At 44.1% G+C, this 71932-nt stretch overlaps 1 protein-coding gene across 3 annotated transcripts; it reads left to right on the top strand.

The window, feature by feature from the left end:
• Nucleotides 1-31656: 31656 nt before the first annotated feature.
• Nucleotides 31657-62122, top strand: Dyrk2 (dual specificity tyrosine phosphorylation regulated kinase 2). 3 transcript variants are annotated; one of them, XM_063263497.1, is made up of 3 exons: nt 31657-31789; nt 34314-34460; nt 56475-62122. In XM_063263497.1, exons 2-3 carry the CDS (start codon nt 34440-34442, stop codon nt 58077-58079), a joined length of 1626 nt encoding a protein of 541 aa, XP_063119567.1. In that variant the 5' UTR covers nt 31657-31789; nt 34314-34439; the 3' UTR covers nt 58080-62122. The 3 variants fall into 3 exon arrangements, with proteins under 3 accessions (XP_063119567.1, XP_063119568.1, NP_001101570.2); XM_063263498.1 differs by lacking the exon at nt 31657-31789 and adding an exon at nt 49610-49758 and having other exon boundaries at nt 34321-34460; NM_001108100.2 differs by lacking the exons at nt 31657-31789; nt 34314-34460 and adding exons at nt 48738-49188; nt 49610-49758.
• The last annotated feature ends 9810 nt before the right edge of the window (nt 62123-71932 follow it).

Below are 71932 nucleotides of genomic sequence, written 5' to 3'. Positions count from 1 at the left end.
GATTACCACTCCCACCAACATGGTTCACCAGAGCCTACTGATGGCCATACAAAGGCAAATCAGCTCTGTTTTGGAGGGTGCTATCCTGAACCGGGGCTCATTTCTTTTTATTAAAGATACCACTGAATAGGCTCCCTAGAGCAGGGGTTCTCAGCCTTCCTAATGGCTGTGACCCTTTAAGACAGTTCCTTGTGTTGTGGTGACCCCCAACCATAAAACCGTTTGCATTGTTACTTCATAACTGTAATTTGGCTACAAATTGTATGGATCACAATACAAACACCTGTGTTTTATGATGGCTTTAAGCCACCCCCGTGAAAAGGTGTAGAGGGCATGACCCACAGCTTGAGAACCTTCCTATCCCCTTTGTGTCACAGGCAAACTTGCTTTTCTCAGGGAGACTCTCCTTGTTTCAGGATTTCTGGACATAACCTTGCTGGCTTCTTCCTGATGGAGTTGGAGAAAGAAATATTGTAGGACTAATTTATTTTATTATTAAGTAGCATTCTTGTTGCTAGGTCAAATATACTTCCGTGGAATTTCTGGGACCCAGGACTTTGCACAGCTGAAGTCAGAAAAGTTTCTGACAAACTGATATGAGTTAATCATAGGCGCCTTTATTCAAGAGTGCCTAACCGTCACGTGAGGAAGGCAGTCAAAGGCTGTCGAATGGGATGAGTAATGTTGAAGTGGCTTGGACTTTTGTGTTCTGAATTTTCCAGAATGTGTACATTCATACAAATCATCTCACTTAATGCTATTGATGCTCAAAGCAAACAAAGGCATTAGTTACTTTAATGCTTCCATAACCAGAATCCCTGACAATATGTATTTAGATCCCAGTTTCAGGCACGTTACTCTGTTACTCTGCTGTGTCAGGCAGGGAGGCTGTGACAGAGCAATTCACAGCACGGTGGCCAGAAAGTCATACTGGGAATCCATCAAGAGGTGAATCCACGAATGAGGTCAGAGCCCTCCCTATCTTGCCACATCTGATGGTGTTTTCACAGAGATCCCCCCTCCTTAAGCTGTGTTTTATCTGTCACCTAGGTGCTTCTCATTTAATAACGTTGAGAATTCACCGTATCCATCACAGCAAAGAACTGATTGCAGGTTTATGGTGCTGGAAAGCTGGGCCATGAAGGATCGGCATCTCGCTCAGTGACACTTCTGGTGAATGGCAAAAGACAGACACTGGCTTCTGATCTCAGTGGAGCAAAGGGGACATTGAATGGTTGATATTGTGTCCCTCCCAGTATCCTGTTGTCTCTATGTTACAGGAAGAATGGGTTTGCTTTTTTTCCTCATCACCTAGCTATATTTTTCATTTTTTCTTTTTTTTTCTATCATTCTCTGTTGCAGAGTATCAATCTTGTAGTGGAGAATTAAATAGAAAGTCATAAGCATATCCCTTCAAATGACCGGAGAGCAGAGAGTACAGAAGATAAGATATGATGTTGCCCAAGATCATATTTGAATGAACCATGACATGGCTTCCAGATGATGAGGAAGGAAATGAAATAAGGTGTCACTGGTCTAGCAGGGGAAGCTGAGCAGGGCATCTCAGTGTGCCTGGAGACCAAGAGCCAATGTGAGCGGCATCCAGACCGGCTGGAAGTGTGGAGCTGGACCTAGTATCCCAAGTCGAGAACCACAACCCAGGGGAACCTCTTCCTGTAAGACGGTGGGTGTTAAGACTGCACTTGATATTTCACTCTGATACCGGTATCTAAGTTGGCCTGTATAACGTGCTATCAAGTCAAATGAAAATGGCCTTAAAGTCAGAGACGTTAGGACCAAACCAGTGACAGAGTATAGGTGTCCAGTGGGGGAGTCCTGAGCCTATGGTTTCTCTGGTTATTCCCATTTTTCAGACCATAAGTGACATTCGGTTGATGATAAAAATAATGTATTGTCAAGCTGAAATTCAGGCTGGTATAGAGTCTTCTTGAGTAGAAAAGGACATTTGATATGATCATAATGTACAATGTAAGTGAAATGATTTTAGGCTGATGGGCAAAGTGTCTCACATTTTGCTAAAATCCATGTGGCACAGTGTATAGTCTGTGTGCACAATAAAGTGTATAGTCTGTGTGCACAATAAAGTGTATGGTCTGTGTGCACAATAAAGTGTATAGTCTGTGTGCACAATAAAGTGTATAGTCTGTGTGCACAATAAAGTGTATAGTCTGTGTGCACAATAAGGTGTATAGTATGTGTGCATGGTAGAGCACAGTGTACGGCATTAGTACACACAAGAGAAAAGAGACCAGACTCTTAGTTCAGGCTGACTCAAGTTCAAACTTAGAGGTGTTGGTGTGTGGGTGTTTCATCTCCCCTTTTTATCTGTAAAACGAGAATCGCACTATGTTCACATGATAAATTTGTTGTTACATTGAATGCCCAGCACAGCCTTCCGCGTAGTAGGCCCTCCCAGCCTGTCATTGACCGTCTTGTCTCTGGTGCAGATACTGTTCTGTCTCTGCTGCTCCATCTCCCTGCTTCCCTAGGCTGAGGTCAGAGATGTGATAGCTTCAGCTCCCTCTACCTCGGTGTCTCTGAGGACAGCATGCAGAACAGAGAGCATCAACAAACTGAAAAGTGTTTTTAAACCAGTGTTTTGTCTGGCATCTCCATCCCATAAATGCTTTTGGCTATTTGATATACACTGAAGGTGCTTCAGCCATGACATTTGTTAATATTCTTTTGGTTTTGGTTTTCTCTTTTTAATATTACACGTAAACTCTTTTGGAACCATTGAAATGCTTACAGCATAGAAAAATTCCTCTAGTCAAGTCTTAGAAAAGTTGCGAGGATCCCCTCTCTAACTGAAATAATGAGGGCTGGAGTGGTGGCTCGGGGGTTAAGAAAGGTTGTTTTTCCAGATAACCCAGGGCATATTCCCAGCCCAAACATGGCAGCTCAGGACCACCTGCAACTCCAGCCCCCTCCCCCTTTGGGGGTGGGGACACATCTTCTTCTGGCTTCCAAAAGTATCGCACACATGTGATACACAGACATACATGCAGATAAGATGACCATACACAAAAAATAAAAATGTATAAAATAATGATGTCTAGGCATGCTACAAGGCACATAAAACAATTGGCACTTTGGACTTCCTTTGGACCATAAAGTCCTCAGTTAATGCCACAGCTATACTCACTACTGTTCACGGTAGTGTGTGAATGCCCATGGGAACTCTTTTTTTTTTATTTCATTTTTCTTGGATGTTTTATGTATTTACATTTCAAATGTTATCCCCTTCTCCCCATATACCTTCCCCCACCCCTGCTTCTATGAGGATGCTCCCACTCCCACCCATCCACTCCTACCTCAACACCCTGGCATCCCCTACACTGGGGAAATGAGCCTTCACAGGACCCAGGGCTTCTCCTTCTATCTATGTCAGACAATGCCATCCTCTGCTACATATGTTACTGGAGCCATGGGTCCCTCCATGTGTATTCATTGGTTGGTGGTTTAATCAGCTGAGAGCTCTGGTAGGCTCTGGTTGGTTGATATTGTTGTTCTTCCTATGGGGTTGCAAACCCCTTCAGCTCCTTCATTCAGTCCTTTCTCTAACTCCTCCAATGGGGTCCCCTTTTTCAGTTCAATGGTTAACTGCAAGCATCCTCATCTGTATCAGTAGGGCTCTGGCAGAGCCTCTCAGGTGACATCCATATCTGGCTCCTGTCAGCAGACACTTCTTGGCATCAGCAATAGTGACTGGGTTTGGTGACTGCATATGGGATCGATCCCCAGGTGAGGCAGTCTCTGGATGGCCTTTCCTTCAGTCCCTGCTCCACTCTTTGTCCCTGTATTTCCTCCCGTAAACCACGGGAACTCTTACAAACACAATGCAGGCCGTTTTCTGCCAGTCTTTTCTTCTGGGTTCAACAGTTGTTAAAACATTTTACATTTGATATCACTCTGTAGTGCTTGCCAATGTAGTCACATTAGAATTAATTCTGATGGACCCATACCTTTAGAAAGGAACCTATATAAACAGTCATCCAAGTGTTTCTTGCTTAAGAAGTGACCATTATGTGAACTGAGAAACTGCTTAAATAGAAACAAAAGCAGGCCTGTGGTGCTCCTCGTTATCTGCCGATATTTCTATGGTAGCAGCCTAATATTAACTAATATTTAATGTTTTAATGAGTTATGATTTTTAGTAATGGTCATGTTTTATTCTTCCCCAAATATAAATCATTATGTAAAATAAAACTAAGGTAAATTTAGACATGATATAGAAAACATCAGAATTCTTCTATCCAAGTGCCTTCGAATTTATTTGGTTATGGAAAAAAAACAGAGACTTTTAAATATTTCTGTTTCTAGAAGAACTAAAATAAGCAGTATTTATACCTGAGTTTGCATATTTCTGACATATGTGTTTTCTGATCTTTCACCAAAAGTCCATTTATCACTATAAAGGATTTTAAAAAAAGTTGAAAGGTGAAGTTTTGTTGTTTGGCTTAAAGCACGAAGTACTTTCTCTCTATGTTTTCAAAATATGGACAATGTAATAAAAGACAGATTGTATTGTTTTTTGTTCCTCTGTGATTGAAAAAAAATAGTTCAGGAATAAAAGGAATATAAAACAAGGACCACGTTTCTATAATCTACGATGAAGGCACAAATGCCTTCCCACCTCCAAATTAACGTGCTGAAGCTCTAACTTGAATGCGCTGCTTTGAGAGGGGACCCCAAAAAGGAGAGCTTGGTGGGACTCTAAGAGTGACAGCCACAGACTGACGAGCTATGGGGGCACCTGCAGGAAAAGACAAAGATGCATCCCGTGCCTGCCACGTGCGAACACAAAGAGAAGGCAGATGGATGCCCGCAGCCAGAGAGCAAGCCCTCAGCAGAAATCAATCCACGCCGGTACTTGCCAGGGCTTGCCTGTACTTTGATCTTGTGCTTAAATCTCTGGAAACAAGAGAAATATAAGTCTCTGCCACGTAAGTGCCCAGTGTGTGGTCTTTGTTACGGTCACCTGAGCCAGCTAATATGTCTGCCAAAGGAAGATAGAGACACGTAACTGCCAGGAAGCAATGCCCAGCTAATTACCGTTAAACCTAAATGGAGTCAGGATGGAATGCCCCCTTGAAAACCTATACATTATGTATTTTGATAATTGTCTTATCATTTCGCCTCTGGCCCTGGGCCATCCTTAGGTGGGTAATCATTATCTAAATGAACACAGTCTCATCATCCCACAACAGAAGTAGAGATACGGACCCGCTGGAAATGATCAAGCCTAGTGTTGAAGAAGGGCAGGGGAAAGTAAGGGTATCTTTGCTGCTGTGAGACCTGGTACCCAGGTTGCAGTGTCAATATTTAAGTTCCCAAGATGCTGGCTGTGAGTCCTCTCATGCTCCTTTAAGGCCATTATGACAGCACTCTTGAGACAGCTAGGGCCAGACTGGGGTATGTTAGTCAGTTTGCCATTATGCGAAAAAAATGGCTGAGAAAAACAACTAAAAAAGGAAGGTTGTGTTTTGGCTCACGGACTTCAGTCCGTGTCATTGGCCATTGGTTTTACCTCTGTGACAAGGCAGAGCTGTTAGGCATAGGGGGAAAGAAAGGGGAAGTTGCTCACTTTGTGGGGTATGGGAAGCAAGGAGAGTGGGAGAAGAAAGGTCAAGGAGAAGATCTGCACATCAGAGACACATGCTACCCTTCTATCCACCTCCCAACACTCAGTGTATAAATCTTCCCTGGAATAATCCACTAGGGAGGTTAGCCTCCTCCTAATCCAGTCACCTCCCAATAGCACCATCAGCTACGGGGCTGACTCTTCAAGACCTGAGCCTATTGGTCGTCTAAACCAAAATAAGGGGGGCTGGATAAGGAGGAATTTTGTTGACTCCTCTGCCAAAGGAAGAGAACTGGGTTCACTCAAAGATCTGACATACTAGAACCAGCTCTTACAAGAGCATGGTCCCTGGCGTCTATCTTCCATCAAGCATCTGGTCCAGAGACTTTTCTGACTGCCCAATTAGATTTTATACAGTCAAACTTTGTCAGTGACAGCATGTGCTGGGAAGACACCATGACACTACAACAAAATATCTAATCTCTTACGGAGTCCAGATGTCACAGGAGTTCACATTAGACTAGGCATGTACTGGGGAGGTCATTTGATTTTGAAAGGGAAAGAATAGTGAGATACTACCGAATGATAATGTGGACCCCTCGATGAGGCTGGTGTTTAAACTTAGGAAGTACCACAACTAGGTATCTTTGCATTCAATACACAAGGGTGATTGGTTGCCGTGCAAAGTCATGGAAATACATACATATTAGTGGGTGTAGGCGAAAAGGAGTCAGGGTCTTTCTTTTCCAAAGGAATTGACGAAAGGTTTCCTCTCCTAAGGGGTTAACCCACAGCTGACCATCAAACTCAAAGAGACCAAACAGGACAGAGCTCGTTTCTGTGCTGGATGGACCCAACACCTCTGAACTCCACTCCAAAGCTACCCTTGCAAAGGAAGCCATTGAGAATAGCGCATAGTGCTAATTCTTCGAAAGAATGCATCCATAATCCTATTCTCCATTTGTGAATCCCTGTGCAGATGGGGCAGCTGATGAAGGTGACATCCTGGTGAAGAGCCAGCTATAAAATGTAGGCGCTAATGGACCAGTTTCATGTTCTCAAGGAAGATTTCTTTAAGATGAAAATCAATTGCTTTCTGCCATTAAATACTTTGAACTAGGTTTGTGCTTTTCCCGCTCACCTTTGTGAACGCAGCAGTAGTTCTGGATTCTACCCTGATTTCAGGCGGAAGATCTGTGTCTTATTTGACACGACTGTTAACCCTTTGTCCTGATACTGCTCCCTCCCAGAGCTCCCAAGCAGTCTGAAGAGTTCGTTGAATGGTTCACGTCTGTTCTCATGTCCTTACTATTCCCCAGCAATCAACTGTGTGCAATCAATCCCATAATGCTCTAAAGAGCCAATTAAAGGCCCATGTGTGGATTTGAATCACTGGGCTGTGAGTACTCGTGGACACCCCACCAACTCCTGTGTTTCCTGCACCTTCACCTATCAAGCCTGCACACATATCATCTCAACCGAAACAAGACCTCCTTGTATTGAGATTGCCATTCACGTCACTGAGGCGGTAGATATCCACTCGTCTCCTAAAATGGCTTCTGGAACTGTACAAAGTCAGGTTTCACATTGCCGTGCACGCATACAATTTAATTAGATCACATTCATCTCTTTGTTATCCTTTAATCTGATTTTCGTTACTGCTATTAACTCAATTTTCTGCACTTTGGAAACAAAGAGAAGAAAATATGCATCTATTTCTGCCCCGAGTTGTTGGAGCAAGCCGTCTTGTCGCACAAAACACAGTGCACTGGATACCGATGAGTTCTTATAATGAAAGTTTTTCATTGTTCTTTTCGTTCACACGTAGGGCATCTTTGAGTAACAGGTTAATGCTGCAACCTTCAGCTTGGCCACCTCTCTTTAAATCCCAACTCCAGCTCTCTTCCTAGGTTTATTAAGTTAGTGATTTTGCTTCTCACGTGAAAGGGCCCATTTTTGCACATTGAAATCCGAGTTGATACCTACAGAGGGCATGGGGATAAAACAACACTACGGACTCTCTCCACTACCAGGTGCACGGTTAAAATGAAAAGACGACGACAGCATCCAAAAGAGACAAACTTTTCTGCTCCCCCCTTGGGCTCAGTAATCGTTCTGAGCTCTGAGAAGCCAAATGTGTGCAGTTCACCGCTGGCCTGTTGACAACAGTCTCATTTCTATCTGGCAGTCAGCCCTGCAGGATGTTTTCAGCATTCAAAGAGACAACATTTTAATGAAGAACATTTAAGATAAAACCTCCTTTTACCGGTTTTTTAAGAAGAATTTTTTTTCCGGATGTATGTGGAGAGTTTTCGCATGTTACACGCACATGCAGGTACCTGTGGAAGCCAGAAAAGTGTGTCACATCTGGAGCTAGAGTTCCAGGTGGTTGTGAGATAACTATTGTGGGTGCTGGGAACTAAACCAGAGTCCTCTACAAAAGCATAAAGTGCTCTTAGCCACGGAGCCATCTCTTCAGCCCCTCAGTGGTTTTAAAGTTATCATCCTGATAAAATTTACTGTGCATATCTTTGCTAATAATGAAACAGGGATTTTTAAAACTCTCTCTCTCTCTCTCTCTCTCTCGTGTGTGTGTGTGTGTGTATGGTATACGTGTGTGTGATGTATGCTGTGCGTGTGTATGTGTGTGGTGTGTATGTGTGAAGATCAGAGGACAACTTTTGGCATTGGTTCTTGTAGTACATGTTGTTTGTTAGTTTCTTGCACACAAAACACACACACACACACACACGGCGGGTGGAGGGGGAGCGAGTCAGAGAGACAGAGACAGAGAGATAGGGAGAGATAAAGGAGGGAGGGGAGAGAGAGAGAGAGAAGAGAGAGAGAGAGAACACGCAGGCTGTGACCCCATCAGTGGTAGAGGCAGCAAGACTTCCGGGGCTTTGCCCTTCCTTTCACCAAATAGGACTTCCGGTGAATGACACAGGGTAAAGGGAAGTGAGGAGGACAGGTAGCGACTGTTACTGTCCCTGAGCTGGTTCAGTAGGATCCAAAGTAATCTAGTCAGAAAGCCATAGGCAGAGGCGATTCGTTAACACTGCAAAGGTCTAAAGGGAGAGGAGCCGCACGCCAATAGCTAAGGCGTCAGATAGTACTATTTGCGTGCATACCCAGAGGGTTGATTATGCAGCATAAGATATTAGAAACTGTTATTGGTGAGAAAGGTTGTGTTTATACTGGTTTCTTGAGCGACTCGTAGGGAAAGCTCCCTCCCTTGCATGAATAAGGTATGGGGAATCTAGGCGGCGCTGAAACAGAACACCTTAACGCAGAGCTTAGGTTTAGAAGGTCGGTTGGCCCCGGGCCCTCCATTCACCCACTCAGTGGAAGGCTTTGTGGCTCGATACATCTGGCTGATTCTGCCGATCAACCGTGCATCGCGTTTACTTAAGGAAGCTATCTCTAAGCACAGTGCTTGTCAGAAAACCCCCCAGATGACAAAGAATCATGACATCACCAAGTTAATAAGAACTTGCTGGGTGGTCTAGGCCAATAACCCCATCAGAGGCTAAGGGATAGGATCACATGTACCAGGCCTTCCTAAATTACAGAAAGAGTTCAAGGCCAGCCTAGACAACCTACACACACACACACACACACACACACACACACACACACACACACACAAACACACACACACACTAATATATATGGTCTTTGGATATAGGTCAATGATAGGGTATTTATATTGCAAATACAAAATCCCAGGTTTAATCCTCAGAGGGAGGAAGTAGAGACAGAGAGAAAACATTTTTTTTAGCTAATTACAATGAAATATTTGAAGAATTATCCATCATATGCCATTTTCCTCTAGATGAAATTCTCTTGTTTTGCACCCCATCTTGATTATGTACGGGGAAATTTTTATGCATGTGACCTGTGAGTAGAAGCACTGGCTCACGTGTGAGAGCCCCCGCCCATCCTAAGTATTTAGTATTGGCCAAGTGAACTCAAACATTGACAGTGATGCACTAAGGGACCCAGCGAACACTTAACAAAGATCTGCTGAGTACCAGGCACTCTGCCACACATGGAGCAATTAAATGTCCCCTGACTTCAAAAAGAATATCTACTGGTCACCAGGAGAAAGGCTAGAGCCTGAATCAAACTTATCCCATCCAGTCACTTGGAACAGCTATGTTAACCAAAAACATGTTGAATATATACTATCTGCATACTGATGGTCATATATTGCTTTGTAGATTTTTTTTACATTAATTTTTCTACCCACCTGGGAGGAAAGGAAAAGCAAAACTGAGAAGGGTAAGTTGTTGAGAACAGAAAATGTAGAGCAAGGAGATTGCTTCTGAGATCCTGTGTTGCAAAACTAGTCCCGGTGTGTTAGTATTTCGAGACAACAGAAACTTAAGACGTGTCTAGGTCATGGGGACACTGCCTTCATGAATGGATTAATCCTGGGTTAATTTCCTCAGGAGTGAGTTTCTATACTGTGAGGCCGACCCTTGAATTTGCTTTTCCAGTATAGTTCAGCACACAAATGCCCCTACCAAGAGCTTGGATTTCTAGCCTTCAGATCTGAGAATGAAAATAAGCTAATATAGCTATTGATTTTCTAATTTAAGTTAGTGTTTAAAACAGTCAAAAATAGTATTGTCCTTTCATTATGTCTATGATGGAGTCCCATAACCATAAGACATTCGTGACTGCTCTATTAGGGACCACGGGTGATAATGCTATCTTTCCACCATCACACAAAGCTCTGTTGGGTAACCATGGTTTACAACTCACTCCCCAGATGTCCTGATTCAAGAAAGAAAGCCAAACCTCTTCTCCCCATTGTTCACCTGTATATATGAGTCTTGTAAGTGAGTGACTGGGATCAAGACTTCTTTTGTTGTGGGTTCTTGGTATGATTTACCCAGAACATCTTTAAAATCATCAACACTGCCTTATCCCACCATACCATAGTTACATAGGTGACAATTCTATGTCAAGTCTTCAGATCCAGCTCAATGGCCACTGAATTCTCTCACTGAGATGCCCAGCATTGTCTATGTGGTATATGCTTCCATAGGTCCAAGTATCAAATCCCATATACATAAACATATACAATCTGTTGATTCTTAGAACCATTGAAATAAAACATATTAAAGTTGTCCATACAACTGAGTGAATAGAAGTCCCACACCCTGCCCTGGTTCTCATTAAAATTCACCCTTTATTTTAATCCTCTGGTGACTGACAACTTAGTGATATTTTTCCACCATCTATTTTGGTATGAAACATGTCAATACTATCTTGATGAAATCTAAGAATGAAAATATCAAATACAATTGATGGAGAGTGGAGATAATCTTACATGTAGCCAGGTTAGGTTTTGTTACCAAAGGTACCAAATGTATTTTAACTCTACATCTTCACCTGAAGGCTACTAGGAGAAAACTGGCTTCTAGGCAGCTAGGATGAGGGTCTTAAAAAGCTATGTCCACAGTAACACATCTACTACAACAAGGCCACACCCACCCCAACAAAGCCACACCCACTCCAACAAGGTCACACCCACTCCAACAAGACCACATGTCCTAATAATGCTACTCCCTGGGCCAAGCATAGACAAATCATCACAAATGCCAAAGCTTGTTGGATTTGGGATTTACAGAGAAGAGACTGCAGACAAGTGGCTTCTCCTCAGTTGCAGGAGCAGCACCTCTTCATATATGAGACCCGACCCCACCTGGCTACCTACTCTAGGTCAGGGCATCTGAATGCCCCCGTAGGATCCTACACATATCTTTTTATAGTTACCATCGTGTGAGTTCCTTGAAAGAAAAGCAATTCTCCCCTTTTGTTTCCAGCTGTGTTTCTAATACCCAGCTAAACGCTGGCAAATGCAGACCCTTTATAAATGCTTGGTGAGTAGATGCAAGAGTGAGTGGAAGTTGGCTTTGCAGTCTTTACCACAGGCTTCTAGCAGCCTCTACCTTCCAGGCTTTTTCTACTGTAACTTAGCCAAGGCTGGCTATGCTGAGTGATAACCTTGTTTCTTCTCACTCAAAAACACACAGCTAGCCTGCAGTTCCCAGCTGTCATTGCACTTAGGTTTGGCTATGTGACTGAGTCCTTGACAGTGTAATGTATGCAGCAGGCAGGTGTGTCCCTTCATATCTGTCCCCAGGGAATTTCACGTGATCTTCCACATAATGTCCTTTGCCTTCTATGCATTCATAGTTGCACTGTTAAAGAGCCCTTGACAATGGCTGGATCACATCATGGAAAGGTGACTCTCCTTACCGATTTATTTATTTATTCTCTCTGTCATATCAAAGTGCTGTAAACTGAGCTTAAGCTGCAGAAACACCTCATGGGTCTAAAGGCTACAAACCCAACTGAAGGTGTAGATGGGTTAGCTCCTGGGGGAAGGAAGGAAGGATACGGTTCAGGCTTCCCAGCACCTCTCTTAGTTTGTGTGGCCTTCCTCTGTGTGTATTCCCTCTGTATTGCCACTATGCAGCTTTACATGGAAAAAAAAATCTTATAGGATTAAGTGCTTCTTCCCTCTCTCTTCAATATGACCTCTTTGAACTAACATTTGTTTTTCCAAAGCTTATGTTTTGAGGTACTAGGCCTTAAGACCTCAATGTATGAATTTTGTGATACACAGAATGTTGCATATCAAAGAATGATGTCTGTGTCAGAGTTTGTACAAGGCATTTCCATGTTAAGTTGGTGAAAAGGTGGGGTTTGCAGTCACAGTGGCCAGAGTCGCTATCACCGAGATCCTCATCTGATGACAGTGAAGCTGGCCATGACGCTGTAGGAGCAATCAACCATGTAGACACTTCGAGCTTGGAAATGTAGAGTTTGATTAGCTTTCAAACTTTCCCTCAGCCTCCAAATATGAAATTTGGTTTAAGCTTCTACTATTTGATGGCTACAATGGAGGGGACCATCGTTGACAGAAGGTCACCTTCAGTCAAGTGGTGGCAAGAGAATAGGCCTGAAGTTGGATCCTATAGTTCTGACAATGTTCTTAAGAAGCAGTGTGGGTCTAAATGAAAATTGTCTCTGAGTTCTTGTTCAGTAGTTGGTAGAAGAAAATAGTTCTCCCCTGAATTAAAAGATAAATCAATCTTCTCAATTAGCATAGGGTCAACCTAAAGCAAGTGCTCAGTGAATGGCTTCGTAAATAATTGTTAAGAAGCTGAGATCTTATCTGGGAGCTGAGACCTCACTCTTCTGCATTGGTATTCAGTGTCTAAGGACACAGGATGTGGCAGTCACACCTGTAAAATAAGCCTGTGTGTGATCCTTGAAGGAATGGCTTGAAGAAGAGGAAGAATGGGCATCCCGAGGACTCTGAAGGGCATCTGAGGATTTTAACCCAATAAGAAGAATTTATCGAATTTATCTCCTCAAAGAAAAAGAAGAGGAGGAGGAGAAGGAATAAAAGGAGGAGGAAGAGGAGGAGGAGGAAGTGGAGGAGGAAGAGGAGGAAGAAAAAAGGGGAAGAGGAAGAGGAAGAGGAGGAGGAAGAAGAAGAGGAGGAAGAAGAGGAAGAGGAAGAAGAAGAAGAAGAAGAAGAAGAAGAAGAAGAAGAAGAAGAAGAAGAAGAAGAAGAAGAAGAAGAAGAAGAAGAAGAAGAAGAGGAGGACGTGCTTTCTCTCCTGCTTGTGCTTGACTGACATGATTCCCCTGTTGTGGATGGAGGGGCCATTCTCTGAATACATAGTTCACCGTGCTTTACCTTTCTTTCTCCCTTAGCTGCTAACAGAGATGCTGCCTTTCTGGCCTCTGTGCTCACCCACAGTTTGCTTGGTGCCTCTGCTGCCTCCTACACTCTCCCTCCACTCCTCAGGCTTCCTCTGCGTGACACCGACCCACTGAGCCACGGCCCGTGTGGAACACTCCCCTACTCTAGCTCCCTGGCCTGAGTGCACAGTGCTTCGCCTAGACTCAGTCTCCCCTGTGGCTGCTTACCTTGGTGAGGTGGCTCAGGGCACCAAGCACTACCACCCCAGCCTCACTTTCAGCTTATCACTCCTTTACCACGCAGGGCAAGAACCCAAGCTGCTGGGAAGGCAACGCCATCTGGGCTCCACTTTCAATCGCATCCTTAATTGCTCCACAAATGGTGGAAGGAACTAATTTTAGTGTCTCGATCATTAAACAGCTCACCGTTTAGCGGAATGAATGAGCCTCGCTTAATCTGGGTTGGAAGCCTTGTTCTGACCTTTCCTAGCTATTGGAACTTTGTAAAGGTTAGTTACCCATTCTGAGCTCTTGAGTTCTTAGAAAACAGGCGACTTACGAAGTCACTGTGTGGATTGAATGACACAGTGAAGAGGAAATAGTCAAACACACACACACACACACACACACACACACACACACACACACACACACACACGTGAGAATGAGCATTGACATCACTACCAGAAGTCATCGTTAGCTTTTAACTTTTATAGTGTGGCTAGCGCTCTCTCGGAGGAAGATAGGATTAAGTGCTGCTGTGCTTGGTCAGTTTTAAAGCTCATAAGTGACAATAGTCACACAAGACCACAGTGGAGCTGAAAACTTCCTGTGCCTTGTGCACATTTTCGTGGTGCTGCTGATGTGAAGAACACATACTATGTATAGAGCGGAATACACGGTGGTGAAGTCAGCTGTTCCATTTGTTTTTGCATTTATTAGAGGACAGTTTTTACTGTTGCTTTAGGGCAGTCCTTCTCAACCTGTGGCTGGTGACCTTTTGGGCAGTTGTATATCAGATACCTCACACATGATTCACAAGAGTAGCAAGATTACAGTTTTGAAGTATCGATGAAATGATTTTATGGTTGGGGGTTCACCACAACATGAGGAACTGTATTAAAGGGTGACAGCATTAGGAAGGCTGAGAACCTATGGATTAGAGATTACTTCTATTTATTTAAGCAGGCATATCGTACAACAGTAAGCTGTCTTTTTTTCTTTTTCTTTTTCTTTTTTTTTTGGTTCTTTTTTCCGGAGCTGGGGACCAAACCCAGGGCCTTGCGCTTCCTAGGTAAGCGCTCTACCACTGAGCTAAATCCCCAGCCCCAACAGTAAGCTGTCTTATGCCCCAGGAGCCTCCTGCCTCTCATGTTTGGCATATCCTAGGACTGCATCAAGAGGCCATGCCAAGTGACTGAGCTTTACAATCTAGGTTTGGGTAAGTATTGACTCCATGATGTTAGCACATTGATGGGGAGCCTAAGGTTGGCACAGTGGTGGAGGAGCCTAAGGACACATTTCTCAGACTATCCCCATCACTGAATAAGGCACAACTGCATTGAAGAATAACTTGGCCACATTGTTCCATATGATGTGGTAATAGTAATTGACTGTCCTTACTCACTGGTTAGTACTCGTAAAGTGTAGAGCACAGTGAGTGAACTCTAGTGCACACTACAGAGGTTACTGAAGAATGTTGGGTCAATATTGGCATACCAACATTCTAATAAATAATCTATTAGGGCTAGTGAGATGGCCCGATGAGTAATGCACGTGCCACCAAATCTGATGAGACGATCCCATAGTGGAAGGAGAGAACCGAGTCCTAAAAGTTGTCCTTTAACAGCCACAGAGGCATTGTGCATGCATTGTGCATGCTCACTCAGGGGTGTGTGTGTGTGTGTGTGTGCGCGCGCGTGTGCACACGCATGTGTGTGCGCATGTGTGTGTGTATGTGCATGTGTGTGCCCACATGCACATGCACAAGCACAAGCACACATACATGCGTGCACACACATGTAAACACATATGCACGCATATATGCGTGCACCCATATGCACACACACATGCACACACACTAAAAGCCATCTTTACAAACAATCATTTATTATGATTAATAATTGTTGAAAAAGGAACTATCATTCATCTAGAATTTATTGGTGGGTTACTGACCTTGGCATTAGACATAGTGCTGGATTCCAGACGTGGTGGGACTCTCTGGAAGATTCAAGTGTCATTATGAAGGAAAGAGAACTCCTTGGGAAATGGGTAACACTGAAAAACGATGCTGGAGAACTTAAATCCGGGACACGAAATCTGAGCTTTAGAAGTCTAGAGAACAGAGCGTACTCTTTTCATGCAAACCCAAAAGTTTTAAATATCCGATCACCAGGCTTCTGCCAGAAAAATCTATATTTTTGTTTTGTTCTTTTAGACAGCTTTGAGACAGGTGCCCTTTCTGGTCAACCAGTATTTTCTTTTCATTCCAAAATGAGAAGAGCTGACACTAAAACTTGGCACACAACAGATGCTGGCCTTGAACTCTTGGCTGTGCTGTCTCTGCCTCCCCAAGTGACGGACTTACAGGAGTATACTAACCACCACACCTAGGTAAAAGCTTCCTTCATGAAGAGGGCGAGAGAAGCAGTAGTGTGAGCTAGCTCCGGTGTGGGGCTGGATGCTGCCTGTGCACCAAGCAGGGGAAACTGGCAAGCACTGACTGTTGAGGCAACAGTGAAATGGCCATTCAGTTGGTTGCCAGCCTGCAGACTATCAGCGTCCACGAAGGGTTCACACAAGGAAAGTGGCTTTGCCTTAGATCACTTGGAAATAACAGCACACTTATGTGTGCATATGCATTTGATTTATTTTGGTTTCTCTAAAAATCATTTGGGATCTTATAGAGAACTTGGAGAATTAAATGGTGGTTCTGCACAAGATCTTAAATGCTGATTCTCACAGAATTTACATAAGTGGCTTATCAAAAAATAGAAATAAGAGATTGCATATTTAGAATTTCTTAGGAGAGTGCGGAAGTTACATTGCTTCAGGAGCCAGGAGCACTGGGGCTCTCAGTGCAGAGGCTATGGGTTTTTCTAAAGTTAGATCTCGAAATCAACCTTCCTGAAACAAAAACTCGGAAGGCTGCAAAGTTCAAATGCTCCCAGCTGTGCAAGCACACAGGTCCATCAGAGGAACTTTCATTTTAAATCTTGGAAGAGAACAGAAGGCATTTGACGCTTTTCTCTCCTTCTCTTACACACACAGACACACGCACACGCACATGCACACACAACTATAAACTCTTTTAAACAGTAAGTAAAGTTTCGAAAAAAATAATGATGATGATGATGATGATGATGATGATGATGATGATGATGATGATGATGATAGACTATAAGAAACTCTACTCTGGATTGACTTCCCTGAATTCTTGTGGGAGCTGAAAATATTCTGTGTAATCTTAACTGCTCCAAATTCCTATAATAATAATAATAATAATTAATTATTATTGTTGTTGTTGTTGTTGTTAATTAGGTTTTAAAATAAACTCAGGAAAGCAGAGCTTTAACCTGTGGAGGAGAAAGCAAGGGGGTGTGGCATGTGCCAAGCACACTTTCAGCATAGAAGTTGGTGCTCTACCTGTCCTGACCTATGACCCTGTATTCACCCTGCCCAAGACCACCCACCATTTTCAGAGGAAAGCACAGGTGTATGTGCCTAATGGCACGTGGCTATCACAGGGCTAATGTCTTGAAATTTGTCCACCTAATGCCTCGGCTTTAGCCTCATCAGTTTGTGATGTTTTCTTAGTTAGGATTTGACATTTGTACTCTACGTCAGCCATGTAGGCAGAGGAGAGTTAGATTCCCCGCTGCCTCATTCTCTGACGCTTGTTATTATTACAGAGATTTCATGCCCAAAGCCCAAAGAGCCCCTCGGGTAATTTAAGCCATGCCATCTCCTTGCCTAAAGTCGCTTTCCATACCCGTAATCTTGTGCTGTGTTAGAGATCCTACTATCCATAGGATCCCTAGTGCTTTGAGGCAAACATCTGCTTTTGACTTAGCTTCACCCTTTAAAAGGAATACAGTCTCAAAGAAGAAACTTCCTAATTATGGATTAGTTAGACCATGATGTCAATAATTAATCATTTACCCTTTCCCTTCTCAGAAGGGGCTGGTGTAGTCCACAGGGAAAGATACATTGTATGGCTTACAAGCTGTGGGAACAGTTTGCAAAAGCTGTCTGGGAAATCACTAACAAAGGAAGGCATTAGCAATCTAGTTTCAAGTTTAGGATACAAATTAGTCACTGTCAGAGGTATCCATGCTTTTAGGCTGGAGAGCTCTTAGCTTTGCTGAGCTTTAGGCAGAAATAACACACATGAAGTTTTGTGCTGAAATTCTATGGAGTGACTGGGATAGAAACTTACACCAGTAAGCTCAGAAAGGAATGGTCCACACAGAGATCAGGATAGCCCAGACAGGCTGGGAACTCTGACAGTCTCACCAACTGCCTGATGGGAAAACCAGCAACCCCTCCACATAGATCTTGATAAAAATGGTCATCAACATCTATGCTTTGAAAAAAATTGCAAAAGCCAGTTATTTCTTAGAGTAGAGGTCATTTTACAGGGAAAGAAAATTAAAAAGTGAAATCACGCTAGTTTAGGAGTTACTGTCCTAGAAAGAAGTGCTGAACTCCCCCCCCCCCCCCCCCCCGGGACTGGGGACCGAACCCAGGACCTTGCGCTTCCTAGGTAAGCACTCTACCACTGAGCCAAATCCCCAACCCCAGAAGTGCTGAACTTAAAAACACAAAATGCTGTTTTAACCCTGCACTAGCCACTAATTGGTACGCTCAAAGCTAGAAAGCTTAATTTAAAAGTGTTTTTATTCATTCTTCAGTAATTGCCTTGTGTACATATTTTGATCACATTCACCTCCTTTGTCCTTTCTTGTCCCCTCCCACTCCCTTGGAGCCCTCTTCTTTCCAACAAGCTACCCCCACACCACCTTCAGGTCTTTCGTTTCCGACCCACTGAATTTAGTCAGGGTTCCTTATGTGAACATGCATGGGGGCTATTTACTGGACCAAGGGCTACTTACTAGTGGCTACTCCACTGAAGAAAATGACTTCTTTCTGCAACAACCATTAATGACCAATAGCTCCTGAGGGAGGGGCGGGGCTTGTGAGCTCCTTGATCGTCCCTGTTTGAATATTGGCGAGCTTAATCTTGAACGGATCCTGCCTGGCAAGTAACCACAGCTGCTGTGAGCTTATGCAGTAGTCATGTCATGTCCAGGGGACAGCATTTCACAGTGCTGTCTCTGTCTCCAGCCCCTCCCTCTTATGCTCTGCCCCCTCACCTTTGATGCTCCCTGGGTGCTCTCTCTCTCTCTCTCTCTCTCTCTCTCTCTCTCGAGCGCACACACACACACACACACACACACACACACACACACACACACACTGTGGATATCTCATTTAAAACCTACCACTCTACAGTCACTTTCTAACATTTTCACCAATTGCCTCCAGTAGCCTCTGCCTACTGCAAAATGAAGGTCTGTCAGCCAAGGTTGAAAGCAGCCCCAACCTGTGGCTGTGAGAAAAAAATAAGAAGTCGATTTGACATTAAACAACTTAATTGTTAACCTCACTTTCCCAGTCTATGAAAACGGGTTATTAGTAATGTAAGTTACTTAGCCCCAAGAGTTTTTACACAGATTCTAGACTGTTTTGTGATTCGCTGTAGGTACCCAGGGGAAAGAGGGATGTAATAGAGAAGCCAGCAGCAACTTGAACCCTGGAACAAACCCTTTCACACAAAGTCAGCTCCTTCTTGCTCTGTTTGACTTTATTTAAATCTCTCAGTATAATGTTTATACTTCTTTATCTAGCTCTGAGGGATTCCCACAAAACTGCCATAAATCGAACACATTTTAAAAGTACTTTCTTAAAAAAATAAAGTACTTTCTTGATATTAAGGTCTTTAAGGCATGTGTGCTGTAATGAATTAATATCACAGTTGTAATTTTTCCAGTTTAGCTAGAGGGAATTCCAGGCAAACACAGGCAAAGCACCCGTGAATAACCAAGGAAAGCATCTATTTAGAAAGGCTGACTGTATTAGGCCCTGTATGCTGGTTCCTCATCAAATTAAAAAAAAAGTGAGCAAAAGGGAAAAGATAACCTAAAGCAATGTGTGTGTGTGTGTGTGTGTGTGTGTGTGTGTGTGTGTGTGTGTTGTAAGCCTGACATTAGGGCAGGATGTCCTGAGCAAAATAACTAGAAGAATAGAATATAAAATTGGGAAGGGGCTCGGTTCTTTCTTTGTCCCCAGTGTGTAAGATCCAGGTAACTCCATGGAGGGTTACAAATTTACTTTACACCATGGTCTCCCACATGCCCTAGCAAGGCAGCTTGCTGGCACACATAATTTAGAGTCTCACACGTTCCTTGTTGACTTGTGCTCAAAGGCCTGGTGTTGCTTATTTCTCAACCCATCGCCTTTAATAAGCCAGTTTGGTCAATAATTCAGTAGAGGTAAATCGCTGGCAGTCAGTACCAGAGAGCTTCCCTATGACCTCACTGTGTAAAATCATCATTGCCACCTGGCTGTCTGTCCGCCTGGCTTCACTTCTATCACGTATATGTGTATGTGTCACTCAAGAAGAGGCCCCTGAACTTTGCTTTGCTCTGCATCAGACCTATCTTTATGTCATCAACATTTTCCCATATCATTATCTTTGTAGGGTATTACCACCGTATCTACTTTTTTTTTCCTGTACTTTCTTTTTTTTTATTTTTTATTTTTTTTTATTAACTTGAGTATTTCTTATATACATTTCAAGTGTTATTCCCTTTCCCGGTTTCCGGACAAACATCACCCTCCCCCCTCCCCTTCGTTATGGGTGTTCCCCTCCCAAACCTCCCCCCATTGCCACCCTCCCCGCATAGTCTAGTTCACTGGGGGTTCAGTCTTAGCAGGACCCAGGGCTTCCCCTTCCACTGGTGCTCTTACTAGGATATTCATTGCTACCTATGGGGACAGAGTCCAGGGTCAGTCCATGTATAGTCTTTAGGTAGTGGCTTAGTCCCTGGAAGCTCTGGTTGCTTGACATTGTTGTACTTTTGGGGTCTCGAGCACCTTCAAGCTCTTCCAGTTCTTTCTCTGATTCCTTCAACGGGGGACCTATTCTCAGTTCAGTGGTTTGCTGCTGGCATTCGCCTCTGTATTTGCTGTATTCTGGCTGTGTCTCTCAGGAGCGATCTACATCCGGCTCCTGTCGGTCTGCACTTCTTTGCTTCATCCATCTTGTCTAATTGGGTGGCTGTATATGTATGGGCCACCTGTGGGGCAAGCTCTGAATGGGCGTTCCTTCAGTCTCTGTTTTAATCTTTGCCTCTCCCTTCCCTGCCAAGGGTATTCTTTTTCCTCATTTAAAGAAGGAGTGAAGCATTCACATTTTGATCATCCGTCTTGAGTTTCCTTTGTTCTAGGGATCTAGGGTAATTCAAGCATTTGGGCTAATAGCCACTTATCAATGAGTGCATACCATGTATGTCTTTCTGTGAGTGGGTTAGCTCACTCAGGATGATATTTTCCAGTTCCAACCATTTGCCTACGAATTTCATAAACTCGTTGTTTTTGATAGCTGAGTAATATTCCATTGTGTAGATGTACCACATTTTCTGTATCCATTCCTCTGTTGAAGGGCATCTGGGTTCTTTCCAGTTTCTGGCTATTATAAATAAGGCTGCGATGAACATAGTGGAGCACGTGTCTCTTTTATATGTTGAGGCATCTTTTGGGTATATGCCCAAGAGAGGTATGGCTGGATCCTCAGGCAGTTCAATGTCCAATTTTCTGAGGAACCTCCAGACTGATTTCCAGAATGGTTTTACCAGTCTGCAATCCCACCAACAATGGAGGAGTGTTCCTCTTTCTCCACATCCTCGCCAGCATCTGCTGTCACCTGAGTTTTTGATCTTAGCCATTCTCACTGGTGTGAGGTGAAATCTCAGGGTTGTTTTGATTTGCATTTCCCTTATGACTAAAGATGTTGAACATTTCTTTAGGTGTTTCTCAGCCATTCGGCATTCCTCAGCTGTGAATTCTTTGTTTAGCTCTGAACCCCATTTTTTAATAGGGTTATTTGTTTCCCTGCGGTCTAACTTCTTGAGTTCTTTGTATATTTTGGATATAAGGCCTCTATCTGTTATAGGATTGGTAAAGATCTTTTCCCAATCTGTTGGTTGCCGTTTTGTCCTAACCACAGTGTCCTTTGCCTTACAGAAGCTTTGCAGTTTTATGAGATCCCATTTGTCGATTCTTGATCTTAGAGCATAAGCCATTGGTGTTTTGTTCAGGAAATTTTTTCCAGTGCCCATGTGTTCCAGATGCTTCCCTAGTTTTTCTTCTATTAGTTTGAGTGTGTCTGGTTTGATGTGGAGGTCCTTGATCCACTTGGACTTAAGCTTTGTACAGGGTGATAAGCATGGATCGATCTGCATTCTTCTACATGTTGCCCTCCAGTTGAACCAGCACCATTTGCTGAAAATGCTATCTTTTTTCCATTGGATGGTTTTGGCTCCTTTGTCAAAAATCAAGTGACCATAGGTGTGTGGGTTCATTTCTGGGTCTTCAATTCTATTCCATTGGTCTATCTGTCTGTCTCTGTAACAATACCATGCAGTTTTTATCACTATTGCTCTGTAATACTGCTTGAGTTCAGGGATAGTGATTCCCCCTGAAGTCCTTTTATTGTTGAGGATAGCTTTAGCTATCCTGGGTTTTTTGTTATTCCAGATGAATTTGCAAATTGTTCTGTCTAACTCTTTGAAGAATTGGATTGGTACTTTGATGGGGATTGCATTGAATCTGTAGATTGCTTTTGGTAAAATGGCCATTTTTACTATATTAATCCTGCCAATCCATGAGCATGGGAGATCTTTCCATCTTCTGAGGTCTTCTTCAATTTCTTTCCTCAGTGTCTTGAAGTTCTTATTGTACAGATCTTTTACTTGCTTGGTTAAAGTCACACCGAGGTACTTTATATTATTTGGGTCTATTATGAAGGGTGTCGTTTCCCTAATTTCTTTCTCGGCTTGTTTCTCTTTTGTATAGAGGAAGGCAACTGATTTATTTGAGTTAATTTTATACCCAGCCACTTTGCTGAAGTTGTTTATCAGCTTTAGTAGTTCTCTGGTGGAACTTTTGGGATCACTTAAATATACTATCATGTCGTCTGCAAATAGTGATATTTTGACCTCTTCTTTTCCGATCTGTATCCCCTTGATCTCCTTTTGTTGTCTGATTGCTCTGGTTAGAACTTCAAGAACTATATTGAATAAGTAGGGAGAGAGTGGGCAGCCTTGTCTAGTCCCTGATTTTAGTGGGATTGCTTCAAGTTTCTCTCCATTTAGTTTAATGTTAGCAACTGGTTTGCTGTATATGGCTTTTACTATGTTTAGGTATGGGCCTTGAATACCTATTCTTTCCAGGACTTTTATCATGAAGGGGTGTTGAATTTTGTCAAATGCTTTCTCAGCATCTAATGAAATGATCATGTGGTTCTGTTCTTTCAGTTTGTTTATATGATGGATCACGTTGATGGTTTTCCTTATATTAAACCATCCCTGCATGCCTGGGATGAAGCCTACTTGATCATGGTGGATGATTGTTTTGATGTGCTCTTGAATTCGGTTTGCCAGAATTTTATTGAGTATTTTTGCGTCGATATTCATAAGGGAAATTGGTCTGAAGTTCTCTTTCTTTGTTGGGTCTTTGTGTGGTTTAGGTATAAGAGTAATTGTGGCTTCATAGAAGGAATTCGGTAGGGCTCCATCTGTTTCAATTTTGTGGAATAGTTTGGATAATATTGGTATAAGGTCTTCTATGAAGGTTTGATAGAATTCTGCACTAAACCCGTCTGGACCTGGGCTCTTTTTGGTTGGGAGACCTTTAATGACTGCTTCTATTTCCTTAGGAGTTATGGGGTTGTTTAACTGGTTTATCTGTTCCTGATTTAACTTCCATACCTGGTATCTGTCTAGGAAATTGTCCATTTCCTGCAGATTTTCAAGTTTTGTTGAATATAGGTTTTTATAGTAAGATCTGATGATTTTTTGAATTTCCTCTGAATCTGTAGTTATGTCTCCCTTTTCATTTCTGATTTTGTTAATTTGGACGCACTCTCTGTGTCCTCTCGTTAGTCTGGCTAAGGGTTTATCTATCTTGTTGATTTTCCCAAAGAACCAACTTTTGGTTCTGTTGATTCTTTCTATGGTCCTTTTTGTTTCTACTTGGTTGATTTCAGCTCTGAGTTTGATTATTTCCTGCCTTCTACTCCTCCTGGGTGTATTTGCTTCTTTTTGTTCTAGAGCTTTTAGGTGTGCTGTCAAGCTGCTGACATATGCTCTTTCCTGTTTCTTTCTGCAGGCACTCAGCGCTATGAGTTTTCCTCTTAGCACAGCTTTCATTGTGTCCCATAAGTTTGGGTATGTTGTACCTTCATTTTCATTAAATTCTAAAAAGTTTTTAATTTCTTTCTTTATTTCTTCCTTGACCAGGTTATCATTGAGTAGAGCATTGTTCAATTTCCACGTATATGTGGGCATTCTTCCCTTATTGTTATTGAAGACCAGTTTTAGGCCGTGGTGGTCCGATAGCACGCATGGGATTATTTCTATCTTTCTGTACCTGTTGAGGCCCGTTTTTTGACCAATTATATGGTCAATTTTGGAGAAAGTACCATGAGGAGCTGAGAAGAAGGTATATCCTTTTGCTTTAGGATAGAATGTTCTATAAATATCCGTTAAGTCCATTTGGCTCATGACTTCTCTTAGTCTGTCTACATCTCTGTTTAATTTCTGTTTCCATGATCTGTCCATTGATGAGAGTGGGGTGTTGAAATCTCCCACTATTATTGTGTGAGGTGCAATGTGTGTTTTGAGCTTTAGTAAGGTTTCTTTTACATATGTAGGTGCCCTTGTATTTGGGGCATAGATATTTAGGATTGAGACTTCATCTTGGTGGATTTTTCCTTTGATGAATATGAAGTGTCCTTCCTTATCTTTTTTGATGACTTTTAGTTGAAAATTGATTTTATTTGATATTAGAATGGCTACTCCAGCTTGCTTCTTCTGACCATTTGCTTGGAAAATTGTTTTCCAGCCTTTCACTCTGAGGTAATGTCTGTCTTTGTCTCTGAGGTGTGTTTCCTGTAGGCAGCAGAATGCAGGGTCCTCGTTGTGTATCCAGTTTGTTAATCTATGTCTTTTTATTGGGGAGTTGAGGCCATTGATATTGAGAGATATTAAGGAATAGTGATTATTGCTTCCCGTTATATTCATATTTGGAAGTGAGGTTATGTTTGTGTGCTTTCATTCTCTTTGTTTTGTTGCCAAGATGATTAGTTTCTTCCTTCTAGGGTATAGCTTGCCTCCTTATGTTGGGCTTTACCCTTTATTATCCTTTGTAGTGCTGGACTTGTAGAAAGATATTGTGTAAATTTGGTTTTGTCATGGAATATCTTGGTTTCTCCATCTATGTTAATTGAGAGTTTTGCAGGATACAGTAACCTGGGCTGGCATTTGTGTTCTCTTAGGGTCTGTATGACATCTGTCCAGGATCTTCTGGCCTTCATAGTTTCTGGCGAAAAGTCTGGTGTGATTCTGATAGGTCTGCCTTTATATGTTACTTGACCTTTTTCCCTTACTGCTTTTAATATTCTTTCTTTATTTTGTGCGTTTGGTGTTTTGACAATTATGTGACGGGAGGTGTTTCTTTTCTGGTCCAATCTATTTGGAGTTCTGTAGGCTTCTTGTATGCCTATGGCTATCTCTTTTTTTAGGTTAGGGAAGTTTTCTTCTATGATTTTGTTGAAGATATTTACTGGTCCTTTGAGCTGGGAGTCTTCACTCTCTTCTATACCTATTATCCTTAGGTTTGATCTTCTCATTGAGTCCTGGATTTCCTGTATGTTTTGGACCAGTAGCTTTTTCCGCTTTACATTATCTTTGACAGTTGAGTCAATGATTCCTATGGAATCTTCTGCTCCCGAGATTCTCTCTTCCATCTCTTGAATTCTGTTGGTGAAGCTTGTATCTACAGCTCCTTGTCTTTTCTTTTGATTTTCTATGTCCAGGGTTGTTTCCATGTGTTCTTTCTTGATTGCTTCTATTTCCATTTTTAATTCCTTCAACTGTTTGATTGTGTTTTCCTGGAATTCTTTCAGGGATTTTTGCGATTCCTCTCTGTAGGCTTCTACTTGTTTATTAATGTTTTCCTGTGTTTCTCTAAGGGAGTTCTTCATGTCTTTCTTGAAGTCCTCCAGCATCATGATCAAATATGATTTTGAAACTAGGTCTTGCTTTTCTGGTGTGTTTGGATATTCCGTGTTTGCTTTGGTGGGAGAATTGGGCTCCGATGATGCCATGTAGTCTTGGTTTCTGTTGCTTGGGTTCCTGTGCTTGCCTCTCGCCATCAGATTATCTCTAGTGTTACTTTGTTCTGCTATTTCTGACAGTGGCTAGACTGTCCTATAACCTGTGTGTCAGGAGTGCTGTAGACCTGTTTTCCTGTTTTCTTTCAGCCAGTTATGGGGACAGAGTGTTCTGCTTTCGGGCGTGTAGTTTTTCCTCTCTACAGGTCTTCAGCTGTTCCTGTGGGCCTGTGTCTTGAGTTCACCAGGCAGGTTTCTTGCAGGGGAAAAGTTGGTCCTACCTGCAGTTCCAAGGCTCAAGTTTGCTCGTGGGGTACTGCCTAAGTCCTCTCCGCTGTGGCAGCAACCGGGAAGATCTGCGCTGCTCTTTCCAGGAGCCTCCGTGCACCAGGGTTCCAGATGGCGTTTGGTGTTTTCCTCTGGCGCCTGGATGTGCACAGAGTGCAGTCTCTTCTGGTTTCCCAGGCGTGTCCGCCTCTCTGAAGGTTCAGCTCTCCCTCCCACGGGATTTGGGTGCAGAGAACTGTTTATCCGGTCTGTTTCCTTCAGGTTCCGGCAGTGTCTCAGGCGCAGGGGTCCTGCCGCTCCCGGGCCCTCCCCTACGGGAACCCAGAGGCCTTATACGGTTGCCTCTTGGGCCAGGGATGTGGGCAGGGGTGGGCAGTGTTGGTGGTCTCCTCCGCTCTGCAGCCTCAGGAGTGCCCACCTGATCAGGCGGTGAGGTCTCTCTCCCACGGGGTTTGGGAGCAGAGAGCTGCTGCGGTCCGGGATCCGCCGGTGTCGAAAGACAATATTCCGTATCTACTTTTTAATATGGATTTAAAGTATTTGACCTTTCTTCTGTTGAGAGATATGTATTTTTCTTCATTTAAAATAATGATGATGAGCCAGGTGTGGTGGTGGCACACACATTTATTCCCAACACTCAGGAGGCAGGGGCAAGTGGGTGGATCTCGGTGAGTTCAAAACCAGCCTGGTCTACAGACTAAGTTCCAGGACAACCATGGCTATTACACAGAGAAACCTAGTCTCAATCAAAACAAAACAAAACAAAAACAAAATAAAAGTAATAATAATAGTGACGATGGTGATGGTGGTGGTGGTGGCGGCAGCGGCGGCGGTGGTATACTCAGGTACAGTAAATATTCCATGTCTGAAATCCCAACTGTTTGAGAGGCTGAGGCAGGAGGATTTCTTGAACCCAGGAGTTGGATACCAGCTTCACAATTTTCTGTCCATAGTTAGTTAATTAACTCTGTGATTACATTTCCTTTTGCTTCATTTCCTAAGTAAATTTTCCTGGGAGTAAAAATACGAGGACAGGATGTACGATCTTTTCGTAGGGATACGATCTTCACCATCACCTGGATCTGCTCATTCTCCACTAAAAACCACATCAGCAACTTGGCAGACTAATCCCTATTCCCAAGGCCAGGGACCCGAGACTCTATCTCATGCAACACCAGTGTTCTTTCCCGAACATTCTCTTTCCTTTTGCTTTGTGTTCCTTCCTCAAAATTAATTTCCAACACCTCGGGGTTGCTCTGCATTTCCTCGATCACCCATGCAGTTAAAATGTGTTTTATCGGTACAATGAGCCATTTGTAATGGTTTCACATCAAACATTTCCCTAGCTTACTCTTGAAGTGGCTTGAAAATGGCTTTCTCCTTTGGTTGATGACAAAACTCTTCTAGGACCAGTTCCCATATGTTTACAAGTTCCCTTTTTATTTAATAAAATCTAGTAAGAGTTGGGGGAGAATGCGTTTTCCTCATGTTTGCACACAACATCTGACTGCAAGGTGCTCCGACATTTTTTTTGCCGTGAACTCTGTCAATGTTATTCAGGAGAGTAGGTTCTGCAAAGACACTCCTGTTATTCTGGGGGTCTGAAATGGAAACTGGGAGGGAGATGCTCACTGTCAGCTGCTGAGTTGGGATAGGGACTCCTCTGCAGCCAAGGGACTCTCTCTGCTTCTTGTGTCCTTGCTGGGGTGGGTGGTCCAGGATTTCTTATTCCTTGTAGGCCATGTAGGCCATGATGTCCACCACCCTGTTGCTGTAGCCATATTATTGTCATACCAGGAACTGAGCTTTATAAAGTTGTCATTGAGAACAATGCCAGCCCCAGGATCAAATGTGGAAGAGTGGATGCCATTGTTAAAGTTGCAGGAGACACCCTGGTCCTCGGTGTAGCCCAGGATGCCCTTTAGTGGGCCCCGGATGCCTGCTTCACCACCTTCTTGATATCATTGTACTTGACAGCTTTCTCCAAGCAGAGTGTCAGATCCACAGCCAGACCCTTTGGGGATAGGAAGGCAGAAGGCTATGCTGGTGAGCTGCCTGTTCTGCTCTGGGATGACTTTTCCCACAGCCTTGGCAGCACCAATGGATACAGGGTGGATGTTCTGGGCAGCCCCACAGCCATCACACTACAACTTTCCAGAGAGGCCACCCACAGTCTTCTGAGTGGCAGTGATGGCATGGACTGTGGTCATGAGCCTTTTCATGAGGTCAAGGTTGTCAGGGATGACCTTGGCCAGGGGACTAAGCAGTTGGTGGTATAGGAAGCATTGCTGACAATCTGAAGTGAGTAGTCATAGTTCTCATGGTTCATACCCATCACAAACATGGGGACATCAGCAGAAGGGATAGAGATAAAAGCCCCTTGACCCCACCCTTTAAGTGGGCCATGGCATTTTCCACAGTGGCGAAGACATCAGTAGACTCCACAACATACTCTACACCAGCCATTTTATGTTAGCGGGATCTCGCTCCTGGAAGATGGTGATGGGCTTCCTATCGATGACAAGCTTCCCATTCTCAGCCTTGACTGTGCCACCGAACTTGCCATGGGTAGAGCCATCCTGGAACATGTAGACCATGTAGTTGACATCAGTGAAAGGGTCAGTAATGTCAACAATCTATACTTTGCCAGATGACCTGGCAGTCCACCAACCTTCACCACTGCGTCTAAGGCACGAGGCTAGTGCTGCACCAGGAGATGCGGCTGTCTCTGGAACAGGCAGGAGCAAAGAGTCATGTGCCAACGTTTTATAGGGTCATCTTGCAGCTGTAATAATAAATTTGAATACCACACCTTGAATCTGGTGTATCTTTTATAAAACTTATTTTAAATTAAAAAAAACTTTAGATTATTTTTCTTTTCTTTTATTTGGTCTTAGAACACATAGGACAGTCTTCTGAAATTAAGTTGGTCGTGCATTATAAAATATCCTGTTTAGAGGTCAACATGTTTCTATGAACCAGGACTAAGTCTTGGTTAAGAAATACTAGATAAGTTTCAGACATATAGGATGCAGCTTCCTTTAGTATAGAACACACACACACACACACACACACACACACACACACACACACACACACACAGTGTCCAAGGAATATGAGAAAGGAAACTATCAATTCAGAAAGATTGTCTTCTTGTTTACTAAAATAGAGTTTGTTCCTCAGGTCATAGTTTTCTATTCAGGTATTAGCTGAACCTTGTTACTCTCCAGCTCAGGGTCTAGCTCACAGTTCCTCTGGGTCATCCTTTCTAACCTTCTTGAATACGCTCGTCGCTCGTCTCTGCCATCTCCCTCTGTTCACTTCCTTGGTCCTCATTCCCTGGGCTCCAGGCAGGATGGCCTCTGGGCTATACTTGGGAGGATCTGGCCTTTGCGTTCGAAGTTCTTTCTGCCTGTGCGTTCCTCTCCTAAATCATACACGGGACAAAGTGTTCAAAGGCCACCCTTTCAGTAATGTCCACCCGACTGCCCTATTTTTCTTGTTCTAAGAAACAAGGAGAAAAAAAAAAAAAAGAACGCACTGAAATCTCCTTTCTCCTCTTGGATTCTCATGCAGATCACATCTGTTGGGTGAATTGTGCCCCTTTTCCCTACCAGTGATTTTTCAGTGGACACCAGTAGGGTGTCCTATAATTCAATTCAATGATGACACTAATTGGAGTTACTATAGACCCTATAGGTTTCTCATTCAGTCCCTGTGAGACTTCCTTCCACTTCAAATGCCAATCATAAATTTAAGGTTATGACCTGTACCTCTGGCTAGCTGCTTATGTATTAGAAGTTCTCATGATCTTGAACTCCTTCCTGCTCAATAATTTTCTGGATTGTTCACTAACTCTAAGAAACATTTTACTTGTGTTCACCTTTGCAAAGGATAAAGAGAAATAGTCAAAGATGTCTACAGAGCACCATGTATGAAGGGGCTTAGAGATTTTTGCCTTTTCTGTGCAGGCCATCTTCCTAACACTTCTGTGTGTTCAACAGCCCCAAAGTAAGTGCAGGCAGTTGAAGAAGGGTAAGTCTTTCTTCTTCCAGTGTCCTTATGTCCAGCAGAAGGGGTGGTCCAGGTTAAAGGTGTGTACCACCAGGCCTGGATTTGGAACTTGCTTTGTCCCAGGCTGGCTTTGAACTAAGTGATGTGCTTGCCTCAATCTCCAGGGATTGAAAGCATATACTACCTTGCCTGGGTCTAAACTTTTCATGACCACTACGCCTCAAGATCTCCATGTCAAGATCCGGGTCAGAAGCCTGTGTCTTTCAGCCTCAAGATCTGTATTAAAGGTATGCTCTCCATTTCTGGATTGTAGCTCACTCCAGATGTAGCCAAGTTGACAGCTAGAAATAGCCATCATATAACCAGAGCTCAACAACTCCTAAAGATGCAAGTGAATGCATAGGGTAGCCCGGTCTGTGTGGTCTCACTACGGCCCTTCTCCCTCCCTCCCTATCCATGGTATATACTATCTATACATAAATTTATCTTCTCTGTTGGTAATGATTCTGAAAAATCTACTCAACAGTGGATGGAAAGAACGCCTTATGCAGTACCATAGCATTCCAAGATATATCCCTTCTGGAATTTATTTCATGGCAAAGGGCTCGTGCCCATGGAATTCACAGGTCTGACCCAATAGAACTAACCCCACCAGAATGGTAGGATGGCCTCTTTTTTTTCCCCATGTTTATTAAATTGGGTATTTCTTATTTACATCTCAAATGTTATTCCCTTTCCCAGTTTCCGGGTCAACATCCCCCTAACACCTCCCCCTCCCTTTCTATATGGGTATTCCCCTCCCCATCCTCTCCCCAAGAATCCTGTTCACTGGGGGTCCAGCCTTGGCAGGACCAAGGGCTTTCCCTTCCACTGGTGCCCTTCCTAGGCTACTCATTGCTACCTATGAGGTTGGAGCCCAGGGTCAGTCCATGTAAAGTCTTTGAGTAGTGGCTTAGTCCCTGGAAGCTCTGGTTGGTTGGCATTGTTGTTCATATGGGGTCTCAAGCCCCTTCAGCTCTTTCAGTCCTTTCTCTGATTCCTTCAACGGGGGTCCCATTTTCAGTTCAGTGGTTTGCTGCTGGCATTAGCCTATGTATTTGCCGTATTCTGGCTGTGTCTCTCAGGAGAGATCTACATTTGGTTCCTGTCAGCGTAGGATGGCCTGATAAAGGCTCAGACTCAGCTAGTTTTTAATATCTTCCTGGGCTGGGTAAGAGTCTCTAGACTATGTCCTGGACAGGGAGCCAAGGTACATTGATAAAAGTCTCTGATAGCCAGGACTCATACATAGATAAAACATGACCGCCAATTACTCTTGGAAACTGACTAGCAAAATAGTGTTTCCTATTCCTATTTGCAGTCTGATAGACCAAAGTCTCCATCACTGAGGAAGAAACACTCCCTACAGGAGGCACATCAGCCATCCCACTGCATTGGATCATGGCTGTTACCTAGCCACCTTGACCTCCTCAGTGCCTTGAATCAACAGGCCAAGAGGGGAATTATGACATCACTGTAGTGGCCAACCTGACTAGCATCCCACAGTGAATTTCTGTCTGGAATACAGGCAACACCTCGTGGGACCATCTATGATCATCATCCACCCTGAGACCATTGGAAAACTGTGATCTGATGCAAATAGGTCTACAAGTGTCTGAGACCCTCAGAAATGAACATTTGGTCATCCTAACCAGGTAATCAACCCAATCCAGATGGGATGCTTCTGAAGGCAAAGGGAATACAGGATGCGTAGTACAAGATCACTGTAAATGCCTGCTAATCACCATGTAACAAGCTACAAACACAAGGGCTATGATTGTCATATGTATTTCCTCATTTTATTCTGTATATGTTTCTGTATATAGATCCATAATAAATAACTTTGTTTTCTTTTTTTTTTCTCATATCCCCTCACTGTGTGGCTTCTCCAGACGTGTTGACCTTATTTATATATTGGAATATTGCTTATTTAGAATCAGGGCGTTTATGTTTTTGGTTCTCAGGAAAAAGTCAACATGATTCTTAAGACTCCCCTTTCTTTCCTGGGAAATGGATTAGTGTAGTTTTGGTTGTGTGAAATAAGTTTATTTCATGTTAGATGATGTTGTGATCTTGTTATTGTCTTTGTGTGGGGATGAAGTATGTTTAAGTACATAAACATGGGTGCCAAGTTGAGAGGGGATGAATCTATAGTGTTAATTTTAATGTGCATGACTGGGCTGAGGGATGCACAGCTTGTCAACAAAACATCATTTCAGGATATGTTAGTGGGGATGTTTGACTCTCACTAGTATATACAGGGGGGAGGGGCACCATTCTTCCTCTGAAGGGCAAGATTAAAAACAAAATTACAAAGCATCGTTGCTTGTTAGTATTTTTGTTTTGTTTTTCTGTAGGTTGCCTTGTCTGGAGCCAAGTAGGCCTTAAACTTGTGATCCTTTTATCTCAAATCCAAAATAGCTAGAGTTATATTACATAGAAGTGGTTCTCAGCCTGTGAGTCGCAACCCTTTTGGTGGTCAAACAGCCCTTTCATGGTGGGGGGGTCACATATCAGATAACATACATATCAGATATTTACATTAAAATTAAGAACAGTAGCAAAATTGCAATTATGAAGGAGTAATGAAAATTATTTTATGGTTGGGGTTACCGCAGTATAAGGAACTGTGTTAAGGGTTGCAGCATTAGGAAGGCGTAGAAGCTCTGGTATATAGAGTTCTTTCTGTTATGAATTTTGGCTATGACAGTGCTTCAGACTGTGCAAGAGGCAGACTTTATTATAATATGATCAAATCTCACTACCTTGTGTCTCCTGCCGAATACTCTGCCTTTAAATAAAAATTTTAAAGTCCCCTAGTTGAATACATTTTTCAGGAGTCTTTTCTTTTTTTACAATTTTGTTTTTTCAGCTTCAGAAGATGTAAAGTGCATTTGAGTAATTTAGGCCCAAGAGCTGCAGCACCTTTCTGGGAAGAGGTTAAAACAAGCTTGTGAGTGATGGTGCAGGATCCACAAACCCAGACTGAGAGCCACACCTCGCCCCACAGGGGCCCATGAAGAGCCTTTTCAAATGCTTGAGACTCCTCAATGGGGCTGGCTCAGGTGTGCAGCCACTGAGGTATCAGGCTGCAGCCCTTAGGGCATAATTCAAAGTACGAACTTTTCTTTCTTCATCTATAGACTTTCCACATGCTTGGGACTGAGCAAAGGTGCTTAGTTTTGATAAACCAGAAATTGTAGGTCATGTCAAAAGAACATGAGAAATAAAAAATTTATTTTGGCTGCTATACTCCATAAAATTGTATAAACCTACTCATGATTAGATGCATACATTTTTCCTTACAGATTTTATTTAAATAATTTAAATATTTATATACTTAAAAATTAAATAATGCCATTTCTACCTAATTTATTCATTAAGTATTCACTAGGAAACTCTCATTCCCATGAACTATTCTGGGTACTAAAAAACTGCAGGTTGAAATAAATTACCAGGAAAAGTCCCTGTTCTCAGAGCATGTGTTCTAGAAGTAGGAAACAAAGAGAAAACAATTGAGCAAAGACACATGACATGCCAGATGGTGAGAGCATAAAAAAGGTGTTATGTGTGTATGTGTACATGTGTATAAATGTGTGTACACATGTGTGCATGTGTGTCTGTGTGTATGTATGTGTGTATATGTGTATATATATGTCCGTGTGTGTATACATGTGTATATGTGTGTGTACATGTGGTATGTGTGTATATATGTATATAATGCATGTGTATATGTACACATGTGTATGTATGTATGTATGTATGTATGTGGATATATGTGTATATACATGTGTGTGTGTACATTCTAGGGTGCGTACTATATTCAGTGGACTAGGGATGACTCCAGCAAACAAGCAACATGAAGCAAAGGCTTGAAAGAGGTGAGGCCTTTTTAGAGGAAGAACATTGCAGGCAAAGGAGCTGATGCAAATAAGGCTCTGGGTGTCGAGTGAGTGTGGCATACTGTGTGTGTGTGTGTGTGTGTGTGTGTGTGTGTGTGTGTGTGTCATATACATGCATGTATGCACACATGTGTGTTCTCCCATTTCTGATTTTGAGATTGTCTTTCTATAACTGAACCTACCATTTGTGCCTTTGGCTAGGCTGACTGAATAGTCAGTGAGCCTCAGGGATCTCCCTTGCTTATCTCCCTTCCTTCTCCTCTACCCTCTTCCCCAGTGCTGGAATTATAAGCAAGACTGCAACGCTAGCCATCTTATGAGTGCCGGGTTCCCATCTCCTGCCTTCATGCTTGGACAGCAAGTGCTTTACCCATTCCATCTCCTTCTCAGCCCACAGTGAGGAATGTTTTCGAGGCAACAACAGGTTTGTAGTGCTGAAGTGTGGGAGGGAGGTGCTTAGCCTCACAAGGTGAGGAGGGAGGGTGAGAATCATTTAGGAGCTTTTAGCCACTCCAAGAACTTTGGCTTTCACTCTGGCCACTGGAGAGGCATCAGGGGAAGCAGCACGACAGGGTCATCCGAAAGGGACATCTGAAGGGAACATCTGAAAGATCATCTGGAAGGGATCCCCCTGGTTGCCTTGTTGAGAATAAAAGTAGCGATGACGACTAAGTAAGAAGACTGTTCTCACGATGTGATTGAGCAGTAATATTGCCTTCGATTATGGTAATATTAGTGATAACGAGAAGCAAGTGATTGGTAGAGTTCCTTTAGTGTAAAATTAATAGGTTTTATAGATGATGGGATGGATGAGCGCTAGAGGAGAATAAAGAACCACATGCTACTCAATTTTCTGTGGCTGTGATAAAGCAGTCTGGCCGGAAGTAACCTGGGGAGGAACGGGTTTATGTGGCTTACACTTCCAGGTCACAGTTTATCACAGAAGAAAGTGAGGACAGAATCTCCAGCAGTACTTGAAGCAGAAACAGGTGTCTCTGGCTCATGCTCAGCTAACTTCCTTATATAGCCTAGATGCATAGCAGCCTGGGCTTTCCTTTATGAACCATCAACCAAGACAATCTGTCACAGACACACACGGTCACAGGCCACTGAGATCTGGGAATTCCTCCATTGAGGTTCCTTCTTTCAAGATGACGCTGGGTTGTGTCAAGTTGACAAATAAAACTAACTAGCTGAAGTGCTTCAAGGCACCTGGGATGATTGACCAGAACACCGGAAGTGACCTGTGGTTCCGGAAGTTACCTGTGGTGAGACGGGAAACACATTGGGGGAAATACTTTGGAAGGGTAGAAGTCTGGCATTTAATGCCGGCGATGATATGTTCAGATACAAACTAGTATGCAGCACTATTGAATAAGCAGGCTATTTCAAGAGTCATTGGTAAACTAAATGTATTCCTCACCCAGACCCTTCCACAGTAGTGAGACATGGGGGATTTCCGCCCTATTCAAAACATGATTGTGAACTTCTAGGGAAACTTCAGGACCTTAACTACTTCCAGACAAAGCAAGCTGGAAACTATAAGGAAACAATGTATGTGTTTACAGTGTATGATGAATCCCCATAGAGCTGTCTGCAGTAGCTCTGACACAAAGGTCACCTCAGGTGGATTTCAAACAAGCTATGATTTTAACGTCTCCACCACTAACCTAGAGGCAAAACGATAGTTCTTATTCCAGATTTGTGTTTATACACAAGACTGGTTTGAACAGTCTTGGTGTAAATGGATACCCAAATAAACAGAGAGAGGAAAGAGTAGGGGGCAGGGAGATGCATTCATATCTGTGGAAAGATGATGGTGAAGAAATTTCACTAATTAAAGTACTCATGGGGTTACTGACAGGCTAAAGGAGTAAGTACCACCAAAAGTAAAGACGCTACCACATACAATAACAGGAAGTGGTAGGGACTGCGGTATTCTGCAGGGCCCAGGGTGGGGGTAGAGATGGGGAGGCTTGTATGCCGTTATTATGAAAGATGGAAGGGAGGCTAATGGAGTCTGATTTTCTGTTGTTTCTAGAACCAGAAACACGTGTACATTCATGAAGTCTAATTTTAAAAGACTGAACTTGCACTCACATTTTCAAAGCGCCCCATGTGAAAGCCAAACACAACATATCTGCAGAATGCTATTGATTCATGGCCTTTGACTTTCACTTTCTAAATTTGCCAGTTACATGCAAACAGTTTTAATTATTGACTGAGCGGATCTATTAAATCCCTGCACGGCTTTGACAATCACTTTTCCTGCACAGGGGAGACCATTCATTTTACTTATAATGCGAAGTTTTTATTCCCATATGAAGTGCTAATATTCACACATCCAGGAGTAAAAGCATAATAATAATATTAATACAATATTCATAATTCCCTGCCTTTTCAAGATTTCTTAAAATGAATGTTATCAGCTTTCCTATTGTTTCTGTGTAAGAACTTCTCAGATTATAGCTTTCTGCATTAAGCCCATACAGTATAGAACAAGACAGAGCCATGCTTTGCTAACTCCAAAGTAGGCTGAGATTTTGGAAGATCATCATGAAATATTTCTTCAAATGACGTTTCAATAGTCATGAGAGGTTGAAGACAAAGGACTGTCACTGACTGCATTTCAACCCATGGTGGAAAGGATTTTTATTATGCCCCTGGGTGTTTCTCATAGTTTTCCTTTTTTTTTTTTTTCTGGAAATCTTCACTGAAAAAAGGAATCCAAGGAGACGAAATAGGCCTTGTGGGACACTTAACCTTTTTTTTCCCCAATAGGTGGTTGGACCCTAGTTCAGGACCCTAGGGGAACTAGTGTTCATGGTCAACTCAGTATAATCTAGACTTATTTAAGAAAGAAGTTCTAATGTGGATTGTCTAGATTACATTAGATAAGCACGTGTCTGCGAGGGATTATTCTGATTATATTGATCCCAGTGGGAAGACCACCTACTGTGGGTGACTCCATTCCCTAGACAGTGAAAGACAGACTCTGTGACTGGAGAAAGTGAGCTGAGTACTTTTGTGCAGTCATAAACCCCTTGTTCTCTGTTCTTGACTGTGGATGTAACGTGAGTAACTGTTTCAGGTGTCTTGACTTCCCCACCATAATAAACTGTGCATGAACTGTGAGCCAAATAAATTACTTACCCCCTAAATTGCTTTTGTCCAGATGTTTTATCACAGGAAAACACCACACACACACAGACACACACACATACACAGACACACACACACACAGACACACATACATACACAGACACACACACACAGAGACACACACACATAGACACACACACAGAGACACACAGACACACACACAGACACACACACAGACACACACACACACACACACACACACACACACACACACACAGACAGTTGGGAAGAATTCCATCGTCCAGAGAAATCTTGGAGATCCTTTGCCCTGGAGTGGCTTTATTTCCACACTTACCTATACAGTTGGAAGGCAGGTTCTTCTTTTTTTGTGCTTTGCTTTTCGAATAACTGTGAGAAGAGATGCCGGAGTGGAGTTAGTTCTTACAATTCCTATAGCTACCATCTTAGGTGGGCAAGTGGCTTCCTTTTCCCTACAGTTAAAAGTTCAAGGTTATCTATAACAACAGAAGCTACCACAGTCAGGGGATGAACTGTAGGTGTTGGGATATTATCCACCATCTTTCTCAGACAGAACCTTCACTCTGAATGCACAAAGAGGGGGCTGCAAAGAGACAGGACAAAGTGGGGTTCCATATCCATTCCTTGAATGAGCTGACAGTCTTGGAAGGAAGAAAGATTTTTCTATGCCTGTTATAGGGTAAGGCACCTGTCTTCAATAACAAATATTATTTAAATGATTGCAATATTTCCAAGTAGATTTGTGACTTCCATGCCAAACTGTTGTATATAATCATTTGATATTTCAAATTCAAGAATTGAAAGGCCATAATTCTTTTATGTCCTGGTTTTAAAATAATTTATCTGCTCCCTATATTGATTATGGGTATATATTTTACTGACACCTTTCTACCTCTCTTGGTTTGTAAGACATAGTAATCTAAGAGTATCTATGTTTAACCAGAGGATCATCAAGTGATACTAAGTCATGTGTATTGTACCCTTCCCTTTCTATGTGCTAGGTTCTGTCCTATATTTCTGACAGAAATAGATTGTATTACTTAAGCTTCATAGGCAGGCTGTGAGGAAGAGAATGGTATAGGAGTTAGGAACCAAGAGGTTGCTAACCTAGAGAAGTTGAGAAACAGGCAAATGGACATACAATTAGTCCATAGCTGAGCCATGATGGTACCTAGACCATGAGACCTGGGTACTATATTTTACACGAAGCAAGGAGATGAACAAGTATTCCATTAATAAGATGCCTGGATCACAGTGCGTGGACTTTGCTGTACCAGCTGTATTTATTTAGATTTTTAAAATGCTTTCCTTTCTTCCACTATGTCCTGGAGAGTTGGAAAGCTGCTGACATTGCGTCCAGCCATATGCAGCCCCATGGATTTCTTTGGCACATTCTAGGCTGCAGGGTATTAGTGTTTCCCCATGACTTACTCTTATAAACAGTTCTTTCAGACTCGTTTTGCTGCCCATTGGCTTCATGGAGATCTCTGTCTATTACATTTTTATTCTTAAGGAAAGAAAACCCACTGCCTCTCTCTTTTCTATTGTCTCGAGAACATTTTGTCTTACAAGGCCATCATATTATTCCAGACTTGTGAAATAATTGGATTTTGGTATTTAGTCATATAATGGGATTCATATAATGATCTCATCACAAGTTTATGTCTACTGTTTACTTTTCAAGAAGAGAGGGCTCACCTAATGCCATGTGGACACGTGCTTTATTTCAAACATTCGAAAAATGGCCCTAGATTCTTGGCCATTAATACTTTTTTTTTGCAAGCAATTTCCATTATTCACCAACATTCCAATGTACAATTCTGAAGACGCTTGGATTAACCGTATAGGAAATGACTGAGTCCAGAAGCTTTCACCTTCGGTTGAGTATGTACATCAAGCCCCTGGGGTTAACTTCACTTTTTCATACATTGTCTTGATTGTTAGGATAACTAGTCTTGGGTGTCACCTTGACTGCATTTGGAATCAGCTAAAACTGAGGCATCTGGGCACACTCATGAGAACTTTCTCATGGTTGGATTATTTGAGTTGAGAGGCAGGCAATAAATCCAGATAATCAGAAGACTTGCCCTACATCTGGGCCACACCTCACCATGACAGCCCACACAAAAGGACACGGAATGAGGAAGCTTTTGCTTTTTGTTTGCTTGCCCTAACTCTGACCAGCAAGTTCATCTGTCTTGTTCCTGAGGTAACCCTTTCATTGGAACTGCATCCAGTCTCATGGACTGGATGGCTGGACAGCTGTTGGAGCCTTTCTGCCAGGAGACAGCCATGGTTGGACCGTCCTGACTATAGCCTGTAAGCCACTGTAATAGATCCCCTTTGAGTATATATAAAACCGTTCTATCAGTTCTGTTAGAGAACCCTGACTCACACAATAGACCACATGGCCATTCTTGCTGAGAGGTAAGCACATTAGTAAAGGCAAATCGAGAACACGCTAGAAAATAGAACCATGCAAACCGACACACAGAGAGGATTTGACCCTGATACACTTGCGTGGGGCATGCTGACCCAGGACTTCCTCTAAAGGGACTCTAACTTCTTGCTTCTCAGCCTTTAGGGAAGGAGGAAGGTGGCACTGGGCACTGCTAAGTCAGACAAAAATTAGCAGGCAGAGAGCAGAAGACAGGGGCCTGTCAGTCCCTGTGCCCCATGGCACCTGAACAGCAAGCCGCCCGTGCTCTTTGGGGAAGCATGAGCTTCATTAGGTTTTCCCAAATTCAAATGCGTTCACCGCCAATTACTAGCAAGCCACCCAGCCATTCAATCTGCGAGTCCTTGTCTTGAAAGTCAGGATAATGATATGTCTGCCTCATTGGCTGGTTGTGAAAATACGAGGGGTGGATCAGGCTAAACACTTCACCCAGAGCCCAGCAAAGTAAGTCATGAATAAAGCAAGGGAGGAATTTTTCCCTCGAGCATGCATTACAGGACGGGTTGGGTGGGTTCATTCCTCACTGCGGATTAATTACACAGGAAGGGCAATCAGGTACTAAGGGAAGAGAAGGCAGAGACAGACAGCCACATCCTTAGTGAGAAAGTGGACACAGACTGCCTGCCAGGAAAGGAGATGAGGATGCTCCAGGCAAGGTGTATGATAAGTAGCTCAATTCCCAATTCCAGTCACCTTTCTCCTGTGCTCTGGCTTTTCAAGCAGGACCTCACCTGGCACTTCATCGGACGTCTCATCCTCCTCACAAACATTTCTGTAAAGCTCCCCTTACTAACATCGTTCTCCACCTACGCCAATATTCTTGCTCCTCCTTCTGTTGAGTACCCACAGACGACGTCTCTCCTCTTTCCCTTCTCTTAAAGCGTGGTTCTTCAGAGACGGCCCGTTACTTTGTCTTTTCCTTCCTCGAATCCTAAGAGATCTCATTCTTCTGTCTTCCCCGAAGCAGTACTCACTCGGCAAACTCCTTCCATCCCCTTCTTCATTTTCCACCTACTGGTGGTTCATTACCTGTTAGCTAATTTCTAATATCTGTGGCAGCTGGAGATGACGATGGGGCCCTTTGTCTCCAGACGTGCTGAATGCAAGTGTTTCTGTGCCTCAAACCTTCCTCCGAGAGTGATACTTGGGAACAATGGGTGTTGTAACATTACTTCCGAAGGACAACTGCCAAGCATTACAGACATTGTACTATATGCATGTACAGACATTACATTATCTGTAATGATATTTGAAGTAAATTTTGATTGATCAAAGAGATACTGGAGAGTTTGAAGACTTATCTAGGGCTATTATATATATATGTATATGTATATTTATATTTGCATGTTTCTCAAATTACTCAACTTATTTAGTCATTACAGGTAATTTCTCTTGCTCATGACTAATTGAACACATAGGTTTGTTTCCCCCAAGGCTGAGCTTTTGATTTTAGCTGCTAATTGTAAATAAGCCATAACACTGTCAATTATGTCTTTACTTGAAGGAGAATGTCCATATGGACAGACGTACGCTTTCATTAAAAGCAGTTCTCCATGTCTCTGATGTCTAGATTACTCTGCAAAGGCCATGTTGGTAGAGAACACTTGCTTTCTAGTGCTGTGGAGACCTCTTCTCCATTTGGTTCAAGCATAGGGGGAATTCTTTTCTATGATAAGATTTAATGTTTGTATGTATAGACACTTTCATATTTGCGTGTTGTCTTAGGGTTTTACTGCTCTGAACAGGAACCATGACCAATGGGAGTCTTCTAAAGGACAATATTTTTTTGGGCTGGCTTACAGTTTCAGAAGTTCAGTCCATTATCATCAAGGCAGGAGCATGGCAGCATCCAGGCAGGCATGGTGCAGGAGGAGCTGAGAGTTCTACATCTTCATCTGAAGGCTGCTAACAGAATACTGACTTCCAGGCAGTTACTACTAGGGTATTAAAACCTATGCCCACAGTGACATACCTACCCCAACAAGGCTACACCTCCTAATAGTGCCACTCTCTGGCCCAAGCATATACAAACCATCAAACATGTGTCTATAAATCTAGCTGGTTTTTTTTTTAACTGGAGTCTAATTTGGGGGAATCATAGGAACCATTCCCCAAAGTCAAAACATCACAAACTCGACCAACTATGTCATGTGCTATTGAGAAATTTGGGGACCAACTCCAAAAATATCATCTTCTTCACAGCCTTCCTATGAGGCTTAAGTAATACTATCTATTTCTGATGTCAGGACAGAACTGAGCATATGGAAAGAGCACAATGCATATGACTTAGTATCAGTTGAAAACCCTCTGGGTAAACATAGTTACTCTGAGATTATTCTAGCTTTGCAGCTTGTCTCTCTTCAGTTTGAAAGGACTCTCAGCTTTTGTTATGGCACAGATGAACCTAGTGAATCTGGTCAGTTTTAGGTACTTCCTGAAGCTACTTTGAGTTGTTTACTTTTCTGGTTAAGGAACTTTCTGCAGAAGAGAATGTTTTGATCTTGGAGGAAGCAGTCACAAAACCCCTTCCCCAACAAGTTCATGTTTTAAACACTTGGACCTTTATTTTGATGCTCTTTTTTGTCTTATCATTTCTTTTTTAGGGGAATCCTAGTTAAAAGTTAAGTCATTAAAGGCAGATGTAGAGAGAAATTTTTTGTGTAGCGTATGGAAGCATCGCCTGTCAATAAAAAAGCCTATGACCAATGGGCTGAGGCAGGATTGGAAGGTGGGACATCTGGCAGGGAGAGATCAGATTCTGAAAAATAGTCAGTCATGGGAGATTGCCGCAACACTGAAGGGTCACACAAAACTGAGGAAAAGTAACTAACCACATGGCAGAATTTAGAATAGAATAAACAGATAATTAAGTTATGAGATAGTCAGGGAACAAACCTAAGCTTTTAGCCTATGCATTTACTCATAAAATATTAAATCTCAAGAGTAGTTATTTCTGGGTACAAACAAGTCATGTGAAAAGCCCATGGTTACAAGCAGAACTATGAAGGATATGTGTATATATATATATATATATATATATATATATATATATATATATATATATATATATATATCAGCAATCTTGGGTTATACCCCTGGTGAGTAGAGGTACAGTGACTCAAAGTTTCTTGTGTTTCCTTGCAAGCCTGGAGCTGGAGAACCCACGGATACATCACATCCCCAAGCAGTGGGGACTCTAGGGTCCGGGGCTTCCAGAGAAACAGGGTTGCTCTAAGAATGTTACGCTTCCTGAATCTCCTCCATCCTGCCTCTCCTTTAGCTCTGTGAACAACAAGATGTAGAGGAAAGTCTTAATTTTTTGCATATTCTTTTAATGGCATTAACTCTATAGTTTAAAATTTAAAATTCTAGCTACAATGTCAGTCAGAAGCTAGTACACCAGTCTTTTCTCTACGTGATTCAGGGATCCAGAAAGGCTCCAGGGGATGTGATTTCTCCTTTTTTCGTAACATCTTCTTGTGATAATATTTCATCCTGTTAGATCTACGCCTAGGATACTAGAGAAGGATGTAATTAGCAGGGTAATTTAGATTATAAACCTTCCTTTCTTTTTTTCTCCCCTCCTTTCCTTTCCTTCTCTTTTCCTTCCATGCCTTTTCTTTTCTTTTTTTTTCTTTTCTTTTCTTTCCTTTGTGGGTTGTCAAACCCATGCCAGACAGTCACTCTCCCTCTCAGCCACAGTCACTGCCTAATATTGTAACTCGCTGTCTTGCAATTGTATCTCATATAAGCTGCCCATGTCAGTGAGCTTTATGTCAAACTCTTACTTAGCTAAGTAGCCTTCTGAAGTAAGTCAGTTCTTAAAAGCAAATGGTATCAAAACCAAAAGGAAACAAAATCAAAGCCACTCCACCTCTTCAGACTTCTCCTTGCTTCCAAGTGTGGGTGGAACTTTGCACTCAAGAGAAAGTATCAAAATAAGTGGCACTGACTTGGGTACCACCCTCAGCTCTTCCTGAAACGGGTCTCCAGACTGATGCTTTTGGTCCAGCCTTCCTTACACTGCAGTGGAACTGATGCACAATCTATGTTCTACATTTTTCTTTTGTCAGCCCAGTGCTCAGAACGCTCCAGTGGCCTCTGATCTCCACCTACGTCATGAGTTGGCTCCTCTCTCCAGTTTTTATTGTGCTGGGCCTGGAAACCTTTTACCCTATGCCTCAGTATCCCTTTTCTCAGGCCATTCTCCACTTTAGGGGTGCTATAGTGGAGATCTTTTAGGACAGTGTAGTGGTGTGTGTGTGCGTGTGTGTGTGTGTGTGTGTGTGTGTGTGTGTGTGTGGTTTTTGTTTGTTCTGTTTATTGATAACAGTCTCACTGTGTGGCCTTTGCTATCCTGGATTCAGAGTGTATACCAGGCTGGCCTTGAACTCATAGAGCTCCATCTACCCCTGCTTCCAAACTGCTGGAATTAAAGATGTGCACCTCCACACTGGAACTTAAATGTCCCCAATGGTCCATATTGCAAGCTTTGCCTCCTACACAGCATTCTCAGAAAATGTTAGAAACGGGTAGCAGCTCTTAGCAGGTTGAACCGTGTGGGAGGTTCTCATGCCGTTGGAGGAAAACTGGAGACATCAGCTCCGTCTTCTTCTGGTCTTTCAATTCTTTGTGATGACATGCTCTACCTTGCTCTACCACGTGATGCTGCCACAACGGCCCTAAAGTTACAGGGCCATTGATCAGGGATTGAAATATCCAAAACTGAAGAAATCACCCTCACCTCCTGTGGTGGTTTGAATGTGCTTGGCCCAGGGAGTGGCACTATTAGGAGGTGTGGTCTTGTTGGAGTCGATGGGCCCTTGTTGGAAGCTGTATGCCACTGTGGGCGTGGGCTTTAAGACCCTCATCCTAGCTGCCTGGAAGTTAGTCTTCTCCTAGCTGCCTTCAGAACAAGAGTTAGAACTCTCAGCTCTTCCAACACTGTGCCTGCTTGAACACTGCCATGTTTCCCACCATAATAACAGACTGGACCTCTGATCCTGTAGGCCAGCCCTAATGAAATGTCCTTTATAAGAGTTGTCATGGTCGTGGTGTCTGTTCACAGAAGTAAAACCCTAACTAAGGCACCTCCTGTTATCCTTACTTGGACTTCTCTCGAGTCACTCTGTTGTTCCTTCTGCTTGGAATGTGCTCTATTTTGTGCAGAAAAAAGCCTGTCTGCCCATTTTCTTAAGGCAAGATGCAATTCCCCGCTCCTCTAGGACTCTGTTCTGACTCTTCCAATGAATCCAGAGTCTCCAGCCTTTTGTAGTTATCTGGTATTTAGCCTCTGTGATCTACACAATACAGTACTTAGAGGTGTTTTGATTTACTATGAGGGCAAAATCAGATAAACCCCTCTTAAACTGAAAATACTGGTAAGTCAAAAGACACATTAAGGCTACCTAATCTAGTACTCCTCCAATAAAAAGCTCAACCTAGCTGGGCCTTGTACAGTATCAGTGGTTTCCTCTTGAGATCTCATGGCTTCCTGGCATTCTGCTGATAAAATAACTCCACATACCACTATCCTGGGTATGTATGTATGTATGTATGTATGTATGTATGTATATATATATATATATATATTTAAAAAAAGATCAAAGTTCAGTTTCTATTGAGTTGATATTACTTTTGCACCTTCATCAAGCTGAAAAAAATCCCATACCAGAAACTGTGTGAGTCACTCTCAGTATCAGACAGAACGTGGTGTGACAAAACGTAACAGAGCTTTATGGAAGGATTCGGCACAGCACGGCAGGGTGAACTGATAGAGAAACCAAGAGCCCTGGAGATTGTGATGGCAAGAAATCCTTGCTACCACTGGGCCTTAAGGGACAGGAGGATGGGATGGATTCCCAAACTCTGAGGGAAAATGGACAGTTGTGGAAGAGGCCTGTCTAACAGGACCTAACATCTTCAGCCAAGAGCACATCCAAGCTAGAAAACAGCTTAGTGGTAAAATTCTAGCTGGATATATACAAGGCCTTGGGTTCCAGGCCTAGCATATGGAAAAAGATGACATGGAAGATGACTAATGACTTATGGTGGGTGTCTCAGGAGGAGCCAGAGGTAGACGGTTGACATCACTGTCTTCGGGCCCTTCGACCTCTGGCTAGTAGTGTTTGCTTATCCAATCCACTGGTAACCAGAGGGCAAGAGATCCCTTGCTGCTGTCTTCGGCTCCTGCAGTAGAGTGGGTAGAGGAGTAGAGAGTGGGTTTGAGAGACAGGAAGTGTCTTTAGTTTGTAACTAATGTGTTTGCTTTTTTTTTTTCTTTTTTTTCTTTTTTTTTTTTTTTCGGAGCTGGGGACCGAACCCAGGGCCTTGCGCTTGCTAGGGAAGCGCTCTACCACTGAGCTAAATCCTCAACCCCAACTGATGTGTTTGTTAAAGGTGACTTTTCTGGTCCTGCTCTGTTCTAGGAGCTCCTTGAAAGCTTAGATCACGTTTTAGATTTACGTGGTTTCTAATATCTCATAGAGTGTAGTTCAATGAGAATTGGAATGTGCGTGTGTATGTGTGTGTATGTGTCTCTCAGTGTGTGAGTGTGTGTGTGTGTGAGTGTGTGTGTGTGAGTGTGTGTGTGTGTATGTGTGTGTATGTGTCTCTCAGTGTGTGAGTGTGTGTGTGAGTGTGTGTGTGTGAGTGTGTGTGAGTGTGTGTGTGTATGTGTGTGTATGTGTCTCTCAGTGTGTGAGTGTGTGTGTGTGTGAGTGTGTGTGTGTGAGTGAGTGTGTGTGTGTGAGTGTGTGTGAGTGTGTGCGAGTGAGTGTGTGTGAGTGTGTGTGAGTGTGTGTGAGTGTGTGTGTGAGTGTGAGTGTGTGTGTGTGTGTGTGTGTAGGGAGACAGAGAGTTGTGATCTTCCACCTTCCAAACCATGTTGGGGGTTGCTGGAGGCTCCAGGAGGGGGAGAGAGAGAGAGAGAGAGAGAGAGAGAGAGAGAGAGAGAGAGAGAGAGAGAGTGTGTGGTGGGCATGGAGAGTTGGGGTGGGTATGATCAAAATACACTGTTATGAAACTGTCAAAGAGTAAAAGGTATTTTATTTAAAGTTCATTAAATGAGACATATATCTTTTTCCTTAATTAAAGCAAATCATTTTCCTTGTAAAAAGAAAGTGTTCCTTTTCTCTCATGTTTAATCTATTAATATCATTAATTTGGAAGTAGAGCTAAAACATACCTGTACTATTAGTATCCTTATTTATGATTTTTCTTATTCATTTAATTTTGAAGCAATGGTGTTTGAAATACTGTACAGATAACTTGATGCCAAAATTGATATTTAAGAACAATATTTTTTGAAACATTAGTCATATGCTGAGTACTCAAAGTAAGATGGGAAGGAAATAATTGTTTAGAAGAGTAAGGGGGGGACACTTCCCGAGTTTTCTTGACAGTGCACAGGCTATAAGCAGAGCAACAGTGAGACTAAGCTGGGAATCTCAGATACATTGTAGCCTTGTAGCCGCTCCTTACTACCCGCTTTCTGTTAGTTAAGTCTGAATGCTACTCAAGCCTTCCTGTGTGGGTTTGAAGGTGATCATCACACGGAGGAATTTCTTGCTAGGGGCAATTTAGGTTATGATATGAGCCGATTATTAATACACTACTGCGTCCCTACTTTCTTGCAAAAGGAAGAAAATTAGGCTGTCTCTGTCTCTCTGTGTCTCTGCCTGTGTTTGTCTCTCTCCTTTCTGTCTCTGTCATTCTCTTCGAAGGTGGAGTGTGCCCTCCTCTTATTACTCTGTAGGCGCCCTAGAGGGTCACACTGTAATGTGGGCCCGTCCTTTTGGCATTTGGTTAAAGCTGAGGTGATCTTTGCAAGAGGTTGCTATGACAATTTGCCAACAGCATAGCCTGTACAACTCTGCAGGAGGTAGCTCCCTCTAGACTGAAGTCTGCTCTAGTTGGGGCCAGCACTCTGGGACTTGGAGAAGACACAAGGAGCAGGGCAATAAGGGATGGACACAGGACTCCAGGAGCAGTTCAGAAACTAGGCACCTCCCAGGAAGGAAGTGCATGCCTGGACGCGGTCCAACTTTCTTCCCTATCTGCTGGGGATTTTTCGAGCTTTCGCTCCACACCTGACTGTTCAAGTGGACAAAGGTGCCCAAGTGTGCCACGCACGACAAAGCATAGGTGTGCGACAGAGAAACAAATGCTGTTCTTTCTGGGAAGCAGAGGCTGTAGCCCACGAATGAATAGGGCAGGGAAATTCTCCACGTGTCTGGGAAGGGAAAGAAAAAAAGAATCTTTTCCTCCGAGGATGTGGGGAATCAGAGGTGTCGCCCCAGTGCAGCAGAGAGCTGAAAGGAAGGTGTGTCTGTCTCAGTGGCCGCGCTGGGGAAAGGCTTCGAGTTGTAAGGAAATGGGAGGCGTCTCTGATGTTTATTTTTGCCTAGCAACCCACAGCCAACTGCTACCTCAGCTGCGGTCCACAGGCGCCTGTCTGCCTCCCCTTGTCCTAGAGACTGGAGGGCAGCGGTCACTCGGTGTCAGTGAATCAGGGAGGGCGTGCGTGGCCGAGATGGAAGTGGAAGGGCAGCCCCTTCCTTCGTCCATGCTTGGGTCACCAAGCTCAGCCGCAGTCCCTCCTCGGGGCCTGACTTTCCGAGGTGACCCTCATACAACTAAGTTCTCTCCATGATAAAACTGGGGAGAGGGGTTGGCTGGGCCACTGGGACAGGGACAGGGGCCGGGGCTGGGGGGCCGCAGTATTGTCTGGGAGCAGCCATTAGGGGCGGTGTTTAGGGGCGTGATGGGAGAGGGAGGGGTCTCTGCAGCAATTTCGGGAGGAGGCCGGCCGCGGTAGGTTGCGCGGTAGGGCAGGGAGGGGCGTCGCAGGGGCGAGGGGGACACGGGGAGAGGGCAGATGGCCGCAGGGGAGGCGCAGGGCGAGCCCGAGCCGCAGTTTTCCTGGGAGCGGAGGACGGCTCTGCGGAAGATCGGAGAGGGTGGGACTCCCGGGGTGGCGGGTGGGGGTGGGGTGGCCGCCAGCCTGTGTGGCTGGGGCCGGGGGAGTCCGGGGCGGGGCCTCAGCGGGGGCGGGGCTGGCCTTCTCGGGCGCGAGCCGCGGGGGCGAGCGTGTGTGCGAGTGTGCGCGAACGCGCGCAGGCCCGGGAGGAGGCTCCCGAGCGAGTGGGTCCCGGCGGCCGCAGCCCGCTCCCCGCGGCCCCGATGTGAGGGAGTCGGGGAGGCCAGCGGTGCGGCAGGGGAGGGCGAGGCATGTGCACGGGCCGGGGGGTACAGCAGCCGCCCGAGGACGAGGGGGACGGCGGAGGCGAGGAGGAGAGCGGGGGGCTCGCGGCGGCGGGTCCGGGCCGAGGGGATGCAGTGGACTGCGTGTGTCTGGCTGTAGCGGGAGAGAGGAAGCGACGAGGCGCGGGGGACCCGCGTGAGGGGCGACCAGGAGGCGGCGGCGGCGGCGGCGGCGGCGAGGAGTAGCGGCGGGACCGGCGGCGAGGGCAGCACTGCCATGCACGTTCCTCTCCCGCGGCCATGTTAACCAGGAAACCTTCGGCCGCCGCTCCCGCCGCCTACCCGACCGGTAAGGGCCCCGGGACCCTGTCGGCGGCACGGGGCGCGGGCTGCGCGTGTTGGTGCCCCGGGATCCCTGAACCCGGCGGGTTGAGCGAGGGGCATCCGGAGCGCGACCCCGCCGCAGCGCCCTCTCGGTGGCCCGCCCTCCCCTCCCCCGGCCCGGCGACGTGGGCTCCGGAGCTCTGGCCCAGCGCTGCTCCCCTCCGGGTCGCGAACTTAACTTTGCAGCTGGCGGGTGCGCGCCGGGGAGCCGCGTCCCGACCCCCCTCCTTTCCCGCACGCCGCCGGCTTTTCCCGGGCCGGGTGTCTCCTTCCATCTTCTCCCTGGAAGAGGGGGTTCTCTGCCCACCGGGGCGGGGGCGGGGGTCTGGGTAGCTCTCTTTCCCCACCCTGACCCTCTTTTGTCTCCTCCCGCGCGTGGCTCCCAGGCCGAGGAGGGGACACCGCCGTTCGCCAGCTTCAGGCTTCCCCGGGGATCGGCGCGGGGGCTCCCCGAAGCGGAGTGGGGACCGGCCCACCCTCCCCCATCGCCCTGCCGCCTCTCCGGGCCAGCAACGCTACCACTACATCCCACACGGTGAGACCTGGCTTTGGGAGGGCGCCGGGCAGACCCCTGGCTTGTTGGGTTCTTGCTGTGGGAAGAGAGGGCCGAATCTCCACGCCCCTGGCAGGGGCCTGTCCTCGACGCCGCCCTCTGTAACTTGGGCGAGCCCCGAGCTGCTGCCACAAAAGAGATTCGTGGCGTGGGCCCCTCGCTTCCCTCTGAAGCTCGCCCACACCAGAGCTCCTTTTCCTGGGAACTTCCTCCTTGCGCCCCCTCCCCCCTTTTTTCATCTGTGCTTCCTAGAGCTCCCTTCCCCGGCCGGTAAACATCTATTCCCAACCCCAGGGGTAGTGGATATTTATAGAAACGTATGTGTTAGGGGACAGCTAGGCTACCCTGCCCGGAAAATCGATCCCCCAAAGAGCCTCAGAGGCCTGGCTGCAGCCAGCAGGGAGCACCCGCCAATTGTCCCCCGCGTGTGTAAGCATGTTTTATGAGAGCTACAGGTTTGAGCACAGCAGAAATTGTAATTAACATTAACAAAAATAAGAGCTACAGCAGTAGTCAAAACAAAACAACCACCACTGTAGGATTCTCAGCGTGGATATTGACTCAAAAGGAAAGGGCCGGCTTTGCTTTGTAGGTGGCAAGGGAAGGGCACCTGACAAGGGCTGTGCAGTCCCTTGAGGCCCTGGGGAGTGCGGAGCCTGGGACTGGTGGCTGCAGAGACTGGGGAGCTGGGCTGACTTCAGCTTGTACCTTTCCTCAGCCCCTAGCGATGGCCTTTGGATGGTGACCATGAGCCTAAAGGAGGTGTGCGCTTGCAGGTGATGGTTTTAAAGATCTCTTTCCCAAAGGCTCTCTGGGAATGTGAGCAACCTAGGATGGTTTCTGTGTGAGGTTGCCTGCAGGATGTAGGATTTTGTGGCTAAGTGAAAGTTGCTTGAAAGTACCCACCCATGGTTTGTGGCCTGCAGGGAGCATCTCTGGGGGGAAGAAGGGGAGTCATTTGTGACTGAAACTTGTTTATCACGGGAGATGAGACCGACGTTAGCTGTGCTGGAGGCGTACAAGAGAGGTAGACAATTTCATAGACATGTTTTGTTATTCTCTGTTTTTCTCGGTGAGTCTATGCTAGGAGCTGGGGATTCATTACACAGGGATGAACTCATCTGGGTCGTACTATCTCGCTGGGAAAGAGAGCCTGCAGGTAGTGGGGATGTGACTGCCACAAGGGCATCCTAGAAAGGAGTCATCGTTGGTTTTGGAGGTTTGGCTTTTCTGTGGTTTTGGCTGGTTTAGAATCATCTGACAGTTTGGAAAACCCAGCGTCCATTTCCCCCCCATGTGTTGGTGTGATCGTGTTACATGTTGTGAACTGGACAAGGAATAACTCAATTTGCATTCGATTTCCAAGTTTTGTTAAGGATGGCCTTTGCCTGATCAGAACTTCTTTGCAACTGAAATATGTCATGAAATTGGGAGAGGGGAAAACTGCCACAAGTGGAAAGCCTGTGTGGCACCGGAAAGGAAAAGGCATGAAGGTGATTTCGGCATAGATGCCTGTGCTGTGCTGTGGCCTGTGTGTGACATGGCTGTTATACACCGAAGGGTAAATTTCAGTTGCTCCGCATCCTTGGACGCTCCGTTTTGAAAGTGAAGCTTTATGTTTCAAGTGTTTTGATGTGGTTCGTAGGACTCTACAGGTTTCCCGGCTCAGGGGCGTTGAGGAACACAGAGTTTATCCGGCTCCTGTGCATGTTTGCATGGGAATGAAGACTCCACAAGTTAACTGAGCTGTCAGGAGTCCGTGGACAGCTCGAATGTGTATCGTCAGTCACACACCTTCCCAACTCTTCATTTAATGTACTACTTGGGACTACTGGTTCAGGGAACCAGTATTAGCTTTGTTATAAATACTAGAATCTTTGCAGATTTAGAGTCCCCTGCCTTCCACACTTTCAGAAGTGTTTGTGTGTTTATTTCTGGAGCTACACCTGGCAGGAACTGTGGAGGAATGACTGAGGGAGAAAGGTTAGTAAGAAAAATGAGCAGAGCAGGCCCACCTTTTCCCTTAAGCACACGTCTGGAATATGAACTTTGGAATTTCCCATGGTAGTTTGCTTTCTTTCTTTCTTCCTTCCTTTCTTTCTCTCTTTCTCTCTCTCTTTCTTTCTTCCTTTCTTTCTTTCTTTCGTCTTTCTTTCTGACTTTTATTGTATACTATAGCAATTTAGTTTTAGGTCACCTTGTCCTAAAAGTCAAACTAATAAGTCTCTCAATTCTCATCGGCTTTTTTTTAAAAAATAATATATAGGAAATGATAAAATATTGGAAACCTTTTCGTTTCTATCAACTCCAAGATATTGGTATATATCTTTATAACTTTTTAATGTTTAAATTACTCATCCGTGATTTATTTTTCCACTCCTCAGTTTTATTCCCACAACACCACACAACATTTCTAAGATGATTTGGGGAGGCTTTAACACACCCAGAAGTCTTAGCTCGAGGAGCATCTGTCGCTTGCCATTTTGGTTCTGCAAGAGGGTGATAAAGCGCTAGACTTCTTACTGTTGTCTGATAGAATTTTCAATACTAAACTACTGCACTAATATTAATACTACGTTTCCGGGAGGGCTTGATGGGTCTCTCCACTTTAATGCATGCATTTGTGGAGAGGTAAAACATTACCTCTCAGTTCCAGCTTGTGTTCTGGTCCTGGCATGTCTGACCTTCTTGGGGGCCCCTCCCCATTTCTCAGTTTTGTGCATTTGATTTTGGTTGTGATTTCAGGGTCCTGCCCAAAGTCCTCTTCTTACTGGAACCTTCAAGTAAATATCTTTAACTCCTGGAATGTGTAAGGCTCTTGGGTGTTGTTAAGATGTCTGCCTCAGGTACTTTTTAACCAGCTGTCCTTTGCCTCGGAGGCCCAAGCAAGATCTTGTGACTTGGGCCTCTTGGGATATTTCCCAACTCCCTCAGTGTTGACTTCATGTTTTCTTTTGAAGATGCAAACACCTATTGCTGAAGAATGGCTCCAAGAGACATTTCTTGATGTGCGCGCTTCTAGTTGGGAGATATTCATTAAATTCTCACTGTGTCCCTGAGTTTGTTGTCGAGGACGTAGGATAAATAGGAAGTGACCCTCTCGCTGTAATTTCTCAGTGTCCAGACAGATGGATGCAGTTTTTGTCAAACCAGAGTAAAATGAAGCAGCGAGCACACTAGGTACAGAAGAAGAGATTTAATAGATTAGAGGACTTGAGAGCTCTGGGGTTTGAAGAATGAGTAGGAGTTTATCATCTGGACCGTGGAAAGAAGGAGATTCAAAGCAGCGACTGAAAAGGGTAGTGGTCATAGCTGTTACCTGCTCAGTACTAAACCAAGCACTTTCCACATGTAGCTGCTCTAATCTCCCTAAGAGCCCTAATGAAGTAGCTTGGGAACTTTTTACACACAAGGACACTGCAGTTCAGCCCAGGGCCACACAGTAACTGGGGTAGCTGCATTCACTTCATATGTGAAAATCTCTGGGCTCTGAAAAAACTGCCTTCATCAACAAGTGGGGGTGTGAAAATGCATGGGATTCCTGGATCAGCCTTGATCCCCTGAGATGGATAGATCAGACGGAAGGGCTCAGGCCGGATGTGTTCTTACTGCATGCTTTGGCTGTGGTGGTGGGATGTAGCCATGGGCCACAAACAAAAGCAAGAAGAGTTTGGAGAGTTTAGGCCATGAAGCAGGGTATATGTGTGTCTGGGTCTTTCTCTGCCTGCATACCCACCTCAGTTGTCCCAGGGAAAACATGAAGTGTAGCTGTTAGAAAAGGCATGAGAGACAGGACACAGGAAGCTTCACGACAGTGTGGGAAGGGTGCAGATCCTGAGGGTTTCCCAGGTGGACACTGTCAAGGGACTCCCAGGTATTCAGCCCCATTGATTATTTGGAAAGAGAAGGTTGTTCTTTTGTTTTGTTTTGTTTTGGTTTTTATCACTGTTTATTTGTTTTAAAGTTGAAGACTGATAACAAGAAAACATTTGACTTTATAAAGAAAAGTTAGGAGTTTGTTTGAGTAGCCTGTGGGAGCAGAAACTCATTAACAACTGAGCTAAAGGGCTTGAGTGCAGGAGGCATGGGTAGGTGTGTCTTCTAGAGGAGAAGGTAGACTACAGCCAATGGTAGGAGCTCCCGACTTCCCAGCTGTGTTCAGCGTTGACCAGGAAATTATAGGAGTGAAAAAGCCAGAGAATTGAAGCTTGGATCTACCTATCAGCAAGGGGACATAGTTGGTCCCGCAAAGGGTACCAAAAGAAGGCAGTTGGAGAGAGAGATGGTGGACGGACTAATGTATGACCAACCTCTGTTTCTGACCACTAAAATATTTGAAATAATTTTTTTTGGATTATACAAAAAGTAACAATAAAAATTTAAACTGGAGTAAATTCTTGATGTTCAGAAAGTCTTCTTGGGCTAGCATTTAGGAATCTTTAAAATCCTAAGGTTGACTTTACCCTTCATGAGTCATCTAGCATGGATTTGAGGGGATAGATCCGAAGTAATCTCTCTCTGGCCCAGAAGAGACAGATGTCAGATCTTGAGTCCTTTTCATTCCTGGTACTTGAATGACTGTGGAGGTAATGAGATGAATGAAGCTTGAAAGAAAAGCAGTGGAGAGACGGAGGCACAGTGGAGTAGGGCAGCACCTAGCATGTTAGAGGCAGGTGGTGGAAGCATTGGTTCCCCCCATCCCCAAGGCTAGCATTTGTTAGCAAGTTCTTGGCCACTTCTGGGACCTTAGAAACCTGGGAAAGGGAAGGAAAGGAGCACACATTCGGATTACTTTTTTTTTTTTTTAATATGTGCAAAGCTTTCTGATGTGTTTTATGGACTGTCTTGCTTTTGAAGTAAAGAAAAAAGATACCAATTCCCTGAGTAGAACATGAAGTCACCTTACGTGGATAAAGTCACCTATGAGTTTGATAAGAGAAATCTGAAAGTCTCCCTGAGAAATAAAACTCCCGATTGTGTAAAGTCATAGTCCCAAGTACTGGCTTACTTCTGTTTTAGAAGTAAGCAGAATCTCACTCCATAGATGGTCATTACGCCTGCAGTTTGTCAGTTTAAAAAGAAAAAAGAAGATCAGGGGATTTCATTTCATAATCCAGCGGCTCCCAAACCATTTCTTGAATTACCATGGTACCCTACAGAGTGCGTCTGAACAACCCTAAAGAGAGGACTTTGCACCAAGGAAATAGGACTCATCCTATTTATTGTAAATTCCCAATAGGCAGAGTTCCCAGCACTTTGTAACCTGTCTCTTATGAATACGGGTTGAATGAGAGGTAGATTATGGTGACAAGTTGATTCCTTGAGGTCTCAAGTAAGAATCCACCAGCAGGCTGTTTGGAGGAAATCCCAAGCCGATTCAGGGAAGGAAAAGGAGGGCTCTTCCTTTGCCTTGTCAAGTTTTGTTTAGAAGAGACTATTCCGGGATGGCATGTGTGCCAGAAATAGAAATTGCTACTTTGTGTTTGTATTAGTTACTGTTGTCTCTGCTTCGAGAAAATAACCTGTCAAGAACCAATTTGAAGGAGGAAGGGTTTATTTTGGCTGGCAATTTAAGAAGGGCTACACTGTCATGGTGGGGAAGGCATGGTGGCAGGAACCTGAGGCAGCTGGTCATACTGCCTCTGCAGCAGGGAAGCAGAGAGTGATAGTGCCTGGCTCACTTTGCTTATCTAGTCCGGAACCCCAACCCGTGGAAAAGTGCAACCACATAGATACTGGATCTTCCCACCCCAGTTAACCTGCAGCTCATTAAGGGACTTGCGCAGCGGTTTATCTCTTAGGTGATTCTAGATCCTGTGACGGCAGCAGTCTCACATCACATGTTGAAAAGCTGAGTATACCAGCAGCCTGTAAAAATGCATGCATGGTTCCTGAGTTGTGGACCAGAGGCCCCGAACTGAATAGCTGTTGCTCAGTTTGTTGGACAGAATGGCCTTAACTGATTACAAAGTCACCAACGCCCAGAAACTGTAAACAACGGGCTTGAAGTTCTCGAGGTAACCAGGGCCACATGTATCTACGTGAGATTCTGTCAATAGAAGCATATTTTGTTTGTTGCTATGTGTGTTCCTAGGTCAATTATAACTTCCAGGGAAGAAGGAAACACAGTGGTTTGGGAGGAGTTCTAGATACGTACGAGAGCTCTGGACAAATGGGACTCCCCATCCTCCTGTTACTAAAGAATGCCTAACTGAAGTGTGGACGACACTGTGGTCTGGGCGTGGGCAGCACGGTACATGGTACTTGTTTGTGCTTTACCGGTTTCATTTCCAGATCAGATATGGCACAAAGCACCTGCCATGTGCCAGGCCTGTTATTAAACACTAGGTGCGGGATGGTAACATGAACGCCTGATCCTTGCTCCAGGAAAACTTACTCCACGGACCCAGGCTACATAGGGGTGGCATTCCGGGGCTGTCCTGTGTGTCCTAACCGTGCCCGATCTACCGTTCCCTCTTTTTTTTTTTTTACTGTTCTACTCATTCCCTCTACTGGTTGGTCCATGGGATGGCGTAGGTACACATCGCTTTCAGTTTAGTAAAACCGGTTGTGGGTGTTTGTTCACGCCACATCGGATATTGTCAAGCTGGGAATGGGTTAATGGGGGCTTTTCTAAAGTCATCCTCGGAGAGACGGGGCCCCTTCCTTTCTGTTTATGCTTCTTGTCTGAATTCCAGATTGGCGGCGGTAAGCACACCATGAATGACCACCTCCACATCAGCCACAGCCACGGACAGATCCAGGTTCAGCAGCTGTTCGAGGACAACAGTAACAAAAGGACAGTGCTCACAACCCAACCCAATGGGCTTACGACGGTGGGCAAGACGGGCTTGCCTGTGGTGCCTGAGCGGCAGCTGGAGAGCATTCACAGACGGCAGGGGAGTTCCACCTCTCTGAAGTCCATGGAAGGCATGGGGAAGGTAAAAGCCAGCCCCATGACACCTGAACAAGCGATGAAGCAATACATTCAAAAACTCACAGCCTTCGAACACCACGAGATTTTCAGCTACCCCGAAATCTACTTCTTGGGTCCAAATGCAAAGAAGCGCCAAGGCATGACAGGTGGACCCAACAATGGCGGTTATGATGACGACCAGGGATCATACGTGCAGGTGCCCCACGATCACGTGGCTTACAGGTACGAGGTCCTCAAAGTCATCGGGAAGGGGAGCTTTGGGCAGGTGGTCAAGGCCTATGACCACAAAGTCCACCAGCACGTGGCCCTGAAGATGGTGCGGAACGAGAAGCGCTTCCACCGGCAGGCGGCAGAGGAGATCCGGATCTTGGAACACCTACGGAAGCAGGACAAGGACAACACCATGAACGTCATTCACATGCTGGAGAACTTCACCTTCCGCAACCATATCTGCATGACGTTCGAGCTGCTGAGCATGAACCTCTATGAGCTCATCAAGAAGAATAAGTTCCAAGGCTTCAGCCTGCCTCTGGTGCGCAAGTTCGCCCACTCCATTCTGCAGTGCTTGGATGCTTTGCACAAAAACAGAATAATCCACTGTGACCTTAAGCCCGAGAACATTTTGTTAAAGCAGCAGGGTCGGAGCAGTATTAAAGTGATTGACTTTGGCTCCAGTTGTTATGAGCACCAGCGCGTCTACACGTACATCCAGTCGCGCTTTTACCGGGCTCCGGAAGTGATCCTTGGAGCCAGGTATGGCATGCCCATTGACATGTGGAGCCTGGGTTGCATCCTCGCGGAACTTCTGACGGGTTACCCCCTCTTGCCTGGGGAGGATGAAGGGGACCAGCTAGCTTGTATGATCGAGCTTTTGGGCATGCCCTCTCAAAAACTCCTGGATGCTTCCAAACGAGCCAAAAATTTCGTGAGCTCTAAGGGTTACCCCCGATACTGCACTGTTACAACTCTTTCGGATGGCTCTGTGGTACTCAACGGAGGCAGATCCCGGAGAGGGAAACTGAGGGGTCCGCCAGAGAGCAGAGAGTGGGGGAATGCACTGAAGGGATGTGATGATCCTCTTTTCCTTGACTTCTTAAAACAGTGTTTGGAGTGGGATCCCGCGGTCCGAATGACCCCGGGACAGGCTCTACGGCACCCGTGGCTTAGGAGGCGTTTGCCAAAGCCTCCGACCGGGGAGAAGACTGCGGTGAAGAGGGTCACAGAGAGTACTGGTGCTATCACCTCCATTTCCAAGTTACCTCCACCTTCCAGCTCAGCTTCCAAGCTGAGGACTAATTTGGCACAGATGACAGATGCCAATGGGAATATTCAGCAGAGGACAGTGTTGCCGAAACTCGTTAGCTGAGCTCCAGTCCCCTGATGCTGGCAATCTGAAAACCGCGTTATAGCTGAGCCTTACTGGGTTGAAAAGGTGTAGCTCAGACCTGTTTTTATTTGCTCAATAACTCGACTCATTTGTATCTTTTCAGCACTTGATGTAAGACTGTTTTTGTTTTTATAAAATACACGGGGACAATGCTTTAAGTTTTTATACTTTCTGAAACCTTTTTTGTTTTTGTTTTTTTGTTTTTTTTTTTTTTTTTTGTTTTTGTTTTCCTTCCTTGTGTTCAAAAAATACGATGAGCCTTACTGTATTTAGTGTGGCAGAGTAATCACATCGGTGGCAGGCCATTGATTCTTCATGACTGCCACACATTTACAGATTGGTCAAACTCATTCACTCTGTTTTCATGGTTCTTCCTGCTCCCCAGGGAGGTGGCCCCAGAGGCCCTCCTTCCCTCTCCTGGCTCCAGGTTCCCACGGAAGCCGCACACCTTGGCCCAGTTCTCCATGAATTAATCTGGGTCAGAGCGGAGGAGGAGGAAGGGGGTCAGGGGTGAAAATCTCTTAAGGAAAACTGCACTTTAGAGATTTTCTATTTCCTCACCGTCTCTTCAAATGATTACAAAATAGGAATGCCCGCCTTCAACTGCCCACTTAGCATTCTGATGTTCTTAAGCCACCCAGCAGCATTTAGTGGCCAAGTGGAGTCCGAGATGTGTGAGTTCCCCCCCTTGAGGCTCTGGGATGGTGGGGGGCTGTCACGATCAGGAAGCCTTCTGGTTACGGAATTGCTTTTGCATCCCATTTTAAGGACCTCTCCCCAACACTGCGCCCTGCTACCTTTTCTCTTCCACCACACACATCTGTTGCCCGCATTTAGTTTGCCCTTGGTCTTCAGCTGTCCATCCCAGACCGGTAACACACATTTGAGACACATTTGAGCCGCCATTATGGTCATGGTTTCGAATCCCAGTTTCCAAAAGAACCTCGGCCTGGCTACCTAAGGTGGGGATTCCCATAGTTCCAAAGAAGAGTTAGCCGACCGACTGGAGTCAGTCCGCGCTGCAGGTGCCACAGAGGTTCCCTCAGCCTGGGGAAGCGTCAGCTCTTTCGTTAGAAAGAAAAGGGGTTGGAAAGGGAGGAGAAATTCCACGTCAAGTTAAATGGTCTGACTTATTCTCTCCTTCACTAGAAGAGCCACGGGGGAGGGGAAAATGGTTCCTCTGTTTAGTTGACTTTCTTTTGAATCGCACTGAGTGGTTTTTTTTTTTTGTTGTTGTTGTTTTTTTGCTTTTTTGGGGGGTTTTTTTGGTTTTTTTTTGGTGGGGAATGACGCTTTACCTGAGAGAGTAACTGAGAGTTAGGTAAAAGAATATTTTCTTCTCTGAATAATAATTATTTTCACAGTGAAAATTTCAGTATTTTATCACTAATGTATGAAGTGATATATATCAATTTCAAGGCACGTGGGAAGAATTTTTTTAGTATGTGCAATTTAATAGAGAAAGATTTCTGCCTGTTTGGACAATAGGTTTTGGATAGTAAAAATTAGGATAAATAATCTTTTATATGCACAGATATTATTGTATTGCCTGTAAATCGATTTACAAGTACTTAAAGCATGGTCCCCAGTGAGGCCAAGAAAGTTTCTGGTTACGTTTTTTTTTTTTAATTCTGTTTTCTCTTACTTAAAAAAAAAAAAAAGAATAGAAAAAGAAAAAAAATAGAAAGTGTCATTTTGAATAAAACATTTTTCTTATCTTGAGGCTTTGCCAGTTGATGGTGGAAAAATATGCTCAGGAATTATTTCAAATATTTGCCAAAAATCAGTAATAAGATTAGCTTATTAATAAGTTAGTAATCTCACTGTTTGCTTTACTATTTAAGGATGTCATTGATAAATTAATTTGTACCTCTGTACTTAGCAAATTGTAGCTTATTTCCCTTAGTCAAATTCTTTGGCATACTATACACAGTTCTGTGTAATCTGTGAAGTGCAATAATACGTCAGTAAGTTACATAATGATTCTCATGTGACAGTGCCCCCAATCAGTGGCTTATAGGGCTTAAAAATTGTGTATTTATTTTTTGAAACTTGGCTTAAAGGCATAAGAAATATACAGAGTTGGTCTGGGGACTTTGTAAAGCTACAAGTCTCTTAATGATGGTTATTGTCTTTCGGTCATTAAAAGAAATTTTTAAAAATGGAAGCTGTTCCCCCTTCCAAGGCCCCCTTTCTCTGTTCTCACTTAGTTGCTATGGGAACCTGAGCCTGACATTACTAACTCCCCTAGACCGTCACTAGACCTGCAACAGTTTAGAAGTGGACGAAGACCGCTTGTCTTTCCCCTACCACACAATACTGGTTCTTCGTGGATGCCAGCAGGCCATTTGTCATGAGCTTTACCCGTACACGGAACCGGAAACTTTAAAGCAAACTATTATGTGCAGTGCTACAAGGCTTTTTTTTTTTTCTCCTCCTTTCCCCCAACTACAGTGAAATTTCCTTTATTCATAAAAACCGTCTCAGCATTTTTACTGATACGGCTGCTTCGAGGAGACTCCTACTTAATTATTGTGTCTAAAATGAAACTGTTGCCTCTTCATGATCTTAACCTAAATAAAGGGCTCTGATAGGCTACTGGGAGTTGGCTTGGAAACAGTCTTTGGTCTCACAGGTTACCATTGTCTAGGGATGTCTGAGCTGTTTTCAGATTTAGGAATAGCACAGTGTCGTCTTGTCTCTGGTTGCAGTCTCACTTGGCGCTGTTTCTTGCACTACCAGAGTGTTCTTAGCACAACGGTGGAACACGCAGGGATGCGAGGCAGTGTAGATTAACATCGCAGAGGAGGAATTGTGCCCTTAGTGTTAATGTGCCTTTTGTTCTGAATGCCATGTTACGGGGCATGCATTTTTTTGGCCTCTTTGACTCTTTGAATGAGAGGTAGTAAAGGTGGAAGCCGCCTCTGCAAAGATAACATCTGTCTTAAATATCTAGATTTATAGGCCTTAATAGAAACCATAAGGCGGGAGTCGTCACTGGGCGCTGAGCAAGATTAACTATTGGTTAACTACACCAGGAATTCCCATGTTTAAGAGGTTAAAGATGGTCTTTCTTGTATCTTAACATCAGACTGATTTTTTAAATGATACTTTCTTTGTTAGGCTAACACTAGACAAAAATCAACTGTATTTGTAAAAATTTACCTCAAAACCATTTAATTTTATAGTGTGATTAATCCCAGGGCATTTGGTCTGAACCAAAGTGCATTCTTTTTTTTAATGTGCCTGGCTCAAATAAGGAGGGCCAGGGATTTTTACAATTTGGGTGCATGGCACTTAAGCCACTTTTAAACTTACTGGGTGATGTGGAGCCCTGTTAGGTGACTCCATCAGAAGGCTGGGAAAAACACTTTAGGCATCAGTAGCATTGGGCCATATTGGAATCTTAAAAAGTGTGAATTATTTTAAAGAGAACATTCATTTTTGTAATTTTTTTTCATCAAGAATATTTCTGGTAAGCAGAAGATTTTTTTTTTGAAATTAAAAAAAAAATCAACTGATTCGGTTGGTAAAGGTTTTGATATCGCCCAACATGATGCTGTGGTAGCATTGAAAAAAAAAAAAAAACAAAAGTATTTGTGGACTCTGTTTTTTAGGGGCTTGTACATCTCTCTGCAACCGACATATATACGATACATGATACATTGTAATTCTATCGGCTCAACTGCTGCAGTTCTGTCTAGGCAGGGGCTTGGGTTTTTATCGAGCAACAACTTAGACACGTGACTAATAATGATGCTGCAACTGTGTGTACTGAAAAACATGTGAAATGGTTGAATGTGGACTGTGTATATATGTATGTACAGATTTCTGTGAGATGCTGCTGTTGCCACTTAACATGGAAAGTGTTCTAGTGGGTTTGAATCCTAGTGGCCAGTTCTATGATACTGTATGCATTGTACAGCCGGAAGCAGAAGTAAAGACTGTTTAGTGAATATTTGTTAAATTTTATTGTTGTGGCCAGAGATAATTTCAGAATAAAATTTTAATGTCCTACCTTACTTCTCACCCCTTTTCTAACGATAATCTCACCCTGTTTCCGGTATGGTTATTCCTGGTTTGTTAAACCCGGGGAGGCTTTATCACATCAGGTGATGTGAGACAATAAGACCACCCATTATTTCCTCACTATAAGTATGCAGATCCAGAGGGGTTTCTTTTTTTCGTTTTGTTTTGTTTTGTTTTTTTGTTGTTGTTGTTTGTTTTAAATGAAGTTTTTAGGAAGAAACCCCTAGGGAATCAGAGCTCTTGAGGTAATTATGTTTCTCTTTGGTAATTTCCAATGTTTTTCTTTATATGGTATCTGCTACATTCCACACTGTACTAGAGCTTCAAGTCCTTGTATCTGTCGGTCTTGAAGGGAGCAGGGCGCTCAGGTCTTCCCTGATATTCCCAGGAGTAGAGTCCAGCCCAGGTCAGTTATCTGAAGATGCGCCCAGCTCTACCCGAGGCTTTCAAAAACGTGCGTGTGTTTGCTATTTTTATCATTGGTGTTCTCCATGGTTCACATTTGGTGTCACCTGACATGGTGGGGTCAGGAAATAAGGCTTGTGAGCTGCAGCTAACGCAAGATGTGTCCAGCTTACTTAACGCCGAACTTCAGTTTACTTGGCCGATGACAACAAGCAAGGTAATAAATATGCCAGACATCGCAGGGCCATGACGTAGATGGCGCATTCGTCTCACGGGGAGAACTACTGCACACATTTGTTTAATTCCCTGGCTTCCTGTACCTTATCGATAGTTGGTAGGTGGCATTTGCTGAGGGGAGGGAGCATGAGACCCCTAAGCCCAGCTTTTGTCTTCACATACAGTGCAAAGGTCTTCAGACTTGTTTTGCTGGCTGCTTATTCCACATCCAGTGTAAAAAAAAAAAAAAAAAAAAGCACAACACAGAGAATTGATCCACCAAACGTGAGCAAAACTAAGGAGTGTGATGTGTATGAAATTTCAAGCAGACCCACACAGCACCCTTGTCTGACTCAGGAAAGACCAATTTCCGCCCCTCTTACCAAATCTAGGTCTGTTCTTAAGTCGGTTAGCTATATTCTGTTTGAGCCTCTAGAACCGATCACCTTTTGGAATCAGCAGGTTTAAAAATAAGTATTCAGAAATAAGGGCTTCAAAGCTGCTTTCAAACCAGCCTCGTTAGCGCTAACACGGATCTTTCCAGGAAGGGAGGGCTTTGCTTACTGATCTGTTTTGGAAAGGGCTTTAGAAGAGATCCGTAACCATGGGTATCTGTGGCTTTGCTGTCTCTTCTAGTTTGAATTACACCTCTTTTCCTTCAGACTTAACACAAACACTCGTCACTCGTGGTACATAAGTCCCTCCCCAAAGAAAATTTGACCACTGTGCTGTGTGTACATGACAGAATTGTGTCTTCATGCAAGTGGTTGGTTCATTTGGTTTCCCTTTGCCTTCACGGATCAACTGTGGTTGCCTTCTTAGTAACTGCGAGGGAGACAGGAGTGGCCAATTTTTTTTCTACGTCTCAGGGAAGTTTAGTCAACCAGGAATGGTGGTGGTTCTTCTGCAGCATTAGCTGACTGCGGAAAGGACTCGCAGAGGTGTGATTGTATTGTGTTTGGCAGGGTTCAGGATCATCTCTCCCTCCCACAAAGGAGAGAAAGCTCCCCTCAGATCCCACCGTGTCTCACCAGCATCGTTCATTGTTACACACTCCTCTGAGCTGTAATTATCCCCAGCTGATGCTGAAGAAAACGAAATGACACCAAAGAGACTTTGTAAAAACAGAGGGAGAAGACTAGAACGAAGGGAGTTTTGCTAGCTACCGATTTCTGAGAATACCTTTTCAATTGCGAAACCACAGACATACTGAAGACTAGGATGTTTTGGCCTCTTGAGATCTACCTGTAAATTTAGATGCAGCTGCACACACAGCCACTCATTTGCAGAAGCGAGGCATGCAGCCATTTGCGGGAAGAGTGACTGTAGCGCGCTCATGATTTCCTGTGGTCTTAAACTTGTTTTTTTTTTTTTTTCCTTTCCTACACTTGAGTGCATGAAAACATTTTGACACACTAATTCTCAGGGGACTAAAAGTTAAAATTCACTGATGGTTAGCAGTAGATAAATCTCTTATATTGAGATTTATTCAGGTTTTCTACCCTTTGGCTGTATATTTCAGTCAATATAGATTACTTCCCAGGGATGGATATGGACATATTATAAACGTTTCAGACAGTTTTAAAATACCAAATTGTAAATAAACCAGTTTTTACAAACTAAAAGATGGTGTCTTTCCTTGCTTTCTATTAACAGGCTACTTACCTCCTACGTTTGAGCAGTTTTAAACATCAAGACCCACTTCTTCACTGGTAGAAATGAAGTATTCTTTATTAAACCAAAGCCCATGAAATAGATCACTTAATAAGTTTTCAGTTGTTTGTGTGTATGTAACTGATTATAAGCAGTTTTTCTAGACTTTTAGATCCTTGTCCTCCAAAGGCAATGCCCTATTTATTTTCCCCTTTCTTTAGAATTAGAATTACTGGGCTTTTGTCCTGAGCATGCTTACACTTAAGAGGAAAGACACTGAAGTCATAGACTCCCTTCAACATCTGCTGCAGACCGCATTCATATGCCAAGTCCTTACTGAATGCCTATATGCGGGGTTGGATCCCAGGCACTAGAAATAGAACATATTGAACAAAATAGGATAGACACAGATCCTGTCTTTGGGGAGTTTTTAGACCGATCGTGAAGGCAAACATGATTGGATGAACAAAGAACGGCAAATCCAATGGAAATGTGAAGGAAACTCGAGTGGCGGTGAGCGTGCGTACCACGACGACACAGTGGGCGTGTTGTGTTGTATAGGCCGTGGGCAGCTTCTCTAGGAAATAGCTTTTTCTGAGGAAGAGCAGGGCAGTGACAGGAAACTGAGGGAGCAGCCAAAGGAGCTGTGAAGTCCAGAGAGTAAGGAACTTGCTGTGAAACGAAGCTGCAACAACTTGTGTGCCAGACCCAGCCAAGCCCTGTCTATGGGTGATAATGTTTTATGTCCTTTATCTCGGGTGCAAGGAAGTCACCGAGGAATTTTTCAGGAGAAGAAAATGCCACAAGGAAGTTGGCTCTCCTCGGCAGTCTGTAGAAGAGTGGCCAATGAAGAAAGCCCACTTGAAAGGATCCATAGGAAACGGCAGGAGTGGGTGGTGGTAGTGGGTGTTTGAAGAAGAGGGGTGGGATGAAGGGTAGGAACTAGCAGCTGTTGGTTCGTGAGAAGTAACTGCAGCCAGTTCGAGTCTGCCTCGTGGAATCCAAGGCAACTGTCGTACCCTATTTGTTCAGAGAGACTCAAAGATGAATGTGTTTGGTTCTGTTGAACTAGAGTTTGCTGAAGACTTGAAGCCTTTGAGCGAATCCCACCTACTCGTCCACTGAAAAGGATTCCGAGCAACTTTCAGATTTAAAGAGATCGTTTTGACACACACACACAGGCGAAGGGCAAGTTTGTAAAGGCCAGCTAAACCCAATTCCCCAACAAACATAATCTCCCTGGCTAGACTGCTCTCCTGCCCCTTGCTTCTCTCATAGAGATGAAGCGTCTGAGAGACAGAATGTAATATCCCTCTCTTACGGGCAGGGCCGGTGTTTCCTGAACATGTGAAGCTGTTGAGAAACTGGATGCTATATTTACATAAAGTAGCTTCAGAAAGAGGTGACAAATGGCTAATAATGAACTAGGACAACAAACAGCCAGAGGATGACAAAACGGTGGTGCGATGGTTTCCATATGCTTGGCCCAGGGAGTGGCACTATTAGAAGGTGGCATATTAGAAGGAACACCCATTCAGAGCCTGCCCCACATGTGGCCCATACATATACAGCCACCCAATTAGACAAGATGGATGAAACAAAGAAGTGCAGGCCGACAGGAACCGGATGTAGATCTTTCCTGAGAGACACAGCCAGAATACGGCAAATACATAGGCGAATGCCAGCAGCAAACCACTGGACTGAGACCGGGACCCTCGTTGAAGGAATCAGAGAAAGGACTGGAAGAGCTTGAAGGGGATCAAGACCCCATATGAACAACAATGCCAGCCAACCAGAGCTTCCAGGGACTAAGCTACTACCCAAAAACTATACATGGACTGACCCTGGGCTCCAACCTCATAGGTAGCAATGAATAGCCTAGTAAGGGCACCAGTGGAAGGGGAAGCCCTGGGTCCTGCTAAGACTGAACCCCCAGTGAACGTGATTGTTGGGGGGAGGGCGGTAATGGGGGTAGAATGGGGAGGGGAACACCCATATAGAAGGGAAGGGGGAGAGGTTAGGGGAATGTTGGCCCAGAAACCGGGAAAGGGAATAACATTCAAAATGTAAATAAGAAATACTCAAGTTAATAAATAAATAAATAAATAAATAAATAAATAAATAAATAGTTCTGCAGCAAAAAAAAAAGTAGCGCTCAACTACTGCTCCAGTGCCATGCATGTTCCCGTATTCCCCACAATGATGCTAGTGAACTAAGCCTTTGAAACTGTAAGCAATGCCCCAATTAAATGTTTTCTTTTATAAGAAAAAAAAAGAAGGTGGCATGTTGGAGGAAGTGGCAGGGTGGGCTTGGAGACCCTCCTCCTACCTACTTGAGGATGCTCAGTCTGTTCCTGGTTTCCTGCAGGCGAAGATGTAGAACTCAGCACCTCCTGCACCATGCCTGACTGGATGCTGCCATCCTCCTGCCTTGATGATAATGGACTGAACCTGTAAGCCAGCCCCAATTAAATGTTGTCCTTTATAAAACTTACATTGGTCATGGTGTCTCTTCACAGCAATAAGACCCTAACTAAAGGCAGGTGGGGATCAGTACTTTGGCTCTTTGAGGCCATTATTGCAAAAATTGATGTCACTCGAACACAAGCCTTGTGAGTGTGCAGACTGACCTGATAACCAAGACGGCTACCTCTGAAGGGTGTTTAATGTGTAGCACATGTATACCCTGGACATATGGGATGTATCAATGGCCCAGGTGGTATAGTATGAGATTCTACTCAGAGTGGTGACAGTTTAAAAGTTTTAATTACTTATTCCTGAAATTTGTCATTTAATATTTTCCGACTGCCATGGACATCCGGTAACTGAAACCATGGAAAGAGAAATTTCAAATAAGATTTGATAACGGCACTTGAAAGATGGGGCATGGTACATGTACTTGCTGTGCTTGGTCTATTAAAACAACAATAATAACACTGACCGGGAGGAGTTTGTTTCTTTAGAAGGTTATTTATGTTAGTACTGGATAAAAAGCTTCAAAGGGGCATTTCAGCCAGGTCTCAATGGAATTCAGATGGATACAGAGCTAAGGGTCATTTTGAGAGAAGAGAATTGTTCTCATGGAGGTGAGTAGGGTTTGTTCATTGTCCAACTTGTGTGGAGCGACAGTGTAATTTTGGGGCTAGCCTAGGCAGAGTGAGAGAGTGTAGCATATACCTCTTGGGAAGGTGCATATCATCATGGCAGGGTTTCCTCAGCTGCACTGTGTCCCAGACATTTCACAGGTGCCGTGTGGCTGGGAGGCATGAAGTTGGGCAAGGTTCTACTACCCTGAAGCCGAACCTGGCGCTTCCCTCTCCCCGGGAAGATCTCATTGCACTGTGTGGTTAGTGATGATGAGAGGAGAAAGGCAGCAGCATCCTCTCAGTTTCCTCCCATCATGTCTTCTGTGCACATACTGACACATAGCACAAGGGGTCTCTGGAGGTTACAGTTTAGCCTTGAAGGTGGGTGATCAATGGGTAATCATTAGAATGTTAGCTGTCAATTATTCAAAGCACAGGACAGCAAGTGACTAGATGTCCGGTGAAAGGATAATTACTGGGAGGAAGGTAAAGCTTCTTTGGTAGAAGATGCTTTACGGCAACGTAAAGCTCCTCTGGGAGAAAGATGCTTTACGGCACGATAAAGGTCCTCTGGGAGAAGATGCTTTACGGCACTGGTTCTCAACCTTCTGCATACTGAGACCCTTTGCTACAGTCCCTCATGCTGTGGTGACCCCAGCCATAAAATTATTCTGTTGCTACTTAATAACTATAATGGTGCTGCCGTTATGAATTGTAAGGTAAATATCTGAAACACACAGTACCTGACATGTGACTTCAAAGGGGTCATGACCCACAGGTTGAGAACCTCATGTGCCTCTTGAGCCCTGGATGATCCGAAACAAGAAGGTTTGGGAGAGAGGCCAGTGTGTGCACAGGACTACATGGACCATGCTGAGGACGCTGAGGTTTTTGTGATCACACCAGGAAGCAATTGGCACAATAAACATGTAGTCATTTAAACAGCCATTCTGAGTTCTCATGCAGAAAGCTTAGAAGAGAACCACTTGCAAGTGGTGACGTTTCACGGAGGCAGAGCATCATGTGTGCCCGGCTTCTATGATGAACTTGATCGGAAAAAACATTTCTAGACCATGGGTTTTTCTTACAAAATGAAGTGAGGTGGGGAATAGACCAAGTATTCACAGGACAGCCTTGGAGGCTTTTACCTTAAGAGCTTGAGAAGCCTGTTCAAGTTCCATGGATGCAATTAAACCTAGCAAGGGCATTTCAAGTCCGTAAGAGAAACGGCAAGAAATTAAAAAAACTAGACAAAAGCCGGTTCTTAAAAGTTACACGAGAAGCAAATCAATCGAGAACCTTCCTTGTGAATCACAGCAAAGTAAATAGAAACAACGGGTTTCTTTTTCATCAGTGCACTATCGGTAATCAGTAAAACAGCCATGATCAATGTTTCCAAAAACACGTGGTACAATGTACTCATTAGATGCTTCAGGGGGTATAATTAGCAGAACCTTCTGGAAAGCACCTTGACAGTTTGCCCTTGAGCTTTAAGAGTTCGTGGATGAGTTTGCCTGCCAATTGGCCTCAGGAATGTGTCACCAAGAAATCTATAATGTTCACGCAATTTCTGTACAGAATAATCCTATCTAGTAGCAAAAACCTGGGAAAAAGTTGTATACATCAACTGGGGATTGCTTAATAAATTATGCTTAATAAACTATAAATAAATTATGTTTTTATGCAATTAGAAGCAAACAGGTTTAAAAAAAAAAACAAACAAACCTCCAAATGACAACACACACTACAACTAAAATAAGACACAAAACTTGCCCAAAGGTGGAGGCAGAGAACTGTCCTCACCAAAGGGATGCCGTTAGGATGAGTAGTTCTGATGTTTAACCTTGATTGTCACCTCGATGGGATTCAGAACCACTGTGGGAACAAAGGTCCAAGTCTGTCTGTGAAGGAGTTTGCAGAATTGCTGATTTGGATGAGAAGACCTCTTTACCAGGTAGGTGGCACTATTCCAAGGGCTGAGATCCTGGGCTGGATCAAAGGGAATAGGCTGAGTGGTAGCAGTCATTTTTTGCTGCATACAGTTTGGCCCATTCATGTTCCTGACCCCATGTTCTCTCTGCTTGACGAACCGCACCCTCAAACTGACCCAAGGTAAATGGTTCCTCCCTTAAGTTGCTCCTTGTGATGCCGTTGGTTACAGCAGTAGGAGAAGTAACTAACATAGTATCTGTTTTCCATTTTAGTTTTCTTCCATTTCATACTTAGAATATGAGTATTCACATTTTAATCGTATACTTTTTTAAAAAAAAACACACTGCATTATTTCAAATTAAAGTATGCAGAAGGCAATAAAGTAACAGCAGGTAGTACGTGTGGACTTTGGTTATGGTGAAGCTGCATTCTTCGGGTCCTGTTGAGACACACCGATCTGTATACACCGTCAATCCACTTTCTGCGACCTGGAACACCGACAATGGACCGAAGAATGAGTCACAGGTCCAGCTGGGTGAGCCAAGGCATTTATTGGGGTTACTTGCAGACACATGAGCGAGAGGTACTTATAAGAGCATGACTAACCTGAAGACAGACTAGACCCGGAAGACTAGACCCATGTGAGAGACTGCTTACAGAAACTGCAACTCAGGATCTCTCTGCTTAGCTCACAACCCGCTCCACAGGACAGTCTCCTCTGCCAGTGTTGGGCCAGGGAGCAAGAGTCAAGGCATGTCCAAACCCTGGAATTCTCATCCTGACATCAGCAGGAGTAGGACTGCTTCTCCTCTCGCCCTCCACCTGGGCCCCACCTGCCCGAGGCCTGCATGCTTTGCCGCACATAGCCCTTGGCTCACTAGACGAGATCACGTGGCAGGTAGCCAGGTTAAACTTCCTTTCCCCTTGTCAATTCATGTCCTGCAATATCTGGACTACTTCCTCATGCAAATGAAGTATTCTCAACACCCTGGCCCAGGCCAGTGATGTACACTCACTATGGTAGCCTCTACTTACTCCACGAAGGCTTAAATAGCCTTTGATCCCTCCCACCCCCCCATTAAACTGAACCATTTCTCTGAAGCTGTTCCCAGGTGTATGTGTTCCTTATCATCCCACTCACTGCTGACCAAGATCCTGCCTGCACCCGGATAAACTTCTCTCTCTCCAGTCAGACCTGGTATAATGTGCATCCGGCCTGGTTACTCTGAGGGGGAGAAGCAGACTTGGGACAGCACGTTCATAACAACTGTTTACTGCTTATGTAATACTGAGGAGGGGCTTTATGAATCTGGTAAGTTCCATGTACTTCCTGAACTTTGTAAGTTTCCTTAGCCTTTTTGGGTCTTATAAACATTCCCCTTCCTTCCAGGACGGAATACTACTGGAGGAAATAGATAAATAACAGGTGTGAATACTACTTTTCTGAGTTTTGTTGAGTGTTTTCTACTGCCTTAGCATCACTGTCATGTTATTGATACTCCTGTTTGTAACTGAGGATCATGAGTGTTTGGAGGAAATGAGGTCAGGGAGAAGTTAAACATTAGAAATTATATTTGCTGCAAAGGCAATAGATATTCTTTCTAAAGCCAACCTTTGGATGCTTGGCAGTGGCTACCTAGAATCTTTCATTGGTAATTACTTAGGGTTCTGTAGGAAACAGTGCTGTGACTGATTAGCAATGTCTGTGCTGGGCAAAACAGTGGCTGGTTGTAGAGGTGTCTGCAGTTTTGTATTTCAGAATTATTGCTTGGATTCTAGTCTTGACACCTGGAATGTGTTCAGGACATTGCTAATATTAGCTGTTAGTTAAGGTTTAATTAAGTAGATTGCTCCCCCACCCCTTTTTTCTTTAGGAGCCAACATAATGCCAGGAACATAATGTATTCATCTCAGTATAATGGATTAATTCTCTACTATTACATTTGCCTGCATATTTGTATATCTGGCACAGCAGGGGAAGGACAAAGAGCATTTCCTTTCATCATAAGCTCCTTCCTTTTACATTTTCAGTAGCTTGTCTTGTGAGTGGCTGGCAGCAAGCAGAGCCTCGCGGTGAGAGGTGGACAGAGGCTGCATCTGAGTCGTTCTCATGTTTCAGATTCTTGCTGTCTCCCTTCAGCCCGGGCTTCTGCATCTCCTACACCCTGAGTTATTTTCTCCTCTTGAAAACAGTAAGGCCTTCAAGTCGACTCAGGCCCCTCCTTCTGTGTCCTATCACAAATGGTGAATAATAAGCCCATTAACCCAACGACCTTCACAGATGATAAGAACTGAGTATAAAGATAAAAGCTTTTCCTGCCTCTGACTTTTTCCTCCCTCTGGACTTTTGCTGGGCACACTCCTCTGTAACCAACAGCACACTGAACTTGGTTCTTGTCTCCTTCACGCATCGTGCTGTCTTGCAATGTGGATTTCAAACCCGGTCTAAAGTGCTTGACCCTCAGGCCCCCTGACCAGCATCTGCTCAGCATACACCATTTATTAGTATTC

The sequence above is a fragment of the Rattus norvegicus genome, chromosome 7 (genome assembly GCF_036323735.1).
Source record: "Rattus norvegicus strain BN/NHsdMcwi chromosome 7, GRCr8, whole genome shotgun sequence".
NCBI lineage: Eukaryota > Metazoa > Chordata > Mammalia > Rodentia > Muridae > Rattus > Rattus norvegicus.
Note: the sequence above shows the minus strand (reverse complement) of the source record. Positions and strands in the feature narration are given on the sequence as shown.

Excerpts from the sequence above, each read along its gene's own strand:
- Dyrk2 (NM_001108100.2), top strand. The coding sequence starts at position 49,140 with ATGTTAACCAGGAAACCTTCGGCCGCCGCTCCCGCCGCCTACCCGACC. Across the intron at positions 49,189-49,609 it reads TCCCGCCGCCTACCCGACCG|GCCGAGGAGGGGACACCGCC; the intron begins GTAAGGGCCCCG and ends CGTGGCTCCCAG. Across the intron at positions 49,759-56,474 it reads CTACCACTACATCCCACACG|ATTGGCGGCGGTAAGCACAC; the intron begins GTGAGACCTGGC and ends TCTGAATTCCAG.